The sequence below is a fragment of the Pseudophryne corroboree genome, chromosome 11 (assembly GCF_028390025.1).
Source record: "Pseudophryne corroboree isolate aPseCor3 chromosome 11, aPseCor3.hap2, whole genome shotgun sequence".
In the NCBI taxonomy this organism is placed as follows: domain Eukaryota; kingdom Metazoa; phylum Chordata; class Amphibia; order Anura; family Myobatrachidae; genus Pseudophryne; species Pseudophryne corroboree.
The window spans coordinates 179,544,503-179,616,591 of NC_086454.1; the positions used below are offsets into that span (position 1 = coordinate 179,544,503).

At 41.2% G+C, this 72,089-nt stretch overlaps 8 non-coding genes and 3 pseudogenes across 8 annotated transcripts; 1 reads left to right on the plus strand and 10 right to left on the minus strand.

The window, feature by feature from the left end:
• Window positions 1–3,164: 3,164 nt before the first annotated feature.
• Window positions 3,165–3,283, minus strand: LOC134970454 (5S ribosomal RNA; annotated as a pseudogene).
• Window positions 3,284–9,142: 5,859 nt separating this feature from the next.
• LOC134970455 (5S ribosomal RNA) lies at window positions 9,143–9,261 on the minus strand (annotated as a pseudogene).
• An 11,306-nt stretch (window positions 9,262–20,567) lies between these two features.
• LOC134970456 (5S ribosomal RNA) lies at window positions 20,568–20,686 on the plus strand (annotated as a pseudogene).
• A 2,213-nt stretch (window positions 20,687–22,899) lies between these two features.
• Window positions 22,900–22,981, minus strand: TRNAS-UGA (transfer RNA serine (anticodon UGA)). The gene has a single exon. It is a non-coding gene; the product is annotated as a tRNA-Ser (tRNA).
• A 2,142-nt stretch (window positions 22,982–25,123) lies between these two features.
• On the minus strand, window positions 25,124–25,204 carry TRNAL-UAA (transfer RNA leucine (anticodon UAA)). The gene has a single exon. It is a non-coding gene; the product is annotated as a tRNA-Leu (tRNA).
• Window positions 25,205–25,862: 658 nt separating this feature from the next.
• Window positions 25,863–25,944, minus strand: TRNAS-UGA (transfer RNA serine (anticodon UGA)). Its single transcript has one exon. It is a non-coding gene; the product is annotated as a tRNA-Ser (tRNA).
• A 9,580-nt stretch (window positions 25,945–35,524) lies between these two features.
• Window positions 35,525–35,606, minus strand: TRNAS-CGA (transfer RNA serine (anticodon CGA)). Its single transcript has one exon. It is a non-coding gene; the product is annotated as a tRNA-Ser (tRNA).
• Window positions 35,607–35,775: 169 nt separating this feature from the next.
• Window positions 35,776–35,857, minus strand: TRNAS-UGA (transfer RNA serine (anticodon UGA)). The gene has a single exon. It is a non-coding gene; the product is annotated as a tRNA-Ser (tRNA).
• An 11,460-nt stretch (window positions 35,858–47,317) lies between these two features.
• TRNAS-AGA (transfer RNA serine (anticodon AGA)) lies at window positions 47,318–47,400 on the minus strand. The gene has a single exon. It is a non-coding gene; the product is annotated as a tRNA-Ser (tRNA).
• Window positions 47,401–58,956: 11,556 nt separating this feature from the next.
• On the minus strand, window positions 58,957–59,038 carry TRNAA-UGC (transfer RNA alanine (anticodon UGC)). Its single transcript has one exon. It is a non-coding gene; the product is annotated as a tRNA-Ala (tRNA).
• Window positions 59,039–60,818: 1,780 nt separating this feature from the next.
• TRNAP-CGG (transfer RNA proline (anticodon CGG)) lies at window positions 60,819–60,900 on the minus strand. Its single transcript has one exon. It is a non-coding gene; the product is annotated as a tRNA-Pro (tRNA).
• Window positions 60,901–72,089: the final 11,189 nt, after the last annotated feature.

Sequence of the window (72,089 nt, forward strand, 5' to 3'; positions counted from 1 at the left end):
AAGTGGGGGGGGGAGGTGTTAATTTTGTGAGTGAGGGAGAAGGAGACGGAGATGTGATGTGTTGATTGAAAGAGTGGATAAATGTAGGTGTATAGTGAGTTGAACCATTGTGAGTGGATGAAAGATTGAAACATGTGGATAGTTAGGAAAGAACAATTATGTGTGTGGGGTGATGGTTGAAAATTGGTGTGGTGTATGTTGGTAAGGATGAGATGTTGGGTGAAGAATGGGAGGTGTAATGATATTGTGCAATAGACCTGAAATTGTAATATTTGAAAAGAAAATGAAAAAGTGAACTGGGGGATAAGTGATGAGAACTAGATGACAGAAATGATGGCAGAAAAATGGAAAAATAAAGAAGCTGAATTGATCATTAATAACGAGATATATTACTCAAGAAAAACACTGTAGTTGATATGTTCGTTAAGGCCATTGGGAGCTAAGGGTATATTCTCAATTTTTCTTAGTACATCTGTTGTGTCTCGGGTGTAAGAGGGTAAATTAAATACAAGTTCTTTAAGATGGATCTCTAAAAATGTGCAGGCCTTCTCCAAAAGTCCTCCATTCCCCGAGACAATGGGGCGTCCTGGTGGTTTTAGTAGATTTTTGTGTATCTTGGGTAGCAAGTAGGAAGTTGGTACTCTGGAATTTTGAATTTTAAGAAAATCATATTCTGCTTGCGTTATTGTGCCTTGGTGCCTGGCTTCCCCTATGATCCTCATATATTGCACCATTAGATTTTGTGTTGGATCAAACAGACTTTTACTGTAACAGTTGATATCATTAAGCTGTCTTTTGGCCTCTTTTTCATACAGATCTTTCGGCCATAGAACCACATTTCCCCCTTTATCAGACTGTTTGATTACTATATCTTGCCAGGATTTTATTTCTTTAAGGGCTTGTCTGGCTTGGGGGGACAGATTTCCTGTGGTTCTGAACTTCCTTTTCTTTATATACAGTTGGTCTAGATCTTTGGATACCAGATTAATAAAGGTTCTTACTTCTGGGCAGGTGGAGTCATTAGGGAAGAACGTGGATTTTTTTCTACAGATCTGTCGTTGAGTATGAAGGCTCTTTGTTGTTGTTGAGTCAAGGAGTACTTCCAAGTTGTTTAGGGCTTCCAATTCTTCAGGCGATTCAATAGTCGGTATGGTAGGGATGATTTCATTCTCTTTGCGATGTTCTTGGTTAGCATAGAATTTTGTAAGTAACAGTTTCCGACCAAAGAGATTGAGATCTGTCTGCCATTGGAATCTATCAAATTTCTTGGTTGGAGAGAATGTAAGTCCTTTTTCCAAGACTTCTTTGTGTGTGTTAGACAGGGTGTGAGTTGAGAGGTTTATTATTTGGAGACGATCAGATTTCAATATTGCTTCCGGTTCCTCCGTACAGGGTATCTGTTTGGAGAAGGGGAACCCCATCTTCCTCTTCCTCTTCTTCTTGCTTCTTCTGGTTTTTCTTTTCCTTGTTTCAGACGGCCCCGAGACCGGCCAGTTTGATCTAAAAAATGAGCTGATGCTGTGTGTGTGATTCTTGCCGATGAGTGATTCCTCCGATCTGTATTGGGTTCTTCAAATCCTCTGAGCTGGATAATTCAACCTCTGAGGAAGAGGGGGTCCCTTGGTAATTCAAAGGATTCTCACGCCTGACAGGTCTTGTCCACTTGAATATCCTCCCTGTGTTGAAGTCTCTTTTGTCCCTGGAGAATTTATTCCTCTTCCGTTCGATGATGGTATTCTCATATATGTCCAATTCTTTTTTCAACTTTTCAAAAGAAGTTTGGAAATTGATGTCCTGTTCCCACTTTTCCAATGCCTTACTAGTCTTTTCAATTTCTCTAGTACAGCCGTCCAAAACCAAATTGTTATGTTTAATGAGTATCTGCATTAGTTCCTGTGAACACTTAAGTAGGGCATTCTCCCATTCTTGCTTAAGGGTTTCTGTATGCAATTCAAAAGATGGAAATAGTTTAGGTCTTAGACCTCGTGGTGTGATTTTCTGTTTACAATAATTCTCTAGACTCGTTAAGTCCCAATTAGTTCTGGTTTGTCTCTGTAATGTGTATTTTAGCTTGACGAGATCCTCCTCCCAGGTTCGTTCTGAGTCATTGGAGGCCACCTCTGTAGGGAAGATGCTGTCCAAGTCTTCAGTCCTACGTTTTGTGTTAAGTTCATTCTTGAGACTAAAGCTCATAGTGAAAAAGCAGGCTGATATTGTTTTGGACAGACGATTTAACTTTAATTGGTAAGGTATCTCTGTGGAAATTGCTGGCTAGTTGTCCAAGGTATATTTGAATTAAATGTCTTTCTAATCGGTTGATCAGTTGTCCATTAATTAACTGCACACGAAGGGGTTTCAGAATATATGAAAAAGACAATCTTTCCGTGCTAGATTCTCTTAACTGAGAAAGACCTCAGTAACACAGACTATATTGGGTGGGTTTTTTTGAGATCTGCACTGGAACAGATTGTACATTACCTGATAAGAAGTGTATAATAGTACTAATGGAAATTCCAATTACAGTTTAGACCAACATAGAGCTGCCAATTTCGCCTCAAAGGGCTTTTAGGGCAGAACAACGGTTGGTGGTGCTCCCGGACATTTTTAGCAAAAAGAGCTATTAGGGGTGGTTTTGCAAAGAAGCAAAAAAAGAGCTGGTTGATATGTCTCCCTGGGGCACACTTTTTAGATTAATTTAATGACAATATTGTGAAATAATGGAATGTATATAAAGCATTAAAACGTAACTTTTATTTAATTCTTCAGACGACCAAGTTTAATTAATTATATGAAAAAAAAACATTGCTGTGTAAAACAGCGAAGTTGGTTAAAACAAGTATTAAATAGTATATAGAAGACAATATAGTAATAATATGTCACTCGCTTATTGAAAGTAGGTGACAGAAAATTTGTCTGCACACCCTCTGGATTCTAGGCGAGTATTATTGTTAGACATATGTCCACTGCGAAAATAAAAAGTTCTCGTTATCTCTATGAGTTTATGATTGAAAATACTTATGCGTATTTCATATAAGAGATACAAGAAAAAGAAACCGGCTTTTTAATTACCGGACTCCTTTTGAAATAATCAACTATTCTGCGTGTTCTGCAGTGTTAGTTGACAAGTAGGTTCTGCTGGTCAATGAAAGGTATGTACCTTGATGGGACTACAGTACCCAGTATTCCCAGAGGGTCACCCTTTCTGGTACTGACCGGGCCCAATGCTGCTTGGCTTCCAAGATCAAACGAGATCGGGCAGATCCAGCATGGTATGACTGTAGAAGGTATGGTAAACACCTCTCAGCATATAAAAATGGATGGTATTTGAGGCAAAATGTAATTCCGTAAAGAAAAAGATTGATTTAACAATCGCCAATTAGTATTGGCCAATTAATGGCCCAAGGAAGACCAAGAAGTGGAGGGATTATTCACTGATGAAATCCTCAATGTTACAATTATGATGGAGAGCACATGCCGGAGTCGCCTCAAATAAATTAAATGAGGCAATTAAATTAATAGTATGACAATGGTTAAATGATTAGATGAAATACTAATAGAAATACCAGTATGACATGGGTTAAATGATTTGATGAAGTGCTAATAATCAATCATGTGAAATAACATAAGCTGAATCTTATATCAGGATTAACAGGAGCTGTCTAGGCAGTACCTTGTTTCTCTGTGACAAAATGTATAAAGAGTTTCCACTAAATTGCTCGATATGAAGTGGATATTGCTTTGTGTAGTTATGTAACAACACCCTTAATATGCTCTGCTCGGGCTGCAGAGGCAGCTAACTATTCATACATTTAAACATTTCGACGTACATTGTTGCAGAAAAGGTGTCTGGGCAGCTCTGTGTCCAAGTGAAAACAGATACAATTGTTTTGAACACACCACATAAGTTGCAAAGGGCAGCTTCCTTTTAACACTGCAAGATGCAAATAGTTGTCACAGTAACATACTGCAAACAGATGTGTTTGTTTTGGAATCGACCACATAGGCTGCAAGAAGCAGCAGGATTCTATCACATGCTTATCTCATTAATTTGTCACAATAACAGATTACTAAGAAAGATACAGAAAATCGGAATTTGTCACAATAACCAAGTGCTAAGAAAGCTATAGAGAGAGTGACTCTAGTCTCAACCAAAAAATGCAGATTTGAAACCAGCAGAAGACAGTATAAGAACAGCTGGTGTTCTATTTATAAATAACTTACATAATTTGTCCAAATATTTTATCAGAATAATAACAGTTATAATCAAGAATAGTAAGGACAAAGTAATTGTAAGTTGACACTGTTCTAATAATAAGTGTAGAAGAAGCTCTCACGCCAACGGAGTGCCTGAGTTGAAGAGTGATTGCCTGGGTAACTTGAAGGGATTTAATGTAGCACCAATGAAATGATGGCTGACAACATGAATCCCTGTTTTAAATAAGTGCCATGTGTCTGTGCACCGTTTGCAAAGTTTTAAATGTCAGCATTCAGTGACACTAATAGCCTCTATAATTGTAAATTGATGAGGAAATTACCAGGCAATATTGCTGGCTAAATCTTGCCAGGGAGACAGTCCGTGCTTAGTGCAGTGGGTAGGGGCAGCTTTTTCCCTTGTGAGTGCGCTGGGCACACGGGGAGAGAGCTGGCCTGGAGAGCTTTGAATCCGCTGCAGTGAGCGGTGTTATACTTGCGGCATTCGCTGACAGGAGTCCGCCCGTCGGAGCCCCGTTGCCGAGGTCCCGGAAGTTGGGTGCCGGACCGGAAGTGACGCGCGTTTCGCTGGGAGGAGCTTGTTCACTGGATCGTCTGATCTGTGAGCCCTCGGTATGCGTCTTTTAACGAACAATATGACCAATCAATTTACTCATAAAATTGATTGACTAGTAGGTGAACCTATGGATAGCCAGAATCCACACTGCTATTGTAATAGCATATTAGATTTCTAATTGCTAACGGTGCAGAGACGTTGGGACTCTTGTAATTATACTAAAGTGCAAGACTGGGGAATAGTTAAGTTGAATGAAATGCAATAGGAAAGGAGAAATAAGAGAAGGTAAGAGGGTTGCTGATTTGTCGTAATAAACAATAAAACAATATGGGTGTGATGCTTGAATAAGAATGCTAATGTGAAGCTTCCCTGCAGAGTATGGGTAAAAATTATTATAATAGGGAATACTTGATGCCTGATGAGGAAGATACTAATTGATGAATGATAAAATTATATATATATGTACAGAATGAGAAACAAATAAAGTGGAAAGATACAAAATGGAATTGAAACAATGTAGTGAGGTGTAAATTACTTAGGAGAAAATAAGTAATAAATAATGAATAAGAAATAAGAGGGATGAGAAAATTATTATGAAGTTGTAAGAAAAAATATGTGTAAGAAAAAATGATTAAAATAAAATAAATTAAAATACAATAAAAACTTTTTTTTTAAAAAGGGGCTTTTTTGTGTTGTGTATACTAATAATTAGAATAATGACGCTTGCAGATTGAATATGAAAAATATAAAATGGTGAAGGTTATAAATTAAAAATTGTGAATAGATGGCTGAAAGAAGTATGAGGGCGGGGATGTTGGTGAGCAACATGAATGTGTGATGATAGGGATAGTGTTGGAGAGAAAATTGAAAATTGATTTGTTTGATATTAGGAGGATAGTGCAGTTGTGTGATGGAAGAAGAGAGGAAAAGAGGAAAATGTAGTTACTGTATGGCGGGGGGGTGTGGGGAGTGGGGGATGGGGGAATGGCGGGGGGGGGAGAAAGGTGGGAAAGAAGGCTGAAGAAGGGGCATGAAAAAGGGGGGGAGGGGGGGGGGAAGGAGGGGACGCTGGGGGGGAAGGGGTGAAATTATAGAGTGAGGTGTGGTATTGTTGTGGGAAAAGTAGAGAGGTTGAAAGCGGCGGCCGGCCTGTGGGGGAAGGGAGAAGGAAAGAAGGAGGGAAAGAAGGGAAAAAAGATGAGGATGTAAGTGGGGGGGGGGGAGGTGTTAATTTTGTGAGTGAGGGAGAAGGAGACGGAGATGTGATGTGTTGATTGAAAGAGTGGATAAATGTAGGTGTATAGTGAGTTGAACCATTGTGAGTGGATGAAAGATTGAAACATGTGGATAGTTAGGAAAGAACAATTATGTGTGTGGGGTGATGGTTGAAAATTGGTGTGGTGTATGTTGGTAAGGATGAGGTGTTGGGTGAAGAATGGGAGGTGTAATGATATTGTGCAATAGACCTGAAATTGTAATATTTGAAAAGAAAATGAAAAAGTGAACTGGGGGATAAGTGATGAGAACTAGATGACAGAAATGATGGCAGAAAAATGGAAAAATAAAGAAGCTGAATTGATCATTAATAACGAGATATATTACTCAAGAAAAACACTGTAGTTGATATGTTCGTTAAGGCCATTGGGAGCTAAGGGTATATTCTCAATTTTTCTTAGTACATCTGTTGTGTCTCGGGTGTAAGAGGGTAAATTAAATACAAGTTCTTTAAGATGGATCTCTAAAAATGTGCAGGCCTTCTCCAAAAGTCCTCCATTCCCCGAGACAATGGGGCGTCCTGGTGGTTTTAGTAGATTTTTGTGTATCTTGGGTAGCAAGTAGGAAGTTGGTACTCTGGAATTTTGAATTTTAAGAAAATCATATTCTGCTTGCGTTATTGTGCCTTGGTGCCTGGCTTCCCCTATGATCCTCATATATTGCACCATTAGATTTTGTGTTGGATCAAACAGACTTTTACTGTAACAGTTGATATCATTAAGCTGTCTTTTGGCCTCTTTTTCATACAGATCTTTCGGCCATAGAACCACATTTCCCCCTTTATCAGACTGTTTGATTACTATAGCTTGCCAGGATTTTATTTCTTTAAGGGCTTGTCTGGCTTGGGGGGACAGATTTCCTGTGGTTCTGAACTTCCTTTTCTTTATATACAGTTGGTCTAGATCTTTGGATACCAGATTAATAAAGGTTCTTACTTCTGGGCAGGTGGAGTCATTAGGGAAGAACGTGGATTTTTTTCTACAGATCTGTCGTTGAGTATGAAGGCTCTTTGTTGTTGTTGAGTCAAGGAGTACTTCCAAGTTGTTTAGGGCTTCCAATTCTTCAGGCGATTCAATAGTCGGTATGGTAGGGATGATTTCATTCTCTTTGCGATGTTCTTGGTTAGCATAGAATTTTGTAAGTAACAGTTTCCGACCAAAGAGATTGAGATCTGTCTGCCATTGGAATCTATCAAATTTCTTGGTTGGAGAGAATGTAAGTCCTTTTTCCAAGACTTCTTTGTGTGTGTTAGACAGGGTGTGAGTTGAGAGGTTTATTATTTGGAGACGATCAGATTTCAATATTGCTTCCGGTTCCTCCGTACAGGGTATCTGTTTGGAGAAGGGGAACCCCATCTTCCTCTTCCTCTTCTTCTTGCTTCTTCTGGTTTTTCTTTTCCTTGTTTCAGACGGCCCCGAGACCGGCCAGTTTGATCTAAAAAATGAGCTGATGCTGTGTGTGTGATTCTTGCCGATGAGTGATTCCTCCGATCTGTATTGGGTTCTTCTAGATCCTCTGAGCTGGATAATTCAACCTCTGAGGAAGAGGGGGTCCCTTGGTAATTCAAAGGATTCTCACGCCTGACAGGTCTTGTCCACTTGAATATCCTCCCTGTGTTGAAGTCTCTTTTGTCCCTGGAGAATTTATTCCTCTTCCGTTCGATGATGGTATTCTCATATATGTCCAATTCTTTTTTCAACTTTTCAAAAGAAGTTTGGAAATTGATGTCCTGTTCCCACTTTTCCAATGCCTTACTAGTCTTTTCAATTTCTCTAGTACAGCCGTCCAAAACCAAATTGTTATGTTTAATGAGTATCTGCATTAGTTCCTGTGAACACTTAAGTAGGGCATTCTCCCATTCTTGCTTAAGGGTTTCTGTATTCAATTCAAAAGATGGAAATAGTTTAGGTCTTAGACCTCGTGGTGTGATTTTCTGTTTACAATAATTCTCTAGACTCGTTAAGTCCCAATTAGTTCTGGTTTGTCTCTGTAATGTGTATTTTAGCTTGACGAGATCCTCCTCCCAGGTTCGTTCTGAGTCATTGGAGGCCACCTCTGTAGGGAAGATGCTGTCCAAGTCTTCAGTCCTACGTTTTGTGTTAAGTTCATTCTTGAGACTAAAGCTCATAGTGAAAAAGCAGGCTGATATTGTTTTGGACAGACGATTTAACTTTAATTGGTAAGGTATCTCTGTGGAAATTGCTGGCTAGTTGTCCAAGGTATATTTGAATTAAATGTCTTTCTAATCGGTTGATCAGTTGTCCATTAATTAACTGCACACGAAGGGGTTTCAGAATATATGAAAAAGACAATCTTTCCGTGCTAGATTCTCTTAACTGAGAAAGACCTCAGTAACACAGACTATATTGGGTGGGTTTTTTTGAGATCTGCACTGGAACAGATTGTACATTACCTGATAAGAAGTGTATAATAGTACTAATGGAAATTCCAATTACAGTTTAGACCAACATAGAGCTGCCAATTTCGCCTCAAAGGGCTTTTAGGGCAGAACAACGGTTGGTGGTGCTCCCGGACATTTTTAGCAAAAAGAGCTATTAGGGGTGGTTTTGCAAAGAAGCAAAAAAAGAGCTGGTTGATATGTCTCCCTGGGGCACACTTTTTAGATTAATTTAATGACAATATTGTGAAATAATGGAATGTATATAAAGCATTAAAACGTAACTTTTATTTAATTCTTCAGACGACCAAGTTTAATTAATTATATGAAAAAAAAACATTGCTGTGTAAAACAGCGAAGTTGGTTAAAACAAGTATTAAATAGTATATAGAAGACAATATAGTAATAATATGTCACTCGCTTATTGAAAGTAGGTGACAGAAAATTTGTCTGCACACCCTCTGGATTCTAGGCGAGTATTATTGTTAGACATATGTCCACTGCGAAAATAAAAAGTTCTCGTTATCTCTATGAGTTTATGATTGAAAATACTTATGCGTATTTCATATAAGAGATACAAGAAAAAGAAACCGGCTTTTTAATTACCGGACTCCTTTTGAAATAATCAACTATTCTGCGTGTTCTGCAGTGTTAGTTGACAAGTAGGTTCTGCTGGTCAATGAAAGGTATGTACCTTGATGGGACTACAGTACCCAGTATTCCCAGAGGGTCACCCTTTCTGGTACTGACCGGGCCCAATGCTGCTTGGCTTCCAAGATCAAACGAGATCGGGCAGATCCAGCATGGTATGACTGTAGAAGGTATGGTAAACACCTCTCAGCCTATAAAAATGGATGGTATTTGAGGCAAAATTTAATTCCGTAAAGAAAAAGATTGATTTAACAATCGCCAATTAGTATTGGCCAATTAATGGCCCAAGGAAGACCAAGAAGTGGAGGGATTATTCACTGATGAAATCCTCAATGTTACAATTATGATGGAGAGCACATGCCGGAGTCGCCTCAAATAAATTAAATGAGGCAATTAAATTAATAGTATGACAATGGTTAAATGATTAGATGAAATACTAATAGAAATACCAGTATGACATGGGTTAAATGATTTGATGAAGTGCTAATAATCAATCATGTGAAATAACATAAGCTGAATCTTATATCAGGATTAACAGGAGCTGTCTAGGCAGTACCTTGTTTCTCTGTGACAAAATGTATAAAGAGTTTCCACTAAATTGCTCGATATGAAGTGGATATTGCTTTGTGTAGTTATGTAACAACACCCTTAATATGCTCTGCTCGGGCTGCAGAGGCAGCTAACTATTCATACATTTAAACATTTCGACGTACATTGTTGCAGAAAAGGTGTCTGGGCAGCTCTGTGTCCAAGTGAAAACAGATACAATTGTTTTGAACACACCACATAAGTTGCAAAGGGCAGCTTCCTTTTAACACTGCAAGATGCAAATAGTTGTCACAGTAACATACTGCAAACAGATGTGTTTGTTTTGGAATCGACCACATAGGCTGCAAGAAGCAGCAGGATTCTATCACATGCTTATCTCATTAATTTGTCACAATAACAGATTACTAAGAAAGATACAGAAAATCGGAATTTGTCACAATAACCAAGTGCTGAGAAAGCTATAGAGAGAGTGACTCTAGTCTCAACCAAAAAATGCAGATTTGAAACCAGCAGAAGACAGTATAAGAACAGCTGGTGTTCTATTTATAAATAACTTACATAATTTGTCCAAATATTTTATCAGAATAATAACAGTTATAATCAAGAATAGTAAGGACAAAGTAATTGTAAGTTGACACTGTTCTAATAATAAGTGTAGAAGAAGCTCTCACGCCAACGGAGTGCCTGAGTTGAAGAGTGATTGCCTGGGTAACTTGAAGGGATTTAATGTAGCACCAATGAAATGATGGCTGACAACATGAATCCCTGTTTTAAATAAGTGCCATGTGTCTGTGCACCGTTTGCAAAGTTTTAAATGTCAGCATTCAGTGACACTAATAGCCTCTATAATTGTAAATTGATGAGGAAATTACCAGGCAATATTGCTGGCTAAATCTTGCCAGGGAGACAGTCCGTGCTTAGTGCAGTGGGTAGGGGCAGCTTTTTCCCTTGTGAGTGCGCTGGGCACACGGGGAGAGAGCTGGCCTGGAGAGCTTTGAATCCGCTGCAGTGAGTGGTGTTATACTTGCGGCATTCGCTGACAGGAGTCCGCCCGTCGGAGCCCCGTTGCCGAGGTCCCGGAAGTTGGGTGCCGGACCGGAAGTGACGCGCGTTTCGCTGGGAGGAGCTTGTTCACTGGATCGTCTGATCTGTGAGCCCTCCGTATGCGTCTTTTAACGAACAATATGACCAATCAATTTACTCATAAAATTGATTGACTAGTAGGTGAACCTATGGATAGCCAGAATCCACACTGCTATTGTAATAGCATATTAGATTTCTAATTGCTAACGGTGCAGAGACGTTGGGACTCTTGTAATTATACTAAAGTGCAAGACTGGGGAATAGTTAAGTTGAATGAAATGCAATAGGAAAGGAGAAATAAGAGAAGGTAAGAGGGTTGCTGATTTGTCGTAATAAACAATAAAACAATATGAGTGTGATGCTTGAATAAGAATGCTAATGTGAATCTTCCCTGCAGAGTATGGGTAAAAATTATTATAATAGGGAATACTTGATGCCTGATGAGGAAGATACTAATTGATGTATGATAAAATTATATATATATGTACAGAATGAGAAACAAATAAAGTGGAAAGATACAAAATGGAATTGAAACAATGTAGTGAGGTGTAAATTACTTAGGAGAAAATAAGTAATAAATAATGAATAAGAAATAAGAGGGATGAGAAAATTATTATGAAGTTGTAAGAAAAAATATGTGTAAGAAAAAATGATTAAAATAAAATAAATTAAAATACAATAAAAACTTTTTTTTTAAAAAGGGGCTTTTTTGTGTTGTGTATACTAATAATTAGAATAATGACGCTTGCAGATTGAATATGAAAAATATAAAATGGTGAAGGTTATAAATTAAAAATTGTGAATAGATGGCTGAAAGAAGTATGAGGGCGGGGATGTTGGTGAGCAACATGAATGTGTGATGATAGGGATAGTGTTGGAGAGAAAATTGAAAATTGATTTGTTTGATATTAGGAGGATAGTGCAGTTGTGTGATGGAAGAAGAGAGGAAAAGAGGAAAATGTAGTTACTGTATGGCGGGGGGGTGTGGGGAGTGGGGGATGGGGGAATGGCGGGGGGGGGGGAGAAAGGTGGGAAAGAAGGCTGAAGAAGGGGCATGAAAAGGGGGGGAGGGGGGGGGGGAAAGGAGGGGACGCTGGGTGGGAAGGGGTGAAATTATAGAGTGAGGTGTGGTAATGTTGTGGGAAAAGTAGAGAGGTTGAAAGCGGCGGCTGGCCTGTGGGGGAAGGGAGAAGGAAAGAAGGAGGGAAAGAAGGGAAAAAAGATGAGGATGTAAGTGTGTGTGGGGGGGGGGAGGTGTTAATTTTGTGAGTGAGGGAGAAGGAGACGGAGATGTGATGTGTTGATTGAAAGAGTGGATAAATGTAGGTGTATAGTGAGTTGAACCATTGTAAGTGGATGAAAGATTGAAACATGTGGATAGTTAGGAAAGAACAATTATGTGTGTGGGGTGATGGTTGAAAATTGGTGTGGTGTATGTTGGTAAGGATGAGGTGTTGGGTGAAGAATGGGAGGTGTAATGATATTGTGCAATAGACCTGAAATTGTAATATTTGAAAAGAAAATGAAAAAGTGAACTGGGGGATAAGTGATGAGAACTAGATGACAGAAATGATGGCAGAAAAATGGAAAAACAAAGAAGCTGAATTGATCATTAATAACGAGATATATTACTCAAGAAAAACACTGTAGTTGATATGTTCGTTAAGGCCATTGGGAGCTACTGTTCCGAGTTTAAATGTCCATTCACTTTCCTTCTTGAGCAGGGTTTTAGTTATGTTGCCACCTCTGATGCCTAATTTGATTTGTTGTAGACCAAATATTTTAAGGTCCTTGGGTGAACCTGCATGATGTTGAAGGAAGTGTTTGGCCACTGTGGTCAGCTGTTTGAATTTTTGTGAGTCTGCTCTGGCATTTCTCACCGATCCAATGTGCTCAAGCGCCCTTTGCTTGAGCATGCGGGTAGTCATACCCACATATTTTTTGTCGCAAGGACAGGTGAGACAATAGACCACATTGGTGCTTTTACAATTGAAATAATTAGTAATTTTTATTCTGTTGTTGAATTTATCCATTATGTCTGGACTTTTGGAGATGTGAGAGCAAACTTTACAATCTCCGCAGGGATAGGTCCCCATAATGGAGGGATTCCTTGTCAGCTGTGATGTGTAGTGACTTTGAACTAGCTGATCTGACAAATTGGGCGAGCGTTTCCAACTCATATCAACTGTATTATTTAGTCTTGTTGCTAGGTCACTATCAGAAAGTAGTACTGGCCAATGTAGTTGAATGATTCCTTTGATGTCTTTCCATTCTTCACAGAATGTGCCTACAAATCTAAGAACATTGTCCTCTTTCGGGGAAGGCTTCTGATGGAATACCAGGGACTCTCTCGGAATTTCTTGAAGGGATTTTTTTGATCTTTTGATGAGTCTTGAGCTGTAACCTCGTTCTTTGAGTCTCTTGGTGAGGTCTTTACATTTCTCCTGGTAAACCTCCTTGCTCGAGCAGTTTCTTTTGAGTCGGAGAAATTCCCCTCTAGGAATGTTTTGAATGGTGGGTGGAAAGTGTGAACTTTGTTAATGTAAAAGGGAATTGGCTAGTATGTTGTTTCTTCCCTTATAAATCCTAAGATCCAGGAAGGAAATGCTTTCCTTACTTTGTTCATGTGTGAATCTTAGGTTGAGGGTGTTATTATTCAGAAAGATTAAAAATTGAGACAGTTCTTCTTGTGACCCCTCCCAAATCATGAGAATGTCATCAATATATCGAGTCCAAAGGACAATGTGCTGTGTGAAACGATATTGGTCTTCATGAAAGACGACTTCCTGCTCCCACCAACCCAGGAAGAGGTTAGCGTAGGTGGGGGCACAAGCCGCCCCCATAGCTGTACCTCTTTCCTGGGTGTAAAAGAGATTGTTAAACGTGAAATAATTTTTACGTAACGCAAAATCTAGCAGGGTTAAGAGGAATTCATGGAAGTCATCCATTCCTTTGGTCTGTAAGAAATATCTGACTGCTTTTATACCAAGGTCGTGGTCTATGCTTGTGTAAAGAGCTTCAACATCAAGGCTTACCAGGAGATGTGCATCTTCCAAGGGTATATTCTCAATTTTTCTTAGTACATCTGTTGTGTCTCGGGTGTAAGAGGGTAAATTAAATACAAGTTCTTTAAGATGGATCTCCAAAAATGTGCAGGCCTTCTCCAAAAGTCCTCCATTCCCCGAGACAATGGGGCGTCCTGGTGGTTTTAGTAGATTTTTGTGTATCTTGGGTAGCAAGTAGGAAGTTGGTACTCTGGAATTTTGAATTTTAAGAAAATCATATTCTGCTTGCGTTATTGTGCCTTGGTGCCTGGCTTCCCCTATGATCCTCATATATTGCACCATTCGATTTTGCGTTGGATCAAACAGACTTTTACTGTAACAGTTGATATCATTAAGCTGTCTTTTGGCCTCTTTTTGTGTGCAGTTAATTAATGGACAACGGATCAACCGATTAGAAAGACATTTAATTCAAATATACCTTGGACAACTAGCCAGCAATTTCCACAGAGATACCTTACCAATTAAAATTAAATCGTCTGTCCAAAACAATATCAGCCTGCTTTTTCACTATGAGCTTTAGTCTCAAGAATGAACTTAACACAAAACGTAGGACTGAAGACTTGGACAGCATCTTCCCTACAGAGGTGGCCTCCAATGACTCAGAACGAACCTGGGAGGAGGATCTCGTCAAGCTAAAATACACGTTACAGAGACAAACCAGAACTAATTGGGACTTAACGAGTCTAGAGAATTACTGTAAACAGAAAATCACACCACGAGGTCTAAGACCTAAACTATTTCCATCTTTTGAATTGCATACAGAAACCCTTAAGCAAGAATGGGAGAATGCCCTACTTAAGTGTTCACAGGAACTAATGCAGATACTCATTAAACATAACAATTTGGTTTTGGACGGCTGTACTAGAGAAATTGAAAAGACTAGTAAGGCATTGGAAAAGTGGGAACAGGACATCAATTTCCAAACTTCTTTTGAAAAGTTGAAAAAAGAATTGGACATATATGAGAATACCATCATCGAACGGAAGAGGAATAAATTCTCCAGGGACAAAAGAGACTTCAACACAGGGAGGATATTCAAGTGGACAAGACCTGTCAGGCGTGAGAATCCTTCGAATTACCAAGGGACCCCCTCTTCCTCAGAGGTTGAATTATCCAGCTCAGAGGATCTAGAAGAACCCAATACAGATCGGAGGAATCACTCATCGGCAAGAATCACACACACAGCATCAGCTCATTTTTTAGATCAAACTGGCCGGTCTCGGGGCCGTCTGAAACAAGGAAAAGAAAAACCAGAAGAAGCAAGAAGAAGAGGAAGAGGAAGATGGGGTTCCCCTTCTCCAAACAGATACCCAGTACGGAGGAACCGGAAGCAATATTGAAATCTGATCGTCTCCAAATAATAAACCTCTCAACTCACACCATGTCTAACACACACAAAGAAGTCTTGGAAAAAGGACTTACATTCTCTCCAACCAAGAAATTTGATAGATTCCAATGGCAGACAGATCTCAATCTCTTTGGTCGGAAACTGTTACTTACAAAATTCTATGCTAACCAAGAACATCGCAAAGAGAATGAAATCATCCCTACAATACCGACTATTGAATCGCCTGAAGAATTGGAAGCCCTAAACAACTTGGAAGAACTCCTTGACTCAACAACAACAAAGAGCCTTCATACTCAACGACAGATCTGTAGAAAAAAATCCACGTTCTTCCCTAATGACTCCACCTGCCCAGAAGTAAGAACCTTTATTAATCTGGTATCCAAAGATCTAGACCAACTGTATATAAAGAAAAGGAAGTTCAGAACCACAGGAAATCTGTCCCCCCAAGCCAGACAAGCCCTTAAAGAAATAAAATCCTGGCAAGATATAGTAATCAAACAGTCTGATAAAGGGGGAAATGTGGTTCTATGGCCGAAAGATCTGAATGAAAAAGAGGCCAAAAGACAGCTTAATGATATCAACTGTTACAGTAAAAGTCTGTTTGATCCAACGCAAAATCTAATGGTGCAATATATGAGGATCATAGGGGAAGCCAGGCACCAAGGCACAATAACGCAAGCAGAATATGATTTTCTTAAAATTCAAAATCCCAGAGTACCAACTTTCTACTTGCTACCCAAGATACACAAAAATCTACTAAAACCACCAGGACGCCCCATTGTCTCGGGGAATGGAGGACTTTTGGAGAAGGCCTGCACATTTTTAGAGATCCATCTTAAAGAACTTGTATTTAATTTACCCTCTTACACCCGAGACACAACAGATGTACTAAGAAAAATTGAGAATATACCCTTGGAAGATGCACATCTCCTGGTAAGCCTTGATGTTGAAGCTCTTTACACAAGCATAGACCACGACCTTGGTATAAAAGCAGTCAGATATTTCTTACAGACCAAAGGAATGGATGACTTCCATGAATTCCTCTTAACCCTGCTAGATTTTGCGTTACGTAAAAATTATTTCACGTTTAACAATCTCTTTTACACCCAGGAAAGAGGTACAGCTATGGGGGCGGCTTGTGCCCCCACCTACGCTAACCTCTTCCTGGGTTGGTGGGAGCAGGAAGTCGTCTTTCATGAAGACCAATATCGTTTCACACAGCACATTGTCCTTTGGACTCGATATATTGATGACATTCTCATGATTTGGGAGGGGTCACAAGAAGAACTGTCTCAATTTTTAATCTTTCTGAATAATAACACCCTCAACCTAAGATTCACACATGAACAAAGTAAGGAAAGCATTTCCTTCCTGGATCTTAGGATTTATAAGGGAAGAAACAACATACTAGCCACAGAACTCTACAGAAAGAAAACAGCCACCAATTCCCTTTTACATCAACAAAGTTCCCACTTTCCACCCACCATTCAAAACATTCCTAGAGGGGAATTTATCCGACTCAAAAGAAACTGCTCGAGCAAGGAGGTTTACCAGGAGAAATGTAAAGACCTCACCAAGAGACTCAAAGAACGAGGTTACAGCTCAAGACTCATCAAAAGATCAAAAAAATCCCTTCAAGAAATTCCGAGAGAGTCCCTGGTATTCCATCAAAAGCCTTCCCCGAAAGAGGACAATGTTCTTAGATTTGTAGGCACATTCTGTGAAGAATGGAAAGACATCAAAGGAATCATTCAACTACATTGGCCAGTACTACTTTCTGATAGTGACCTAGCAACAAGACTAAATAATACAGTTGATATGAGTTGGAAACGCTCGCCCAATTTGTCAGATCAGCTAGTTCAAAGTCACTACACATCACAGCTGACAAGGAATCCCTCCATTATGGGGACCTATCCCTGCGGAGATTGTAAAGTTTGCTCTCACATCTCCAAAAGTCCAGACATAATGGATAAATTCAACAACAGAATAAAAATTACTAATTATTTCAATTGTAAAAGCACCAATGTGGTCTATTGTCTCACCTGTCCTTGCGACAAAAAATATGTGGGTATGACTACCCGCATGCTCAAGCAAAGGGCGCTTGAGCACATTGGATCGGTGAGAAATGCCAGAGCAGACTCACAAAAATTCAAACAGCTGACCACAGTGGCCAAACACTTCCTTCAACATCATGCAGGTTCACCCAAGGACCTTAAAATATTTGGTCTACAACAAATCAAATTAGGCATCAGAGGTGGCAACATAACTAAAACCCTGCTCAAGAAGGAAAGTGAATGGACATTTAAACTCGGAACAGTAGCTCCCAATGGCCTTAACGAACATATCAACTACAGTGTTTTTCTTGAGTAATATATCTCGTTATTAATGATCAATTCAGCTTCTTTATTTTTCCATTTTTCTGCCATCATTTCTGTCATCTAGTTCTCATCACTTATCCCCCAGTTCACTTTTTCATTTTCTTTTCAAATATTACAATTTCAGGTCTATTGCACAATATAATTACACCTCCCATTCTTCACCCAACACCTCATCCTTACCAACATACACCACACCAATTTTCAACCATCACCCCACACACATAATTGTTCTTTCCTAACTATCCACATGTTTCAATCTTTCATCCACTCACAATGGTTCAACTCACTATACACCTACATTTATCCACTCTTTCAATCAACACATCACATCTCCGTCTCCTTCTCCCTCACTCACAAAATTAACACCTCCCCCCCCCCCCCACTTACATCCTCATCTTTTTTCCCTTCTTTCCCTCCTTCTTTCCTTCTCCCTTCCCCCACAGGCCTGCCGCCGCTTTCAACCTCTCTACTTTTCCCACAACATTACCACACCTCACTCTATAATTTCCCCCCTTCCCCCCCAGCGTCCCCTCCTTTCCCCCCCCCTCCCCCCCTTTTTTATGCCCCTTCTTCTGCCTTCTTTCCCACCTTTCTCCCCCCCCGCCATTCCCCCATCCCCCACTCCCCACACCCCCCCGCCATACAGTAACTACATTTTCCTCTTTTCCTCTCTTCTTCCATCACACAACTGCACTATCCTCCTAATATCAAACAAATCAATTTTCAATTTTCTCTCCAACACTATCCCTATCATCACACATTCATGTTGCTCACCAACATCCCCACCCTCATACTTCTTTCAGCCATCTATTCACAATTTTTAATTTATAACCTTCACCATTTTATATTTTTCATATTCAATCTGCAATCGTCATTATTCTAATTATTAGTATACACAACACAAAAAAGCCCCTTTTTAAAAAAAAAGTTTTTATTGTATTTTAATTTATTTTATTTTAATCATTTTTTCTTACACATATTTTTTCTTACAACTTCATAATAATTTTCTCATCCCTCTTATTTCTTATTCATTATTTATTACTTATTTTCTCCTAAGTAATTTACACCTCACTACATTGTTTCAATTCCATTTTGTATCTTTCCACTTTATTTGTTTCTCATTCTGTACATATATATATAATTTTATCATTCATCAATTAGTATCTTCCTCATCAGGCATCAAGTATTCCCTATTATAATAATTTTTACCCATACTCTGCAGGGAAGCTTCACATTAGCATTCTTATTCAAGCATCACACCCATATTGTTTTATTGTTTATTACGACAAATCAGCAACCCTCTTACCTTCTCTTATTTCTCCTTTCCTATTGCATTTCATTCAACTTAACTATTCCCCAGTCTTGCACTTTAGTATAATTACAAGAGTCCCAACGTCTCTGCACCGTTAGCAATTAGAAATCTAATATGCTATTACAATAGCAGTGTGGATTCTGGCTATCCATAGGTTCACCAAATTGATTGGTCATATTGTTCGTTAAAAGACGCATAAGGAGAGCTCACAGATCAGACGATCCAGTGAACAAGCTCCTCCCAGCGAAACGCGCGTCACTTCCGGTCCGGCACCCAACTTCCGGGACCTCGGCAACGGGGCTCCGACGGGCGGACTCCTGTCAGCGAATGCCGCAAATATAACACCGCTCACTGCAGCGGATTCAAAGCTCTCCAGGCCAGCTCTCTCCCCGTGTGCCCAGCGCACTCACAAGGTAAAAAGCTGCCCCTACCCACTGCACTAAGCACGGACTGTCTCCCTGGCAAGATTTAGCCAGCAATATTGCCTGGTAATTTCCTCATCAATTTACAATTATAGAGGCTATTTGTGTCACTGAATGCTGACATTTAAAACTTTGCAAACGGTGCACAGACACATGGCACTTATTTAAAACAGGGATTCATGTTGTCAGCCATCATTTCATTGGTGCTACATTAAATCCCTTCAAGTTACCCAGGCAATCACTCTTCAACTCAGGCACTCCGTTGGCGTGAGAGCTTCTTCTACACTTATTATTAGAACAGTGTCAACTTACAATTACTTTGTCCTTACTATTCTTGATTATAACTGTTATTATTCTGATAAAATATTTGGACAAATTATGTAAGTTATTTATAAATAGAACACCAGCTGTTCTTATACTGTCTTCTGCTGGTTTCAAATCTGCATTTTTTGGTTGAGACTAGAGTCACTCTCTCTATAGCTTTCTCAGCACTTGGTTATTGTGACAAATTCCGATTTTCTGTATCTTTCTTAGTAATCTGTTATTGTGACAAATTAATGAGATAAGCATGTGATAGAATCCTGCTGCTTCTTGCAGCCTATGTGGTCGATTCCAAAACAAACACATCTGTTTGCAGTATGTTACTGTGACAACTATTTGCATCTTGCAGTGTTAAAAGGAAGCTGCCCTTTGCAACTTATGTGGTGTGTTCAAAACAATTGTATCTGTTTTCACTTGGACACAGAGCTGCCCAGACACCTTTTCTGCAACAATGTACGTCGAAATGTTTAAATGTATGAATAGTTAGCTGCCTCTGCAGCCCGAGCAGAGCATATTAAGGGTGTTGTTACATAACTACACAAAGCAATATCCACTTCATATCGAGCAATTTAGTGGAAACTCTTTATACATTTTGTCACAGAGAAACAAGGTACTGCCTAGACAGCTCCTGTTAATCCTGATATAAGATTCATCTTATGTTATTTCACATGATTGATTATTAGCACTTCATCAAATCATTTAACCCATGTCATACTGGTATTTCTATTAGTATTTCATCTAATCATTTAACCATTGTCATACTATTAATTTAATTGCCTCATTTAATTTATTTGAGGCGACTCCGGCATGTGCTCTCCATCATAATTGTAACATTGAGGATTTCATCAGTGATTAATCCCTCCACTTCTTGGTCTTCCTTGGGCCATTAATTGGCCAATACTAATTGGCGATTGTTAAATCAATCTTTTTCTTTACGGAATTACATTTTGCCTCAAATACCATCCATTTTTATATGCTGAGAGGTGTTTACCATACCTTCTACAGTCATACCATGCTGGATCTGCCCGATCTCGTTTGATCTTGGAAGCCAAGCAGCATTGGGCCCGGTCAGTACCAGAAAGGGTGACCCTCTGGGAATACTGGGTACTGTAGTCCCATCAAGGTACATACCTTTCATTGACCAGCAGAACCTACTTGTCAACTAACACTGCAGAACACGCAGCATAGTTGATTATTTCAAAAGGAGTCCGGTAATTAAAAAGCCGGTTTCTTTTTCTTGTATCTCTTATATGAAATACGCATAAGTATTTTCAATCATAAACTCATAGAGATAACGAGAACTTTTTATTTTCGCAGTGGACATATGTCTAACAATAATACTCGCCTAGAATCGAGAGGGTGTGCAGACAAATTTTCTGTCACCTACTTTCAATAAGCGAGTGACATATTATTACTATATCGTCTTCTATATACTATTTAATACTTGTTTTAACCCACTTCGCTGTTTTACACAGCAATGTTTTTTTTCATATAATTAATTAAACTTGTTCGTCTGAAGAATTAAATAAAAGTTACGTTTTAATGCTTTATATACATTCCATTATTTCACAATATTGTCATTAAATTAATCTAAAAAGTGTGCCCCAGGGAGAGATATCAACCAGCTCTTTTTTTGCTTCTTTGCAAAACCACCCCTAATATGCATAAAAAGCAGTACGTAGCTGGCAGGATTTGAAACTGCTCGGGGAAACCACAATGGTTTTCAAGTCCATTGCCTTAACCACTCGGCCACAACTACCTGACATTGATTGGATGGTGCTACTTGGAAATCAAATTTTTTTTCCTGTTGGCAGCAATATCTGATGCATTTTATTTTAATTTGCTTCAATATTAATATGTAAACATTGTGAAATATAATAGCTAGTATAGTTTAATGTCAAATTTAGGTGTCAAGGACTTTTGATCTTGTACTAAATTAATTAGAAATCAGAGCCTTTAACATCACACCATGCCAACACCAGTGCTCCTGAACTGTATTGTACATTTTACGGACATTTTATCAAATAATAATCATTTAAAATATATTAGGTTTTTCATTGGTCTATTCCACAGGTTCTCAAACTCGGTCCTCAGTACCCCACACAGTGCATGTTTTGCAGGTCTCCTCTCAGAACCACAAGTAAATAATTAGCTCCACAAGTAGACTTTTTAAAATGTGTCAGTGAGTAATCAATACACCTATGCACCTGCTGGGTTATCTGCAAAACATACACTGTGTGGGGTCCTGAGGACTGAGTTTGAGAACCTATGGTCTATTCCTTAATAAAGTCTGGAATTATAACAACTGACACTGCACAATTAATAGTTTGTTGATTATCAGACATTTTTTCTTACCTTTCATTACATCTCTACAGCTACAAATCCAGATAGACAGAATCTGCATGTACAAGTTGCCACTGTGAAACATTTATACAAGGTCACAAGCATGTATATAGAATCCAGAAAGACACTGTCTGAGATTATATGGTTTAAAAAGAAGTCCATTGTAAAACAGGATATATATGTAGGTGAGCTAAGCTGAGATTGATAACTCAATTCTTAAACATAACATGCTTTGATTCTCTTCATCTTGAATGCATTTCGTTTTTAAACCAGCTTGAAAAGCAAATGGATTTCAAGTTCATCACCTTAACCACTCGGACACAACTACCTGACCTCTATTGGAAGGTGGTACTTGGAAATCAAAACATTTTTCCTGTTGGCAGAAATATCTGATCCATTTTATTTTAATTTGCTTCAATATTAATATATAAACTTTGTGAAATATAATAGCTAGTATAGTTTAATGTCAAATATAGGTGTCAAGAACTTTTGATCTTGTACTAAATAAATTAGAAATCAGAGCCTTTAATATCACACCATGCCAACACCAGTGCTCATGAACTGTATTGTACATTTTATGGACAATTTATCAAATAATAATCATTTAAAATATATTAGGTTTTTCATTGGTCTATTCCTTAAAAAAGTTTGGAATTATAACAACTGACACTGCACAATTAATAGTTTGTTGATTACCAGACATTTTTTCTTATCTTTATTACATCTTTACAGCTGTAAATCCAGATAGAAAGAATCTGCATGCACAAGTTGCCTCTGGGAAACATTTATACAAGGTCTTAAGAATGTACATAGACTGCAGGAAGACACTGTCTGAGATTATCTGGTTTAAAAAGAAGTCCTTTGTAAAACAGGAAATATATGTAGGTGAGCTAAGCTGAGATCGATAACTCAATTCTTAAACATAACATGCTTTGATTCTCTTCATCTTGAATGCTTATAGTTTTTAAACCAGCTTGAAAAGCAAATGTAGCTGACAGGATTTGAACCTGTGCAGGGATACCCCAATGGATTTCAAATCCATCACCTTGACCACTTGTCCACAACTACCTTAATGTTGTTTCCCTGACAAGCTGTTGTGCAAAATCAATGTTTTCCTTTTTTGGTAGCTTTTACATTAAGTTAAACTTTGGGAAATATAAAACCTACTTTAGTTTCATGGAAAATAAAGTTATCAAGGACAAATGAGCTTAGCTTTCTACATGCATAAAAAGCAGTACGTAGATGACAGGATTTGAACTTGCACGAGGAAACCCCAAAGGATTTCAAGTTCATCACCTTAACCACTCGGACACAACTACCTGACCTCTATTAGATGGTGCTACTTGGAAATCAAAATTTTTTTCCTGTTGGCAGAAATATCTGATGCATTTTATTTTCATTTGCTTCAATATTAATATATAAACTTTGTGAAATATAATAGCTAGTATAGTTTATTGTCAAATATAGGTGTCAAGGACTTTTGATCTTGTACTAAATAAATTAGAAATCAGAGCCTTTAATATCACACCATGCCAACACCAGTACTCATAAACCGTATTGTACATTTTATGGACAATTTATCAAATAATAATCATTTAAAATATATTAGGTTTTTCATTGGTCTATTCCTTAAAAAAGTTTGGAATTATAACAACTGACACTGCAAAATTAATAGTTTGTTGATTACCAGACATTTTTTCTTATCTATCATTACATCTCTACAGCTGTAAATCCAGATTGAAAGAATCTGCATGCACAAGTTGCCACTGGGAAATATTTATACAAGGTCTTAAGAATGTACATACAATGCAGGAAGACACTGAGATTATCTGGTTTAAAAACAAGTACATTGTAAAACAGGATATATATGTAGGTGAGCTAAACTGAGATCGATAACTCAATTCTTAAACATAACATGCTTTGATTCTCTTCATCTTGAATGCATATAGTTTTTAAACCAGCTTGAAAAGCAAACGTAGCTGACAGTATTTAGACCTGTGCAGGGATACCCCAATGGATTTCGAGTCCATCGCCTTAACCACTCAGCCTCAACTACTTTAATGTTGTTTTGCTGACAAGCTGTTGTGCAAAATCAATGTTTTCATTTTTTGGTAGCTTTTACATTAAGTTAAACTTTGGGAAATATAAAAGCTACTTTAGTTTCATGGAAAATAAAGTTATCAATGACAAATGAGCTTAGCTTTCTATATGGATAAAAAGCAGTACGTAGCTGGCAGGATTTAAACCTGCGTTGGGGAACTCCAATGGATTTTAAGTCCATCGCCTTAAACACTCGGCCAAAACTACCTGACCTCTATTGGATGGTGCTACTTGGAAATCAAAACATTTTTCCTGTTGGCAGAAATATCTGATGCATTTTATTTTCATTTGCTTCAATATTAATATATAAACTTTGTGAAATATAATAGCTAGTATAGTTTAATGTCAAATATAGGTGTCAAGGACTTTTGTACTAAATTAATTAGAAATCAGAGCCTTTAACATCACACCATGCCAACACCAGTGCTCATGAACCGTATTTTACATTTTACGGACATTTTATCAAATAGTAATCATTTAAAATATATTAGGTTTTTCATTGGTCTATTCCTTAATAAAATTTAGAATTATAACAACTGACACTGCACAATTAATAGTTTGTTGATTACCAGACATTTTTTCTTACCTTTCATTACATCTCTACAGCTGTAAATCCAGATAGAAAGAATCTGCATGCACAAGTTGCCACTGGGAAACATTTATACAAGGTCTTAAGCATGTACATAGAATGCAGGAAGACACTGTCTGAGAATATCTGGTTTAAAAAGAAGTCCATTGTAAAACAGGATATATATGTAGGTGAGCTAAGCTGAGATTGATAACTCAATTCTTAAACATAACATGCTTTGATTCTCTTCATCTTGAATGCATATAGTTTTTAAACAGGCTTGAAAAGCAAAAGTAGCTGACAGGATTTGAACCTGTGCGGTGATACTCCAATAGATTGCAAGTTTATCACCTCAACCACTCGGCCACAACTACCTTAATGTTGTTTAACTTACAAGCTGTGTGCAAAATCAATGTTTTCCTTTTTTGGTAGCTTTTACATGAAGTTAAACTTTGGGAAATGTAAAAGCTGTTTTAGTTTCATGTAAAATAAAGTTATCAAGGACAAATGAGATTAGAGTTCTACATGCATAAAAAGCAGTATGTAGCTGGCAGGATTTGAACCTGCACGGGAAAACCCCAATGGATTTTAAGTCCATCGCCTTATCTTTCGGCCACAACTACCTGACCTCTGTTGGATGGTGCTACTTGGAAATCAAAACATTTTTCCTGTTGGCAGAAATATCTGATGCATTTTATTTTAATTTGCTTCAATATTAATATATAAACTTTGTGAAATATAATAGCTAGTATAGTTTAATGTCAAATATAGGTGTCAAGAACTTTTAAACTTGTACTAAATAAATTAGAAATCAGAGCCTTTAATATCACACCATGCCAACACCAGTGCTCATGAACTGTATTGTACATTTTATGGACATTTTATCAAATAATAATCATTTAAAATATATTAGGTTTTTCATTGGTCTATTTCTTAATCAACTTTGGAATTATAACAACTGACACTGCAAAATTAATAGTTTGTTGATTACCAGACATTTTTTCTTATCTTTTTTACATCTCTACAGCTGTAAATCCAGATAGAAAGAATCTGCATGCACAAGTTGCCTCTGGGAAACATTTATACAAGGTCTTAAGAATGTACATACAATGCAGGAAGACACTATCTGAGATTATCTGGTTTAAAAAGAAGTCCTTTGTAAAACAGGATATATATGTAGGTGAGCTAAGCTGAGAAAGATAACTCAATTCTTAAACATAACATGCTTTGATTCTCTTCATCTTGAATGCATATAGTTTTTAAACCAGCTTGAAAAGCAAATGTAGCTGACAGGATTTGAACCTGTGCAGGGATACCCCAATGGATTTCAAGTCCATCACCTTGACCCCTCGGCCACAACTACCTTAATGTTGTTTCCCTGACAAGCTGTTGTGTAAAATCAATGTTTTCCTTTTATGGTAGCTTTTACATTAAGTTAAACTTTGAGAAATGTAGAACCTACTTTAGTTTCATGGAAAATAAAGTTATCAAGAACAAATGAGCTTAGCTTTCTACATGCATAAAAGCAGCACGTAGATGGTAGGATTTGAACTTGCACGAGGAAACCCCAAAGTATTTCAAGTTCATCACCTTAACCACTCGGCCACAACTACCTGACTTCTATTGAATGGTGCTACTTGGAAATCAAATGTTTTTTCCTGTTGGCAGAAATATCTGATGCATTTTATTTTAATTTGCTTCAATATTAATATATAAACTTTGTGAAATATAATAGCTAGTATATTTTAATGTCAAATATAGGTGTCAAGTGTAGCCCTGGTTTGGATACGGGCTACGAAAATTAACTCACATAAAGGGAAACTGTGTATGTATATATATATATATATATATATATATATATTATAGTTATAGTAATGATTACTGTTATGATTGGGAATTGGTATATGGGGGATTTGTGGAGCGGGAGCGGTATGGAAGTTTCTAGCAGCCTTGGCACGCGGGGCCCTGGGGGGGACTGACGATGGGAGGACCGTTAGGAGCACGAGAAGGAGAGTGATATCGAGAAAGAGAGAGAAGGTGGGAGACGACGGAGGCTGATAACAAATGGGCGGACTAAAAAAAAAACTAACTCTACCATCAGCTGAGGCTACCGTGTCCGGAGAGAGCGGGAGACACGGACATCGCAGCAGGGGGAAGCCCTGTTTTCTGCCTCCTACTAGAGACGGCATCCGTCTTCTTGGAGAAAATATCGTCGCCGCCGGGGGAAGTCCTGCCCTCCGCAGCCTAAAAGTCTGGTCAGCCACATCCTCCAACAACGGACGTAGCCGCCGGGGGAGGACATAACCGCCGGGTAAGTCCTGCCAGCCGCCACAGAGAAAGGACATTGCTGGTGGGGAGAGGTCTGTCAGCCACTGCCCAATATAGACGATCGTGCTTTGGAAGAGAGGTAACCGCACTGAATGATAAAGCATCTCTCTGGCTGACTGTGACTAACTGATATATATATATATATATATATATATATATATAATTGAAGTAATGTGGAGCGAGTATTGCTATTACCATTGCCAGGAGTTATAGCTTAGTGACCCCCTGGTTCCTCTTAAGGAGTAGTAAAAGCGGCTGCTGTCCGGAATAGTAGGACCCTCAACCCCGCACTGCCTAAGTCACTGCTCAGCGGCTACAAGTGGTGAGGCTGAATACGGTAACTGTTAAGGGGAAAGGCTGTCAATGCTGCTACAGACTACCGGGGGATAAGAAGTGAAGTGGCAGAACCTATTCTTGCTAGTAAAGAGGCAACATAGCACCGCAGCTATAATAGATTAAGGAACATCTTACGGAGTTGGGGGAGCCTGCACCACCTACTCTATGCAATAACTATATCTATATATATATATATATATATATTGTATTTAATATTCAGCCACATTAAGCAACCTGAGATTCTGCATTAGCGTCAGCCTCTACGGTCCTGGTAATAGTTCTATAGCTTACATTATAACAGTTATAGCACCCATAATGTCACACACCAGAGGCGGTGTTCGCCGTGCTTACACCTGCGTGTCTGCTAGTCGGTGTTGTGGCCTCTGCCTTCGGTGGGCCACGGGCTCCGGCATCTGGTTGGCGCAGCTACCGGCGGTTCTCTGGGGCATGGGCGCCGCCATGACACCCGGCATCACGTGGACGGGGGGCAGGTGACGTCATCAGACTGCTCCGCCAATCCAGCGCTGGCGGGAGATTCAAAGTCAGACGCCGGACAGAGCTTCAGTGCCTGAGTATCGTCTTTCCCTGACGTAGATGCCAGTGCTCTTGTTCCCGGCAAGGATCCCTGCAGTCGTACTCCAGTGCCTCCGGCATTTCCAGCTGCCAGTTCACTGCTCCAGCTTCAGTGTATTCAGCGGCCGGTAATCTCTCTGCGCTCCAGTCATCCGTGCTCCTAGTGATCAGCGTCTCAAGTTTCCGTTCTCAAGTTCTACAGACCAACAGCGTCTAAAACCCCTGCACTTCAATTCCTCACATCATCAGCGTCTCAAGTCTCCGTTCTCAAGTTCTACAGTCCAACAGCGTCTAAAACCCCTGCACTTCAATTCCTCACATCATCAGCGTCTCAATTTTCCGTTGTCAAGTTCTACAATCCAACAGCGTCTAAAACCCCTGCACTTCAATTCCTCACATCATCAGCGTCTCAGTCTCCGTTCACAAGTTCTACAAATCCACAGCGTCAGAAACCCCTGCACTTCAAATCCTCACATCATCGGCGTCTCAGTCTCCGTTCACAAGTTCTACAGATCCACAGCGTCTAAAAACCCTGCACTTCAGTTTCTCACATCGTCAGCGGCTCTGTCACCATTCACAAGTTCTTCAACCACTTGTGCTAATAATCATCATTCATAAGTTTCACAAGTTATCAGTGACTTTTAAACATCATCCACAGTTTCTTCAATTACCAGCATTTCCAATACTGCTCACTGAACCCTTCAGTGGGTCTGGACATTCCCTTTATTTATTCCTTTTGGCATTTGACTTTAAGTTGTTTTCCTCTGCAATAAAGCTCTTTCACATTTCATCAAACTTCACTGTCAGTGTCCTGTATGAGGAGATCCTATATCAGGCCCTCACTTTTCCAGCTCAGTTGTGGTTCCTCTTCCCAACCATCGGAAGAATCCCCAAGTTCACAACAACCTCAGTCTAGGCCAGTGACAGCATACTCAGGCCACATGGACCCAGGGAATTGGAACCCAGAGGCGAGCGCCATGCAGGACCTAGTTTCCCAAGTACAGAGTCAGGAAGCAGCACAGAATCAGGTGATGCATTATCTCCAGGAGTTATCTGGTCGGCTGGATCAAATTCAGACTTCGCTGGCTTCAGTGGTTGCAGCTCCAGTTCCAGTATCCGCTCCAGTGGTTGTCTCTGGCAATGTTTCCTCCTTGTCTGGAACCAGGTCACGCCTTCAGCTTCCCACTCCTCCTCGTTAAAACGGGAATCCAAAAAATTGCCGTGGATTCCTCAATCAGTGTGAGGTACATTTCGAACTCCTCTCACACAACTTCCCTACTGATCGGTCTAAAGTGACATACATTATCTCATTACTTGAGGGTTCAGCGTTGGAGTGGGTGTCACCGTTGTGGGAGCGTTCTGATCCGTTAGTTTCCAGTTATACCAATTTCTTGGCGTCATTCCAAAGAATTTTTGATGAGCCTGGCAGGACGACTGCTGCCTCAGCTGACTTGCTCCGAGTTCGACAAGGCTCTCGTACAGTGGGAGAGTATGTAATTCACTTTCAAACTATAGCTTCTGAACTGAGCTGGAATAATGATGCCCTTCGGGCTGCTTTTTGGAACGGGCTCTCGGATCGTTTAAAAGACGAGTTGATTACTAGAGATTTGTCAGATTCCTTGGAACAGTTGATCTCACTCTGTGTAAAGGTGGATCTCCGTATGCAGGAACGAGCTGGTGAACGTAGTTGGTCTGACCGGTCAAGGCTCCGATCTCTTCCTTCTAAGCAGACAGTCAATTCCAGTCCAGACGAACCCATGCAGATTAATCGGTCTCGGCTGTCCCCAGAAGAGCGTCAGCGTCGGCGTGAGGGTAGACTCTGCCTCTACTGTGGAGCCACGGATCATTTCCTCAAGTCTTGCAAGTCTCGCCCGGGAAACGGGCAGTCCTAGCTTGTTTTCCGGAGAAGTCAAGCTAGGGGTTGTTTCTCAATCTTCTCCGGCAGTGGACTGTCTACTTTCAGTGTCTTTGTTTTCTGAGTCAGAAGTCAAAACCGCTATGGCTCTGTTGGACTCAGGAGCTGCGGGGAACTTTATTTCCCTTTCCTGCTCCCAGAATTTGGGCTTGATGTTACAGTCGGTCGAACGACCTATTACGATTACTGCTATTATTGGTATCCAAATTCCTAATGCTTTGATTACAAGTCATACTATGCCAATTAAGCTGCAAGTGGGAGCTTTGAACCAAGAACATCTGGAGTTCCTTGTGATTAAGGAGATGTCTCATGATCTCGTCCTTGGTCTTCCCTGGCTCAAGCTTCACAACCCTCACGTCGACTGGAGGTCGACACAGATCATTTCTTGGAGTCCTTTCTGTCACTCGAATTGTCTTACTCCTGTCTACCCACTTCGTGCATCGTCTAAATCGGATGTAGAGTCTATTCCAGAGGCTTATCGGGAGTTTACAGATGTCTTCTCGGAACAGGCGGCCGATAAATTACCTCCGCATAGACCCTGGGATTGTCCTATTGAGCTTATTCCGGGGAAAATGCCACCTCGAGGTCGTACCTATCCTTTGTCAGTTCCTGAGACTCAAGCCATGTCAGAATATATCAAGTCTAATCTGCAGAAGGGATTCATCCGTCCCTCCACTTCCCCAGTGGGAGCAGGCTTCTTCTTTGTGAAGAAAAAAGATGGAGGCCTGAGGCCATGTATCGATTATCGTGGTCTAAATGAAGTCACCATTAAGAACAAGTATCTTCTGCCGCTCATCACAGAGCTTTTCGATAGAGTTCGTGGAGCTCGAGTCTTTACTAAGCTCGATTTAAGGGGAGCATATAACCTAATACGTATCCGACATCGGGAAGAATGGAAGACGGCCTTCAATACTAGAGACGGGCATTATGGGTACCTGGTAATGCCGTTTGGCCTCAGCAACACCCCAGCCGTCTTCCAGGGATTCATTAATGAAGTTTTCCGAGAAATGTTATACCTAAATGTGGTGGTATATTTGGACGACATCCTGATATTTTCGAAGAATCTCTCTGAGCACAGAATACAAGTTAAGGAGGTACTCCTTCGGTTGCGAGAGAACCATCTTTATGGCAAAATTTCCAAGTGCACCTTTGAGGTCCCATCTATTCCATTTCTGGGCTACATTATTTCAGGAACAGAGTTGCGAATGGATCCGGAGAAACTTTCGGCCATACGGGACTGGACTCAGCCTCTTTCTCTGAAAGCAGTGCAAAGATTTCTAGGGTTCGCAAATTACTACCGGAAATTTATAAGGGGTTTCTCTACTATTGTGGCGCCTATTACTGCCCTAACCAAGAAAGGGGCTGACCCAAGCCTTTGGTCCTCTGAAGCAGTAGCAGCATTCGCTCAGTTGAAGGCAGCCTTTATGACCGCTCCGGTACTTCAGCAGCCAGACTTCCTAAAACCATTCTTTCTGGAGGTTGATGCTTCTACGGTAGGCATAGGTGCTGTACTTTCGCAGTACGCTACAGATGGGAAGTTACATCCGTGTGGTTTCCATTCTCGCAAGTTTTCCCCTGCTGAATTAAATTACACCATTGGAGACAAAGAGCTGTTGGCAATTAAATCTGCCTTAGAAGAATGGAGATATCTTTTGGAGGGTGCTAAACACTTAATTACGATTTTTACGGATCACAATAATTTACTGTATCTCAAGACGGCCCAGTGCTTGAATCCCCGTCAAGCAAGATGGGCGCTCTTCTTTTGCTCGATTTTTGTTTATCATTAAGTACCGGGCTGGAACTCTTAACACCAAGGCGGATGCCCTATCCCATTCCGTAATGGCTTCCGATGAGGAGAATACCGTTGAAAAGGCATTGATCCTCAGTCCCGTCTCTATCTCTGCAGCTCCCACTGCGTTGGGTCCTCCTCCTGGAAGAATGTCTGTGCCAGTTAAATTTCGACCAAGATTGTTGCTCATATTTCTAAGTTTTCTGGCCATCCGGGAGTTCAAAAGATGTGGAAATTTCTGCGAAGATCTTACTGGTGGGACACTATGAAGAAGGACGTCCAAGAGTATGTCAACTCGTGTCCTCAATGTGCTCAGCACAAAATTCTACGTCTGGCTCCTGCAGGATTGTTGCACCCACTGTCCATTCCTAAGAGGCCTTGGACTCATATCTCTATGGACTTTGTTACTGAACTACCTCTCTCTAAGGGTCATAACACCGTCTGGGTGATTATCGACCGATTCTCTAAGATGGCACATTTTGTTCCGTTGACCGGATTACCATCAGCTTCTAAGTTGGCTTTGTTATTCATTCGGGAACACTTCCGCATGCAAGGGTTACCTCTGGAAATAGTCTCGGATCGAGGGGTACAGTTTACGGCAAGATTCTGGAGAGCCCTCTGCACGGCTCTACAAATAAAACTCAAGTTTTCATCTGCTTATCATCCACAGACCAATGGGCAAACTGAACACGTCAATCAAGATTTATAGACTTTTCTCCGTGTTTACCTCTCTCCCTCGCAAGATAATTGGGTGGAGTTGTTGCCTTGGGCCGAGTTCGCCCATAACCATCTATATCACTCTTCGACTGGTGAGTCTCCATTTTTTATTAATTACGGATTTCATCCCCAAGTTCCGGAATTACCCATTTGTCCTCCAGAAGAAGTTCCTGCTGCAGCCTCTACTCTCCGACATTTCAGTCAAATCTGGAGTCGAGTTCATGCCAATCTCAAGAGAGTTTCCGGTCGCTATAAGTTCTTTGCGGATAGGAAGCGACGGGCAGCTCCTCAATACAAGGTTGGTGACAGGGTATGGCTCTCTACCCGCAATCTTCATTTAAAGATGCCCATAATGAAGTTCGCTCCAAGGTTCATTGGTCCTTATCCCGTGTTACAAGTCTTGAATCCGGTTGTCTGCAAATTGGGGTTGCCTTCCCATCTCCGGATACCAAATGCCTTCCATGTCTCTCTTCTTCGCCATCTTGTTTTGAACCGGTTTCATTCCAAGTCCCCAAGGCCAACCTCTGCAGAGGCTGAAGAGGGTATGGACTTCAAGATCAAAGCTATTCTAGATTCCCGCTATCTTCACAAGAATCTACAGTATATGGTGGAATGGAAAGGTTTTGGCCCCGAGGAAAGGAGCTGGGTCAAAGCTACTGAAGTTTCAGCTCCCCGACTGGTGCGGATGTTCCATCCCAGACATTCGACAAAACCTGGAAAGTGTCCAGGGGCCACTCCTGGAGGAGGGGGTACTGTCACACTCCAGAGGCGGCGTTCGCCGCGCTTACCCCTGTGTGTCTGCTGATCGGTCTTGCGGCCTCTGCCTTCGGTGGGCCACAGGCTCCGGCGTCTGGTTGGCGCGGCTACCGACGGTTCTCCAGGGCATGGGCGCCGCCATGACACCCGGCATCACGTGGACGGTGGGCAGGTGACGTCATCAGACTACTCTGCCAATCCAGCGCTGGCGGGAGATTCAAAGTCAGACGCCGGACAGAGCTTCAGTGCCTGAGTATCGTCTTTCCCTGACGTAGATGCCAGTGCTCTTGTTCCCGGCAAGGATCCCTGCAGTCGTACTCCAGTGCCTCCGGCATTTCCAGCTGCCAGTTCACTGCTCCAGCTTCAGTGTATTCAACGGCCAGTAATCTCTTTGCGCTCCAGTCATCCGTGCTCCTAGTAATCAGCGTCTCAAGTTTCCGTTCTCAAGTTCTACAGACCAACAGCGTCTAAAACCCCTGCACTTCAATTCCTCACATCATCAGCGTCTCAAGTCTCCGTTCTCAAGTTCTACAATCAAACAGCGTCTAAAACCCCTGCACTTCAATTCCTCACATCATCAGCGTCTCAGTCTCCGTTCACAAGTTCTACAAATCCACAGCGTCAGAAACCCCTGCACTTAAAATCCTCACATCATCAGCGTCTCATTCTCTGTTCACAAGTTCTACAGATCCACAGCATCTAAAACCCCTGCACTTCTATTTCTCACATCATCAGCGTCTCAGTCTCCGTTCACAAGTTCTACAAATCCACAGCGTCTAAAACCCCTGCACTTCAGTTTCTCACATCGTCAGTGGCTCTGTCACCATTCACAAGTTCTTCAACCATCTGTGCTAATAATCATCATTTATAAGTTTCACAAGTTATCAGTGACTTTTAAACATCACCCACAGTTTCTTCAATTACCAGCATTACCAATACTGCTCACTGAACCCTTCAGTGGGTCTGGACATTCCCTTTATTTATTCCTTTTGGCATTTGACTTTAAGTTGTTTTCCTCTGCAATAAAGCTCTTTCACATTTCATCAAACTTCACTGTCAGCGTCCTGTATGAGGAGATCCTATATCAGGCCCTCCCTTTTCCAGCTCAGTTGTGGTTCCTCTTCCCAACCATCGGAAGAATCCCCGAGTTCACAACACCCTCAGTCTAGGCCAGTGACACATAAGACATTATTTACTGGAGCTGGGTTGTTGAACCAAGTCACCAGATGGTAACAAAGACAGTAAGAGCAAGAATATCATCTAGCTTCCATTTGCCCCTGTTATAGTCACATTAACTGAACTAGGGAACTAATAGCGGCACTCGGCCGAGGCGGAGCTAACACTAACATTAGAGACAGACACTCAGCAATCGGTTGATAAGGATTTACAAATATCTCTTCTTCGAAAGTACAGGTCTCAATCGCATTGACTCAGAAATCATTATTCAAGTTGCTATAATGGGCCCCAACTGTGCACCAACATTATAGTCGGGTATATCCACTAGTGGACTAGATGTGTCTATTACAGGAATAGAGGGAAGATAGTACGCTATCTATAGGTCTCGGGAAAAGTATACTGTATAGATTAATTTTATGTTTAACCGGTTCTACCACAATTTTTTTTTGTATTGCATGCAACAGGAGTGTTCAATAGGACTATTCTATGAAAAAGGATCTATTGTTGTTGTTTATCTGTCCATGGGATAAAATGGTTGAATACTGTTATTTGTAATAAAATATAAGTACTTACCTTAAGGGTCGTCTTTGACACATGAGATCGGATTACCCTGAAAGAAAACAAAGGCTGAATTACGAAAAATAAAACTAAAGGTAAGAGCTGTCCCCTTACCTTCTACCCACATGCTAACTTTACACCCGGTGCATAGTGATACCACCATTTGCCCTCATTGCTTAAACTAACCAATAGTCCCATACCGGGAGGCTTTCCCAAGCAAGCCAGGGTACTCCTGCTTGGGTGGAGGCACTTACGTCTGATGATATTACACCCTTAATAGAACCAACTGTTAAGTAGGGCTACACAAGGACTTTTGATCTTGTACTAAATAAATTAGAAATCAGAGCCTTTGATATCACACAATGTCAACACCAGTGCTCATGAACCGTATTGTACATTTTATGGACATTTTATCAAATAATAATCATTTGAAATATATTAGGTTTTTCATTGGTCTATTCCTTAATTAACTTTGGAATTGTAACAACTGACACAGCAAAATTAATAGTTTGTTGATTACCAGACATTTTTTCTTATCTTTCACTACATCTCTACAGCTGTAAATCCAGATAGAAAGAATCTGCATGCACAAGTTGCCACTGGGAAATATTTATACAAGGTCTTAAGAATGTACATAGAATGCAGGAAGACACTGTCTGAGATTATCTGGTTTAAAAAGAAGTCCATTGTAAAACAAAATATATGTAGGAGAGCTAAGCTCAGATCGATAAATAACATGCTTTGATTCTCTTCATCTTGAATGCATATAGTTTTTAAACCAGCTTGAAAATCAAACGTAGCTGACAGTATTTGAACCTGTGCGGGGATACCCCAATGGATTTCGAGTCCATCACCTTAACCACTCGGCCTCAACTACCTTAATGTTGTTTTGCTGACAAGCTGTTGTGCAAAATCAATGTTTTCATTTTTTGGTAGCTTTTACATTAAGTTAAACTTTGGGAAATATAAAAGCTACTTTAGTTTCATGGAAAATAAAGTTATCAAGGACAAATGAGCTTAGCTTTCTACATGGATAAAAAGCAGCACGTAGCTGGCAGGATTCAAACCTGCGTGGGGGAACTCCAATGGATTTCAAGTCCATCGCCTTAACCACTCGGCCACAACTACTTGATCTCTATTGGGTGGTGCTACTTGGAAATCAAAACATTTTTCCTGTTGGCAGAAATAGCTGATTCATTTTATTTTAATTTGCTTCAATATTAATATATACATTTTGTGAAATATAATAGCTAGTATAGTTTAATGTCAAATGTAGTTGTTAAGGCAGTGGCGTAACTAGAAATTTTTCTCCCCCAAGCCAAAAAATTCTTTGGCGCCCCCCCCCCCCCCCCCCCACCCCCACCCGCCGCATAATTGGGAGCAAGAAAGGGATAAATATGCGGCGCGCGCTGCAAAAAAGGGGCGTGGTTTTGTTGGAATGGGCGTGGTTTCTCATAAAGGGGCGTGGTATTGCAGGAAAAGACTACCTTATACCCCAGTTTTGCAACCTGCACGCCCAGACGTTAGCCACCACAGGAAAGAAAAATAATCCTGATTCATGCCCCTTACATTATTTGTCATTTTTCCTCCTTATAGTAATGCCCATTATACATTATGCCACATACTGCAATGGCCCTTAGACATTATTCCACACACAATAATGCACATGACACATTATGCCACACACCATAATGCCCCCGACACATTATGCCACACACCGTAATGCCTGTGACACATTATGCCACACACCGTAATGCCTGTGACACATTATGCCACACACCGTAATGCCCCCGACACATTATGACAGGAATCGCAATGCCCGTTATACATTATGCTACACACTGCAATGCCCCTGATACATTATAGCACATACAATGCCTGTGACACATTATGACACACACCGCAATGACCTTGAGACATTATACCACAATGCCCGTGATATAGTATACCATACACCGTAATGCCTGTGACACATACCGCAATGCCCTGCCCGTTATACCCTATGCCACACACCGCAATGCCCGTTATGTATTATGCCACACTGCAATGACCCTGAGACATTATACCACATACCACAATGCCCGTGATATAGTATACCACACACCGTAATGCCTGACACATTATGACACACACCGCAATGTCCGTGATACATTATGCCACACACTGCAATGACCCTAAGACATTATACCACATATCACAATGCCCGCGATATAGTATACCATACACCGTAATGCCTGTGACACATTATGACACACACCGCAATGTCCGTGATACATTATGCCACACACTGCAATGACCCTGAGACATTATACCACATATCACAATGCCCGCGATATAGTATACCATACACCGTAATGCCTGTGACACATTATGACACACACCGCAATGTCCGTGATACATTATGCCACACACCGTAATGCCCATTACACATTAAGTCCTACAGTAAGGCTTCTAATTACTTTTCAATTACCTTCTCGTTGTCAGGGGTTTCATGCACTGGGTGTCATGCTCGTTGCCAGGTGTTTCATGCACTGGGTGTCATGCTCGTTGTCAGGTGTTTCATGCACTGGGTGTCATGCTCGTTGCTAGGAGGTAGTCCTTGTTGCTAGGGCTGTGCTCCCAGTGCCACATATGACCCCAGTGCCAGATATTCCCCCACGGTGCCAGGTACTCACATGCCCCCGGTGCCAAATATAGCCCCCCCCCATGTGCCAGGTACACATATACCCCCCCAGTGCCACATATGCCCCCAGTGCCAGATATTCCCCCCCAGTGCCACATATGCCCCCAGTGCCAGATATTCCCCCCGTGCCAGATATGCCGCCAGTGCCATATATTCCCCCCCAGTGCCACATATGCCCCCAGTGCCAGATATTCCCCCAGTGCCAGATATCCCCCCTAGTGCCAGACATCCCCCCCAGTGCCAGACATCCCCCCCCCAGTGCCATATATGCCCCAGTGCCAGACATCCCCCCCCCAGTGCCAGATATCCCCCCCAGTGCCAGACATCCCCCCCCAGTGCCATATATGCCCCAGTGCCAGACATCCCCCCCCAGTGCCATATATGCCCCAGTGCCAGATATCCCCCCTAGTGCCAGACATCTCCCCCCCAGTGCCATATATGCCCCAGTGCCAGACACCCCCCCCCCCCAGTGCCAGATATCCCCCCCAGTGCCAGACATCCCCCCCCCAGTGCCAGATATCCCCCCCCAGTGCCATATATGCCCCAGTGCCAGATATCCCCCCTAGTGCCAGACATCTCCCCCCCAGTGCCATATATGCCCCAGTGCCAGACATCCCCCCCCAGTGCCAGATATTCCCCCCAGTGCCGCCGTCGCCGCCGCCGCTTATTGGAGGGACACGGAGGGCACAGATCGCCTCTCCTGTGTCCCTCCTGCTGCATCATCTCCGGCGGCCGCGGGTCTAATAGGGGGAAGTGCCGTCCGTGAGCCAATTAGAGCTCACGGACGGCACTTCCCCCTATTAGACCCGCGGCCGCCGGAGATGATGCAGGAGGGACACAGGAGAGGCACACGCTGTGCCGTCCGTGTCCCTCCAACAAGCGGCGGCGGGAAGGAGAAAGCAGACTGACATGCGGGCACTCGTCCGCATGTCAGTCTGCTGTAATCAGTGGCGCCCCCGCAGCCCCTCGCCCCCAAGCCACCGCGAGGACTGCGGGGGCAGTAGTTACGCCACTGTGTTAAGGACTTTTGATCTTGTACTAAATGAATTTGAAATCAGAGCCTTAAACATCACACCATGCCAACACCAGTGCTCATGAACCATATTGTACATTTTATGGACATTTTATCAAATAATAATCATTTAAAATATATTAGCTTTTTCATTAGTCTATTCCTTAATAAAGTTTGGAATTATGGGGGGGGGCGTGGCTTGGTGACGGACCCAGGCAGTCGTGTGGTGCTGGAGCTCCTGCCTGGGATACTTTTATTTGTCCTTTTCCCGCTGTTATAAGGTCCCCACACTTATTTGTTGCACCCTCGCCCCACTCCTGCCTTGGGTACAGTGGTCTGCGGAGCCGGCGGGTGCCTCCTGCACCCGTGCAGGTTGCGGCCTACTTACCCACCTGAAGCCGGGGGCTCAATTTCACCTCAACCGGGACCGGAAGTGGATCGTCAGCACCCCTCTGGCGAAGTATTTCCTCCCTCTCTTTGCCGCCTATGCAACTCTCCCCCCTCGCCTGGCCGGTCCGACGGGAGAGCTCCCGCTGCACGGCGCTGCCCAGAGCGGGGACCCACTGATCGGCGCCAAGGTAGCGGTGGAGCGCTGGGGATCGCAAGACCGCGCGCAGGAGCACACCGGACCCCGCCAGCCTCTTCAGCCTCCGGATTGCCTCGGTGGCTGGGAGGCCCCTCTCCACTACCACCAATGCTTCAGCCCGCTCCAGGAGATCAGCAAACACCCCGGTCTCAAAGGCCTTGTATGGGAGACTGATGGCGCCATCTTGTTTAAGGGCTGCATGCCCACTTTGCTCATCTTTACACAGAGGGAGGTGAGATTTGTGATTTCGGATCCCAGACTTTCCTTGTCAGACGCTGCTGGCTGTGGGAGCTACTGAACACCGTCCTCCACACTGTGCTTGCAGCCTGGCTACGTATGATACACTCTGCTGGGTGCTGCTAAATTGAATTCATTTAAATTACATTAAATTACAGGCAACTGGGGCTTAGCTGTGTGCGGTGTCCCAGCTGTCCCCCTCCCCTCCTGGCCTCTATATTTTTGTTGAAATCTTCATTGCCCTACATTCCCACCTACTGAGGGACACACGGCCATTCTCACTTATATGTACCCTGTTTCATTGGTGGGACTGGAACTCCCTCCTGTGGCGACTCCCTGAGTTGCACCCTTTCTTCACACTTTCTTATACTATAACGGGGAGATAGCGGAGACCCCCCCTCCCGCTGCTATATCTGCTCTTCTGAAAGGGAGGTTCGTTGAGCACCGCAATATGTTGGCGGACATCCGGCCTTCTACAACTAAGATACTCTACCCTTCACATCACGATGCCTGATCTGTAAATTACAATGACCTGACCGAGCCATGCTGGGGGGAACAAGTGATATGTCGTTTGTAAGTTGACACCCAGTTCGACGATAATTCCTTTTGACTACGCCTAGCACCATGCCTCATGCAGAGTAGACGTTCTGCCAAGAAAGTGTCAAATAATCCAGCCATATCATCCCAAGTAAAGGCTTTTCGGACGCTATTTTGACCACCAGTGACTGATTCTGCCTCCTCCACCCCTTCCTCATCCTCCTTACTCTCCAGAACCATGGCTGGTAATACGGCTGAGAGGCTCCCTGCTCTCCTTCCGACATCTTCTCCTGTGGTGGAGTCCTCGGATTTATCTGCCATTCTCTCCAAGTTGCGGTCCCTGCCCACCCGCCAGGACCTACAGCAGGACCTTCAGTCCATGGAACAATGGATACAGGATTCCATTCAGACCCGTCTCTCTTCCATACAGTCCGATGTCACTCAGGTCGCAGACAGAGTGGTAACGTTGGAAGATTGTTCTGAGAGGACGGATTCTAAAATATCTGATCTCCATGATCTCATCTCTCGCCAGTCGCGTTCTCTGATAGCCATGGGCTGCCGCCTTGATGACGTGGACAACAGGGGGCACCGGAATAATCTGCGAATACGGGGCTTGCCTGAAGATGTCGCACCCCAAAACGTTGAATCTACTCTAACCAAAATATTCAATGAACTTTTGGGAGCGGACTCTGACTACCAGATGGTGTTTGACAGAGCTCACCGGGCCTTGCGTCCCAGAGGGACGCCGACGGAAAGACCCCGAGACGTTATCTGCAGACTCCACTACTTCCAGAAGAAAGAGGAGATTCTTAGAGCAGCCAGACGGGCACCGGACATTACTTTTGATGGCCATAGGATACAAATCTTCCCGGACCTCTCGTGGACTACCTTGCAACAGAGGCGTATACTCCGCCCCCTCACAGATGAACTTAAAAAGCGTAACATCAAATTTCGGTGGGGATTCCCATTATCCATCCAAGTGACCTACAAAGGGACCCTTCTTGTCCTACAGGAATATGACGGCGTTAAGGACTTTTGCTCGGCCCTAGATATCCCGACCCCGAGTCTCCCTAATTGGCTGGACCCGTTTGAACTTTCACTGTCTCCTCTGCCCCAACTGGAACGGTGGCAGAATGTCCGTAATCCTAGGAGACGACGACGAGATGTCACGTTTGAGGAATCTGCAGCCGTTCCTGCTGCTACAGTTGCCGCAGATGACACGGGATGACGAAGGCGAGCAAGACCTTCTGTTACTATTTCCAGGGACACGTGACTACTTGACATATTTATTATGTTTTTGATATGTTGTTTTCTCTTTTGCGATGTCCTTCCACTGCTTGTTGATTAGTTCTATGTCGACAGCTGTTTCAGTACTTGTTCACCTCCCGTGGTTGTTTAAGTACTGCCATTTCCTGCCAAGTTTTGTACTTTGTTTTTTGTTTTTGTTTATTGGTTTCTAGGCTGAGTCGCTTTTATATTAGCTCAATGTTATCTGATATGTCATTTTACCTTTAGCACGCAGTGCTCTGCTTGATTTCGTAGTCTTCTGATTCAATTTCTTCTTTACTCGAACTGCCCTGTACACTGAATAATTTTGTTTGTACTACAATGCTATTTGATGGCGATGTGTCCCGGTTCCCCCCAGATCCCCCCTTGCTCTGCTATACATTTGTAGATCATGGGCCGTTTTTGGTTTCCCATGACTAATGATGCAGAGTATTGCTGTTGTATTGACAGCTGTTTTTTTTTGTCTTTTCTTGTCTATGTTACCTCCCTTTGTCTTTCCTCTTGTGCTTTCCTCCCCCCCTCCCCCCACTTGGATGAGGTATTATAGGCGGTTACTGGATGACACGGTGATATGGCAATGCTGGTATTTACTAGTATCAGAACATTATGGCTAATTTAAAGTTAGTATCATTTAACATAAAAGGCCTTAACATCCCAGAGCAGAGATCCCGGCTCCTACATTCTCTGCATACTGACAAAGCGGACGTGGTGTTCCTTCAGGAGACACACTTTAAAAAGGGTGCCTCTCCGAAGCTACACTCCCGTCATTTTCCACAGGGATATTATAATGATTTCTCTGGGGCTAAGGCCAAGGGGGTTGCAATTTTATTTGCTAAACATATTAGACTGCATGACGTATCGGAAATTCCTATTGGAGATGGGAGGGGCATGCTGGTGAAGGCTACTATTGCTGACCAAACTTTTACATTTGTTAACCTTTATCTCCCTAATCAGGGCCAGATCCATTTTATGAGGGAGGCGTTGGAGCTGGTGGAGCAGTCTCTGGCAGGGGTATTAGTGATAGGAGGTGACCTTAACTGGGCATTGGAGCCTCTACTAGATACTTCGTCTGGAGCACCCAGATCCTCATTAAACAATGTTAGACGCTTTCAGTCAATTCTACATGATTTCCAGTTAATGGACACTTGGCGCCTGCTCCATCAAAAAGATAGGGACTACACGTTTTACTCTTACCCACACAATTGCTATACCTGTATCGACTATTTCTTTGTGGATCACAACTCCCTTGATTTACTTGTAGATGCCACATTAGGTCAAATAGTTGGCTCTGACCATGCCCCCACTACTCTTGTCTTTTCTTTACGCCACCCTCCCCCGCGCCAATGGCGTTGGCGCTTTAACGAGAGATTTCTCAGAGACCCAGACTGTAGGGCCCAATTAGACAGTACCATTGAGGATTATATTGCTCTTAATATGACCGACGAGGTCTCCCCAGTGACAGTGTGGGAAGCCCATAAATGCGTGATTAGAGGCAAATGCATCCAACTGGGCTCCCTCCTCAAGAAACAAAAAAATGATTGTCGGGATGCCCTACTTGCTAAAATTAAAAGACTGGAACTCATACATAAATCCACACTAACTTCCGATGTGTTAGCAGAGCTGCAAGAAGCTCGGTCTTCCCTTAATAACTTGCTGAATGAAGGCACCCGCAGAGCGTTCCGCTGCTGCCGGCACAAGTTCCATAGGTGGGGTAACAAACCCGGGAAGCTCCTTGCCCGTGCTCTTCGTGCCCAAAGATCCCTGACTTATCTTAAGGAGATTAGGGACTACTCTGGTGTGCCCCATGCTTCTGACGGTAAGATGGCTGAGATCTTTCATGCGTACTATACGAAACTCTATAACTTGACATCACAGCGCTCCCATTGTGAGCAGTCATTGCCTGGGAAGGCAGTAGAGGATTTCCTAGAGGAGATTGATTTCCCATCCCTCTCCCCAGATATAATTAAAGCCCTCGAAGACCCTTTCACAGATGACGAACTTATGTCCGCCCTGAAGTCTTCCCCATCTGGTAAAAGTCCGGGCCCCGGCGGCTTCCCCATATCTAATTACAAATCGTTTCAAGATAAACTTCTCCCTCTCTTGCTCCGCGCTTGCAATTCTGTCTCTCCGCAGGCACTCTTTTCCAATCAGTCCTTGGGGGCACACATCACTATCATCCCTAAAGACGGAAAAGACCCATCGTTGCCAGCCAGTTACAGGCCAATCTCCCTCCTTAACGTTGATATTAAATTGTATGCTAAGCTCTTAGCGAACCGCCTGTGTCTGTTGCTGCCGGCAGTGTTACACCCGGATCAGGTTGGCTTCGTTCGCGGTAGAGAGGTGAGGGACAACACCATAAGAGTGATTGACCTGATAGCCCATGCAAACTCCGCTCAGGCTCCCATGATGCTTCTCTCCGTAGACGCGGAGAAAGCCTTTGACTGCATCGATTGGGTCTTTATGGAAAAGACGCTGCGACGACTGGGCCTGGGGGAAGTGTTCTTGCATAAAATCTTGGCGCTATATCGAGCTCCCTCGGCGCAGGTGCGGGTGAACGGAATACTTTCTGACCCGATAGCTATCTCCAATGGGACTAGACAGGGATGCCCGTTGTCACCATTGATATTTGTTTTCTGCATGGAGGCTCTGGCTAGGGCCATTCGACAGAGCACCGATATCACTGGCTTGAAGGTGGGTGGAAATGAACATAAACTTGCATTATTCGCGGACGACCTTCTGGCGGTCGTTACAAACCCTGCCGTATCCCTGACTGGTCTTATGAAAGAATTTGAACGCTTTGGAGCATTATCCAATTTTAAGATTAACTATGCTAAATCGACGGCCCTTAATATCTCCCTCCCCTCTGACTTAGTCTCGACTCTGAAGACTGTTTCCCTTCACCTGGCACCTCTCACACATGAAATATTTAGGCATTCTGATCCCCTCCTCCCTTTCGACTACAGTCGCTCTAAATCACCTCCCTTTGCTGCGTAAGCGGCGTAAGGAAATGTTGCAGTGGCTTCAACAGAAGTTCTCCTGGCTCGGCCGTATGAGTATAGTGAAAATGAATATCCTGCCAAGGCTGCTATATCTTTTCCAGACTATCCCCTTAAAGCTCCCCTATCAGTTTTTGGTAGACACACACAAAGCTATTAGCCGATTTGTTTGGGGTGGCAGGAAGCCCAGGTTCAAGCATTGCTATTTATACTATAGGAAGGCGCAGGGGGGCCAACAGCTGCCCATGGTTTCGTCATATTATCAGGCTACGGTCTTAAATAGGATCCTGCATTGGTCACGACCGGGTGCCGGCTCTAGGCAGTGGGTTGACTTGGAGAGACGGTCCTCGGGTCTACAATTACAGGCAGTGCCCTGGCTTAGGACAATAGTCCGCTCCCCACACCTGACGGTTGGGCCCACCTTAGTTCTCTGGAGAATGTTGCGATATAGACTGGGTCTTTCTTCATCAACTTCCCTGCTTCTCCCGCTTCTTGACAACCCACTGTTTGGACCAGGTATGGGTGGAGGTGCGGCCACCAGGTGGAAGCGAGTGGGCTTGACTAGGGTAACACATTTGCTCTCTGGGGGGAAGGTCAAATCTTTTGATGAACTCAGGGAGGGCACTGATATCCCTACGACTGACTTCTGGTTATATCTCCAGACTCGTCACTTTATTTTGTCTCACAGGACAGCTGCTGCATTAACTAGCAATATTACACCTTTTGAAGCAATGTGTTCCCAATCCTCTGAACCCACCCATGTTGTATCGGGTATATATAAGATATTGTTACATGGTCGTTTCACAGGAGATCCCGCTTTATGTACGAAATGGGATGCTGATCTGGCACCTAGAGGGATACACATTAATTGGAAGAAACACTGTGAAGTTATGTCCCGTTGCTCTACCAGTTTAGAAGTTATTAAAAAACAGTATAAATTGCTTACTAGATGGTATCGATGTCCCTCCCTCCTGCATAAGTTCTTTCCTTCAGTATCCCCCTTGTGTTGGAGGTGTGGAAAAGACCGAGGTACCCTTATTCATATATGGTGGGACTGCCCCCTGATCTCTACCTTTTGGGGCCAAGTTATACAACTTTCCTCCGAAATCCTGGGGTTTCAGGCTCCTACTGGGATTGACTTTTGGTTGCTCTCCCACACAGAAATTCCACTAGCAAAGTATAAATATTCCCTTCTCAAGCATCTGAACAATGCAGCGAGGGCGGTGGTACCGGTCCACTGGAAGTCTCTGCCCCCCCCCCCTAAAATATGGGAATGGTTCCAGCTAATAGAATTTTATAGGTCAATGGAGGATATTTTTCATTCAGTTCTTGACACACATACCGATTATGTTGCCACGTGGTTTTCTTGGCTGGAATTTAAGTCTACCTCTACCTACAAAGACCAGATTCCACTGAACTCACCATGATACAGCTTTTCTGTGTAGTTCACCTCATTGTACGGTACCCGTACCTGTATCTACTTATGACTGGTTAGCTCATTCATTCCCCTACCCTGACTTTACCCCTTTCTCCCTCCCACCATCCTTTGTCTTGTCTTTTGTGTGGATTCTAGATGCTCTATGCTTTACTGGTCTATTGACCCGTGTGTTTATATGATGTAGTATTATTTGTTATATCTTTGTTTTTTCTGAAAAACCAAAATAAATAATATATATAAAAAGTTTGGAATTATAACAACTGACACTGCACAATTAATAGTTTGTTGATTACCAGACATTTTTTCTTATCTTTCATTACATCTCTACAGCTGTAAATCCAGATAGAAAGAATCTGCATGCACAAGTTGCCAATGGGAAACATTTATACAAGGTCTTAAGCATGTACATAGAATGCAGAAAGACACTGTCTGAGATTATCTGGTTTAAAAAGAAGTCCATTGTAAAACAGGATATATATGTAGGTGAGCTAAGCTGAGATTGATAACTCAATTCTTAAACATAACATGCTTTGATTCTCTTCATCTTGAATGCATATAGTTTTTAAACCAGCTTGAAAAGCAAAAGTAGCTGAATGGATTTGAACCTGTGCAGTGATACTCCAATGGATTGCAAGTCTATCGCATTAACCACTCTGCCACAACTACCTTAACGCTGTTTTCATTTACAAGCTGTGTGCAAAATCAATGTTTTCCTTTTTTGGTAGCTTTTACATTAAGTTAAACTTTGGGAAATGTAAAAGCTACTTTAGTTTCATGTAAAATAAAGTTATCAAGAACAAATGAGCTTAGCGTTCTACATGCATAAAATGCAGTGTGTAGCTGGCAGGATTTGAACCAGCACGGGAAAACCCCAATGGATTTTAAGTCCATCGCCTTAACCATCGGCCACAACTTCCTGACCTCTGTTGGATGGTGCTACTTGGAAATCAAAACATTTTTCCTGTTGGCAGAAATATCTAATGCATTTTCTTTTAATTTGCTTCAATATTAATGTATAAACTTTGTGAAATATAATAGCTAGTATAGATTTTTGTCAAATATAGGTGTCAAGGACTTTTGATCTTGTACTAAATGAAATTGAAATCAGAGCCTTTAACATCACACCATGCCAACACCAGTACTCATGAACCGTATTGTACATTTTATGGACAATTTATCAAATAATAATCATTTTAAAATATATTAGGTTTTTCATTGGTCTATTCCTTAAAAAAGTTTGGAATTATAACAACTGACACTGCACAATTAATAGTTTGTTGATTACCAGACATTTTTTCTTACCTTTCATTACATCTCTACAGCTGTAAATCCAGATAGAACGAATCTGCATGCACAAGTTGCCACTGGGAAACATTTATACAAGGTCTTAAGCATGTATATAGAATTCAGGAAGACACTGTCTGAGATTGTCTGGTTTAAAAAGAAGTCTATTGTAAAACAAGATATATAGGTAGGAGAGCTAAGCTGAGATCGATAAATAACATGCTTTGATTCTCTTCATCTTGAATGCATATAGTTTTTAAACCAGCTTGAAAATCAAACATAGCTGATAGGATTTGAACCTGTGCGGGGATACCCGAAAGGATATCGAGTCCATCACCTTAACCACTCGGCCTCAACTACCTTAATGTTGTTTTGCTGACAAGCTGTGTGCAAAATCAATGTTTTCATTTTTTGGTAGCTTTTACATTAAGTTAAACTTTGGGAAATATAAAAGCTACTTTAGTTTCATGGAAAATAAAGTTATCAAGGACAAATGAGCTTAGCTTTCTACATGCATGAAAAGCAGTACGTAGCTGGCAGGATTTAAACCTGCGTGGGGGATCCCCAATGGATTTCTAGTCCATCGCCTTAACCACTCAGCCACAACTAACTGACCTCTATTGGATGGTGCTACTTGGAAATCAAAACATTTTTCCTGTTGGCAGAAATATCTGATGCATTTTATTTTCATTTGCTTCAATATTAATATATAAACTTTGTGAAATATAATAGCTAGAAATATATTAGAAATCAGAACCTTTAATATCACACCATGCCAACACCAGTGCTCATGAACCGTATTGTACATTTTATAGACATTTTATCAAATAATAATCATTTAAAATATATTAGGTTTTTCATTGATTTATTCCTTAATCAACTTTGGAATTATAACAACTGACACTGCACAATTAATAGTTTGTTGATTACCAGACATTATTTCTTACCTTTCATTACATCTCTACAGCTGTAAATCCAGATAGAAAGAATCTGCATGCACTAGTTGCCACTGTGAAACATTTATACAAGGTCACAAGCATGTACATAGAATTCTGGAAGACACTGTCTGAGATTATATGGTTTAAAAAGAAGTCCATTGTAAAACAGGATATATATGAAGGTGAGCTAAGCTGAGATTGATAACTCAATTCTTAAACATAACATGCTTTGATTCTCTTCATCTTGAATGCATATAGTTTTTAAACCAGATTGAAAAGCAAACACAACTGACAGGATATGAACCTGCACAAATATTGGAAAGCTGCTCAATCAGATGTAATATCAGTCAGGTGCTAAAAGGGAGGGGTAATTCTGTGTAAAAAAAAACCAAAAAAAAACAATTTGTGTTCCCTAGTGCACACTGAGTGAGTAATAATACTACATAATAAATCAGATAATACGGAGATCTTAGTTGCGTATATCTGCAGATATAGGGTTAAGCCCCCAGGCCGATTGACAAGGCTTCTCCGTCACTGGGGGTCCCTAATACTAGGTATGGGTCCGGGGTGCAGGACCCCATCGTGCCGGCACAGGTCGGCTACCCCAGGTCAGCACACAGGTGAAAATTAATGAGGGTTAATAAGAAGCACAGAAGTGCTATATAAGTGAAGTGTGATTAAAATACAAAAATATATACAAAGTGAAAAGGAAAATCATGAGTGTTAATAAAATGTTAGGGTGTGCCGACCTGAAGCCGCCTAGCCATACCGACACAGGGGCCACTGCAGCCCACACCCACCCCATAAATAATTACATATATGTCTGGGTCTAAATGCCCAGTGTAAGGCCACATAATAATGACTCCTACAGCATCTGAGAGCCAGCTTACCTGGAGACACCCCTGGCTTCCCCAATGGCACTCTGGAGTCAGCAATCCCTCCTAATGCTGACCCATCCATGCCTCTCTAAATACAATGCACAAATATTGGAAAGCTGCTCAATCAGATGTAATATCAGTCAGGTGCTAAAAGGGAGGGGTAATTCTGTGTAAAAAAAAAAAAATTGTGTTCCCTAATGCACACTGAGTGAGTAATAATACTACATAATTAATCAGATAATACGGAGATCTTAGTTGCGTATATCTGCAGATATAGGGTTAAGCCCCCAGGCCGATCGACAAGGCTTCTCCGTCACTGGGGGTCCCTAATACTAGGTATGGGTCCGGGGTGCAGGACCCCATCATGCCGGCACAGGTCGGTTACCCCAGGTCAGCACACAGGTGAAAATTAATGAGTGTTAATAAGAAGCACAGAAGTGCTATATAAGTGAAGTGTGATTAAAATACAAAAATATATACAAAGTGATAAGGAAAATCATGAGTGTTAATAAAGTGTTAGGGTGTGCCGACCTGAAGCCGCCTAGCCATACCGACACAGGGGCCACCACACCCCACAAATAATTACATATATGTCTGGGTTTAAATGCCCAGTGTAAGGCCACATAATAATGGCTCCTACAGCATCTGAGAGCCAGCTTACCTGGAGACACCCCTGGCTTCCCCAATGGCACTCTGGAGTCAACAATCCCTCCTAATGCTGACCCATCCATGCCTCTCTAAATACAATGCACAAATATTGGAAAGCTGCTCAATCAGATGTAATATCAGTCAGGTGCTAAAAGGGAGGGGTAATTCTGTGTAAAAAAAAAACAATTTGTGTTCCCTAATGCACACTGAGTGAGTTATAATACTACATAATAAATCAGATAATACGGAGATCTTAGTTGCGTATATCTGCAGATATAGGGTTAAGCCCCCAGGCCGACCGACAAGGCTTCTCCGTCACTGGGGGTCCCTAATACTAGGTATGGGTCCGTGGTGCAGGACCCCATCATGCCGGCACAGGTCGGCTACCCCAGGTCAGCACACAGGTGAAAATTAATGAGGGTTAATAAGAAGCACAGAAGTGCTATATAAGTGAAGTGTGATTAAAATACAAAAATATATACAAAGTGATAAGGAAAATCATGAGTATTAATAAAGTGTTAGAGTGTGCCGACCTGAAGCCGCCTAGCCATACCGACACAGGGGCCACCGCACCCCACACCACCCCATAAATAATTACATATATGTCTGGGTCTAAATGCCCAGTGTAAGGCCACATAATAATGGCTCCTACAGCATCTGAGAGCCAGCTTACCTGGAGACACCCCTGGCTCCCCCAATGGCACTCTGGAGTCAGCAATCCCTCCTAATGCTGACCCATCCATGCCTCTCTAAATACAATGCACAAATATTGGAAAGCTGCTCAATCAGATGTAATATCAGTCAGGTGCTAAAAGGGAGGGGTAATTCTGTGTAAAAAAAAAACAATTTGTGTTCCCTAATGCACACTGAGTGAGTTATAATACTACATAATAAATCAGATAATACGGAGATCTTAGTTGCGTATATCTGCAGATATAGGGTTAAGCCCCCAGGCCGACCGACAAGGCTTCTCCGTCACTGGGGGTCCCTAATACTAGGTATGGGTCCGTGGTGCAGGACCCCATCATGCCGGCACAGGTCGGCTACCCCAGGTCAGCACACAGGTGAAAATTAATGAGGGTTAATAAGAAGCACAGAAGTGCTATATAAGTGAAGTGTGATTAAAATACAAAAATATATACAAAGTGATAAGGAAAATCATGAGTGTTAATAAAGTGTTAGGGTGTGCCGACCTGAAGCCGCCTAGCCATACCGACACAGGGGCCACCGCAGCCCACACCCACCCCATAAATAATTACATATATGTCTTGGTTTAAATGCCCAGTGTAAGGCCACATAATAATGGCTCCTACAGCATCTGAGAGCCAGCTTACCTGGAGACACCCCTGGCTTCCCCAATGGCACTCTGGAGTCAGCAATCCCTCCAAATGCTGACCCATCCATGCCTCTCTAAATATAATGCACAAATATTGGAAAGCTGCTCAATCAGATGTAATATCAGTCAGGTGCTAAAAGGGAGGGGTAATTCTGTGTAAAAAAAAAAATTGTGTTCCCTAATGCACACTGAGTGAGTAATAATACTACATAATTAATCAGATAATACAGAGATCTTAGTTGCGTATATCTGCAGATATAGGGTTACGCCCCCAGGCCGATCAACAAGGCTTCTCCGTCACTGGGGGTCCCTAATACTAGGTATGGGTCCGGGGTGCAGGACCCCATCATGCCGGCACAGGTCGGCTACCCCAGGTCAGCACACAGGTGAAAATTAATGAGGGTTAATAAGAAGCACAGAAGTGCTATATAAGTGAAGTGTGATTAAAATACAAAAATATATACAAAGTGATAAGGAAAATCATGAGTGTTAATAAAGTGTTAGGGTGTGCCGACCTGAAGCCGCCTAGCCATACCGACACAGGGGCCACCGCAGCCCACACCCACCCCATAAATAATTACATATATGTCTGGGTTTAAATGCCCAGTGTAAGGCCACATAATAATGGCTCCTACAGCATCTGAGAGCCAGCTTACCTGGAGACACCCCTGGCTTCCCCAATGGCACTCTGGAGTCAACAATCCCTCCTAATGCTGACCCATCCATGCCTCTCTAAATACAATGCACAAATATTGGAAAGCTGCTCAATCAGATGTAATATCAGTCAGGTTCTAAAAAGGAGGGGTAATTCTGTGTAAAAAAAACAATTTGTGTTCCCTAATGCACACTGAGTGAGTAATAATACTACATAATAAATCAGATAATACGGAGATCTTAGTTGCGTATATCTGCAGATATAGGGTTAAGCCCCCAGGCCGATCGACAAGGCTTCTCCGTCACTGGGGTCCCTAATACTAGGTATGGGTCCGGGGTGCAGGACCCCATCATGCCGGCACAGGTCGGCTACCCCAGGTCAGCACACAGGTGAAAATTAATGAGGGTTAATAAGAAGCACAGAAGTGCTATATAAGTGAAGTGTGATTAAAATACAAAAATATATACAAAGTGATAAGGAAAATCATGAGTGTTAATAAAGTGTTAGGGTGTGCCGACCTGAAGCCGCCTAGCCATACCGACACAGGGGCCACCGCAGCCCACACCCACCCCATAAATAATTACATATATGTCTGGGTTTAAATGCCCAGTGTAAGGCCACATAATAATGGCTCCTACAGCATCTGAGAGCCAGCTTACCTGGAGACACCCCTGGCTTCCCCAATGGCACTCTGGAGTCAGCAATCCCTCCTAATGCTGACCCATCCATGCCTCTCTAAATACAATGCACAAATATTGGAAAGCTGCTCAATCAGATGTAATATCAGTCAGGTGCTAAAAGGGAGGGGTAATTCTGTGTAAAAAAAACAATTTGTGTTCCCTAATGCACACTGAGTGAGTAATAATACTACATAATAAATCATATAATACGGAGATCTTAGTTGCGTATATCTGCAGATATAGGGTTAAGCCCCCAGGCCGACCAACAAGGCTTCTCCGTCACTGGGGGTCCCTAATACTAGGTATGGGTCCGTGGTGCAGGACCCCATCATGCCGGCACAGGTCGGCTACCCCAGGTCAGCACACAGGTGAAAATTAATGAGGGTTAATAAGAAGCACAGAAGTGCTATATAAGTGAAGTGTGATTAAAATACAAAAATATATACAAAGTGATAAGGAAAATCATGAGTGTTAATAAAGTGTTAGAGTGTGCCGACCTGAAGCCGCCTAGCCATACCGACACAGGGGCCACCGCACCCCACACCACCCCATAAATAATTACATATATGTCTGGGTCTAAATGCCCAGTGTAATGCCACATAATAATGGCTCCTACAGCATCTGAGAGCCAGCTTACCTGGAGACACCCCTGGCTCCCCCAATGGCACTCTGGAGTCAGCAATCCCTCCTAATGCTGACCCATCCATGCCTCTCTAAATACAATGCACAAATATTGGAAAGCTGCTCAATCAGATGTAATATCAGTCAGGTGCTAAAAGGGAGGGGTAATTCTGTGTAAAAAAAAAACAATTTGTGTTCCCTAATGCACACTGAGTGAGTAATAATACTACATAATAAATCAGATAATACGGAGATCTTAGTTGCGTATATCTGCAGATATAGGGTTAAGCCCCCAGGCCGATCGACAAGGCTTCTTTGTCACTGGGGTCCCTAATACTAGGTATGGGTCCGGGGTGCAGGACCCCATCATGCCGGCACAGGTCGGCTACCCCAGGTCAGCACACAGGTGAAAATTAATGAAAATTAATGAGGGTTAATAAGAAGCACAGAAGTGCTATATAAGTGAAGTGTGATTAAAATACAAAAATATATACATAGTGATAAGGAAAATCATGAGTGTTAATAAAGTGTTAGGGTGTGCCGACCTGAAGCCGCCTAGCCATACCGACACTGGAGCCACCGCAGCCCACACCCACCCCATAAATAATTACATATATGTCTGGGTTTAAATGCCCAGTGTAAGGCCACATAATAATGGCTCCTACAGCATCTGAGAGCCAGCTTACCTGGAGACACCCCTGGCTTCCCCAATGGCACTCTGGAGTCAGCAATCCCTCCTAATGCTGACCCATCCATGCCTCTCTAAATACAATGCACAAATATTGGAAAGCTGCTCAATCAGATGTAATATCAGTCAGGTGCTAAAAGGGAGGGGTAATTCTGTGTAAAAAATAACAATTTGTATTCCCTAATGCACACTGAGTGAGTAATAATACTACATAATAAATCAGATAATACGGAGATCTTAGTTGCGTATATCTGCAGATATAGGGTTAAGCCCCCAGGCAGATCGACAAGGCTTCTCCGTCACTGGCATCCCTAATACTAGGTATGGGTTCGAGGTGCAGGACTCTATCATGCCGGCACAGGTCGGCTACCCCAGGTCAGCACACAGGTGAAAATTAATGAGGGTTAATAAGAAGCACAGAAGTGCTATATAAGTGAAGTGTGATTAAAATACAAAAATATATACAAAGTGATAAGGAAAATCATGAGTGTTAATAAAGTGTTAGGGTGTGCCGACCTGAAGCCGCCTAGCCATACCGACACAGCGGCCACCGCACCCCACACCCACCCCATAAATAATTACATATATGTCTGGGTCTAAATGCCCAGTGTAAGGCCACATAATAATGGCTCCTACAGCATCTGAGAGCCAGCTTACCTGGAGACACCCCTGGCTTCCCCAATGGCACTCTGGAGTCAGCAATCCCTCCTAATGCTGACCCATCCATGCCTCTCTAAATACAATGCACAAATATTGGAAAGCTGCTCAATCAGATGTAATATCAGTCAGGTGCTAAAAGGGAGGGGTAATTCTGTGTAAAAAAAAACAATTTGTGTTCCCTAATGCATACTGAGTTAGTAATAATAATACATAATAAATCAGATAATACGGAGATCTTAGTTGCGTATATCTGCAGATATAGGGTTAAGCCCCCAGGCCGATCGACAAGGCTTCTCCATCACGGGGGTTCCCTAATACTAGGTATGGGTCCGGGGTGCAAGGACCCCATCATGCCGGCACAGGTCGGCTACCCCAGGTCAGCACACAGGTGAAAATTAATGAGGGTTAATAAGAAGCACAGAAGTGCTATATAAGTGAAGTGTGATTAAAAGACAAAAATATATACAAAGTGATAAGGAAAATCATGAGTGTTAATAAAGTGTTAGGGTGTGCCGACCTGAAGCCGCCTAGCCATACCGACACAGGGGCCTCCGCACCACACACCCACCCCATAAATAATTACATATATGTCTGGGTCTAAATGCCCAGTGTAAGGCCACATAATAATGGCTCCTACAGCATCTGAGAGCCAGCTTACTTGGAGACACCCCTGGCTTCCCCAATGGCACTCTGGAGTCAGCAATCCCTCCTAATGATGACCCATCCATGCCTCTCTAAATACAATGCACAAATATTGGAAAGCTGCTCAATCACATGTAATATCAGTCAGGTGCTAAAAGGGAGGGGTAATTCTGTGTAAAAAAAAACAATTTGTGTTCCCTAATGCATACTGAGTTAGTAATAATAATACATAATAAATCAGATAATACGGAGATCTTAGTTGCGTATATCTGCAGATATAGGGTTAAGTCCCCAGGCCGATCGACAAGGCTTCTCCGTCACGGGGGTTCCCTAATACTAGGTATGGGTCCTGGGTGCAAGGACCCCATCATGCCGGCACAGGTCGGCTACCCCAGGTCAGCACACAGGTGAAAATTAATGAGGGTTAATAAGAAGCACAGAAGTGCTATATAAGTGAAGTGTGATTAAAAGACAAAAATATATACAAAGTGATAAGGAAAATCATGAGTGTTAATAAAGTGTTAGGGTGTGCCGACCTGAAGCCGCCTAGCCATACCGACACAGGGGCCACCGCATCCTACACCCACCCCATAAATAGTTACATATATGTCTGGGTCTAAATGCCCAGTGTAAGTCCACATAATAATGGCTCCTACAGCATCTGAGAGCCAGCTTACCTGGAGACACCCCTGGCTTCCCCAATGGCACTCTGGAGTCAGCAATCCCTCCTAATGCTGACCCATCCATGCCTCTCTAAATACAATGCACAAATATTGGAAAGCTACTCAATCAGATGTAATATCAGTCAGGTGCTAAAAGGGAGGGGTAATTCTGTGTAAAAAAAAAAAAACAATTTGTGTTCCCTAATGCACACTGAGTGAGTAATAATACTACATAATAAATCAGATAATACGGAGATCTTAGTTGCGTATATCTGCAGATATAGGGTTAAGCCCCCAGGCCGATCGACAAGGCTTCTCCGTCACTGGGGGTCCCTAATACTAGGTATGGGTTCGAGGTGCAGGACTCTATCATGCCGGCACAGGTCGGCTACCCCAGGTCAGCACACAGGTGAAAATTAATGAGGGTTAATAAGAAGCACAGAAGTGCTATATAAGTGAAGTGTGATTAAAATACAAAAATATATACAAAGTGATAAGGAAAATCATGAGTGTTAATAAAGTGTTAGGGTGTGCCGACCTGAAGCCGCCTAGCCATACCGACACAGGGGCCACCGCACCCCACACCCACCCCATAAATAATTACATATATGTCTGGGTCTAAATGCCCAGTGTAAGGCCACATAATAATGGCTCCTACAGCATCTGAGAGCCAGCTTACCCGGAGACACCCCTGGCTTCCCCAATGGCACTCTGGAGTCAGCAATCCCTCCTAATGCTGACCCATCCATGCCTCTCTAAATACAATGCACAAATATTGGAAAGCTGCTCAATCAGATGTAATATCAGTCAGGTGCTAAAAGGGAGGGGTAATTCTGTGTAAAAAAAAACAATTTGTGTTCCCTATTGCACACTGAGTTAGTAATAATAATACATAATAAATCAGATAATACGGAGATCTTAGTTGCGTATATCTGCAGATATAGGGTTAAGCCCCCAGGCCGATCGACAAGGCTTCTCCATCACGGGGGTTCCCTAATACTATTTATGGGTCCGGGGTGCAAGGACCCCATCATGCCGGCACAGGTCGGCTACCCCAGGTCAGCACACAGGTGAAAATTAATGAGGGTTAATAAGAAGCACAGAAGTGCTATATAAGTGAAGTGTGATTAAAAGACAAAAATATATACAAAGTGATAAGGAAAATCATGAGTGTTAATAAAGTGTTAGGGTGTGCCGACCTGAAGCCGCCTAGCCATACCGACACAGGGGCCTCCGCACCACACACCCACCCCATAAATAATTACATATATGTCTGGGTCTAAATGCCCAGTGTAAGGCCACATAATAATGGCTCCTACAGCATCTGAGAGCCAGCTTACTTGGAGACACCCCTGGCTTCCCCAATGGCACTCTGGAGTCAGCAATCCCTCCTAATGATGACCCATCCATGCCTCTCTAAATACAATGCACAAATATTGGAAAGCTGCTCAATCAGATGTAATATCAGTCAGGTGCTAAAAGGGAGGGGTAATTCTGTGTAAAAAAAAACAATTTGTGTTCCCTAATGCATACTGAGTTAGTAATAATAATACATAATAAATCAGATAATACAGAGATCTTAGTTGCGTATATCTGCAGATATAGGGTTAAGCCCCCAGGCCGATCGACAAGGCTTCTCCGTCACGGGGGTTCCCTAATACTAGGTATGGGTCCGGGGTGCAAGGACCCCATCATGCCGGCACAGGTCGGCTACCCCAGGTCAGCACACAGGTGAAAATTAATGAGGGTTAATAAGAAGCACAGAAGTGCTATATAAGTGAAGTGTGATTAAAAGACAAAAATATATACAAAGTGATAAGGAAAATCATGAGTGTTAATAAAGTGTTAGGGTGTGCCGACCTGAAGCCGCCTAGCCATACCGACACAGGGGCCACCGCATCCTACACCCACCCCATAAATAGTTACATATATGTCTGGGTCTAAATGCCCAGTGTAAGTCCACATAATAATGGCTCCTACAGCATCTGAGAGCCAGCTTACCTGGAGACACCCCTGGCTTCCCAAATGGCACTCTGGAGTCAGCAATCCCTCCTAATGCTGACCCATCCATGCCTCTCTAAATACAATGCACAAATATTGGAAAGCTGCTCAATCAGATGTAATATCAGTCAGGTGCTAAAAGGGAGGGGTAATTCTGTGTAAAAAAAAAAAAAAAATTGTGTTCCCTAATGCACACTGAGTGAGTAATAATACTACATAATAAATCAGATAATACGGAGATCTTAGTTGCGTATATCTGCAGATATAGGGTTAAGCCCCTAGGCCGATCGACAAGGCTTCTCCATCACTGGGGGTCCCTAATACTAGGTATGGGTCCGGGGTGCAGGACCCCATCATGCCGGCACAGGTCGGCTACCCCAGGTCAGCACACAGGTGAAAGTTAATGAGGGTTAAAAAGAAGCACAGAAGTGCTATATAAGTGAAGTGTGATTAAAATACAAAAATATATACAAAGTGATAAGGAAAATCATGAGAGTTAATAAAGTGTTAGGGTGTGCCGACCTGAAGCCGCCTAGCCATACCGACACAGGGGCCACCGCACCCCACACCCACCCCATAAATAATTACATATATGTCTGGGTTTAAATGCCCAGTGTAAGGCAACATAATAATGGCTCCTACAGCATCTGAGAGCCAGCTTACCTGGAGACAACCCTGGCTTCCCCAATGGCACTCTGGAGTCAGCAATCCCTCCTAATGCTGACCCATCCATGCCTCTCTAAATACAATGCACAAATATTGGAAAGCTGCTCAATCAGATGTAATATCAGTCAGGTGCTAAAAGGGAGGGGTAATTCTGTGTAAAAAAAAACAATTTGTGTTCCCTAATGCACACTGAGTGAGTAATAATACTACATAATAAATCAGATAATACGGAGATCTTAGTTGCGTATATCTGCAGATATAGGGTTAAGCCCCCAGGCCGATCGACAAGGCTTCTCCGTCACTGGGGGTCCCTAAAACTAGGTATGGGTCCGGGGTGCAGGACCCCATCATGCCGGCAAAGGTCGGCTACCCCAGGTCAGCACACAGGTGAAAATTAATAAGGGTTACTATATAACCTTAACCGCTCGGCCTCATCTACCTTAATGTTGTTTTGCTGACAAGCTGTTGTGCAAAATTATGGTTTTCATTTTTTGGTAGCTTTTACATTAAGTTAAACTTTGGGAAATATAAAAGCTACTTTAGTTTCATGGAAAATAAAGTTATCAAGGACAAATGAGCTTAGCTTTCTACATGCATGAAAAACAGCACACAGATGGTAGGATTTGAACTTGCATGGGTGAAATCCCAAAGGATTTCAAGTCCATCATCTTAACCACTCAGCCACAACTACCTGACTTCTATTCGATGGTGCTACTTGGAAATCAAACATTTTTCCTGTTGGAAAAAATATCTGATGCATTTTATTTTAATTTGCTTCAATATTAATATATTAACTTTGTGAAATATAATAGCTAGTATAGTTTAATGTCAAATATAGGTGTCAAGCACTTTTGATCTTGTACTAAATGAAATTGAAATCAGAGCCTTTAACATCACACCATGCCAACACCAGTACTCATGAACCGTATTGTACATTTTATGGACAATTTATCAAATAATAATCATTTAAAATATATTAGGTTTTTCATTGGTCTATTCCTTAATAAAGTTTGGAATTATAACAACTGACACTGCACAATTAATAGTTTGTTGATTACAAGACATTTTTTCTTGTATGTCTTGAAAAGCGAAAGTAGCAGACAGGACTTGAACCTGTGCAGCAATACTCCAATGGATTGCAAGTCTATTGCCTTAACCACTCGGCCACAACTACCTTAATTTTGTTTCACTTACAAGCTGTGTGCAAAATTAATGTTTTCATTTTTTGGTAGCTTTTACATTAAGTTAAACTTTGGGAAATGTAAAAGCTACTTTAGTTTCATGTAAAATAAAGTTGTCAAGGACAAATGAGCTTAGCTTTCTACATGCATAAAAAGCAGCACGTAGATGGTAGGATTTGAACTTGCACGGGGAAACCCCAAAGGATTTCAAGTTCATCACCTTAACCACTCGGCCACAACTACCTGACCTCTATTGGATGGTGCTACTTGGAAATCATTTTTTTTTTCCTGTTGCCAGAAATATCTGATGCATTTTATTTTAACTTGCTTCAATATTAATATATAAACTTTGTGAAATATAATAGCTAGTATAGTTTAATGTCAAATATAGGTGTCAAGGACTTTTGATCTTGTACTAAATAAATTAGAAATCAGAGCCTTTAATATCACACCATGCCAACACAAGTACTCATGAACCGTATTGTACCTTTTATGGACATTTTATTAAATAATAATCATTTAAAATATATTAGGTTTTTCATTGGTCTATTCCTTAATAAAGTTTGGAATTATAACAACTGACACTGCAAAATTAACAGTTTGTTGATTACCAGACATTTTTTCTTACCTTTCAGTACATCTCTACAGCTGTAAATCCAGATAGAAAGAATCTGCATGCACAAGTTGACACTGGGAAATATTTATACAAGGTCTTAAGAATGTACATAGAATGCAGGAAGACACTAAGATTATCTGGTTTAAAAAGAAGTCCATTGTAAAACAGGATATATATGTAGGTGAGCTAAGCTGAGATTGATAACTCAATTCTTAAACATAACATGCTTTGATTCTCTTCATCTTGAATGCATATAGTTTTTAAACCAGATTAAAAAGCAAACGCAGCTGACAGGATGTGAACCTGTGCAGGAATACCCCAAAGGATTTGAAGTCCATCGCCTTAACCACTCGGCCACAACTACCTGAATGCTGTTTTCTTGACAAGCTGTTGTGCAAAATCAATGTTTTCCTTTTTTGGTTGCTTTCAAATTAAGTTAAACTTTGGGAGATTTAAAAGCTACTTTAGTTTCATGGAAAATAAAGTTACAGGTTGAGTATCCCTTATCCAAAAAGCTTGGGACCAGACGGTGCTACTTGTTAATCAAAACATTTTTCCTGTTGGCAGAAATATCTGATGCATTTTATTTTAATTTGCTTCAATATTAATATATTAACTTTGTGAAATATAATATCTAGTATAGTTTAATGTCAAATTTAGGTGTCAAGGACTTTTGATTTTGTACTAAATAAAATTTAAATCAGAGCCTTTAACATCACACCATGCCAACACCAGTACTCATGAACCGTGTTGTACATTTTATGGACAATTTATCAAATAATAATCATTTAAAATATATTAGGTTTTTCATTGGTCTATTCCTTAATAAAGTTTGGAATTATAACAACTGACACTGCACAATTAATAGTTTGTTGATTTCAAGACATGTTTTCTTATCTTTCATTACATCTCTACAGCTGTAAATCCAGATAGAAAGAATCTGCATGCACAAGTTGCCACTGGAAAACATTTATACAAAGTTTTAAGCATGTACATAGAATGCAGGAATACACTGTCTGAGATTATCTGGTTTAAAAAGAAGTCTATTGTAAAACAAGATATATATGTAGGAGAGCTAAGCTGAGATCGATAAATAACATGCTTTGATTCTCTACATCTTGAATGCATATAGTTTTTAAACCAGCTTGAAAATCAATTGTAGCTGACAGGATTTGAACCTGTGCGGGGATACCCCAATGGATTCCGAGCCCATCACCTTAACCACTCAGCCACAACTATCTTTATGTTGTTGTTTCACTGACAAGCTGTGTGCAAAATCAATGTTTTCCTTTTTTGGTAGCTTTTATAATATAATATATAAACGTTGTGACATATAATAGCTAGTATAGTTTAATGTCAAATATAGTTGTCAAGGACTTTTGATCTTGTACTTAATGAAGTAGAAATCACAGCCTTAAACATCACACCATGCCAACACCAGTGCTCATGAACCGTATTGTATATTTTATGGACATTTTATCAAATAATAATCATTAAAAATATATTAGGTTTTCATTGGTCTATTTCTTAATAAATTTTGGAATTATAAGAACTGATACTGCACAATTAATAGTTTGTTGATTGCCAGTGATAAAGGTAATCCCAGGACAGGGCACCCCTCGCTGATCCAAGCTCAAGCACACACTCAATCAGTCAGCATCAGGTTCATTCATGGCTGCAGCCAGTGACCAGAAAACAAAGTAACCTTTGTAATAACTAGCCACACGTGTGTAAAGTGGAAAGTAATAGAGCAGAGAGAGCTTTATTTTCTACAAGCAGTACATTATAAAGTGATACAAATTAACATAATGTGTCGTCGATTCCTGACACGAAGCTTAATACTATTGGCTAATAAAACTCCTATCTTATACGTAATATGTTTGCCAATGTCTATATTTTTTATATGTGCTTTTAAGTGGAATAACTGGGAGTTTTTGCTAACCTTGAAACCTACATATGTCTGGTTATGTTTTTACACCTGCTATACTGCAAACTGACAAATACCCTTTGAAGCTCACATGTCTAGCTGCTGACATTATATTTCTGCTAGGAAATTACCGTAAAATACATCTTAGATAAAGGTTACAATTTCACAATATGGGTTCAAACAAAGTACAATGTCTGGTACTTTTTCCTGTATCAGCACTAAGTTAAAATCACAATTAGAAACATTTTATCAGATATCAATTACATATGGAGGTCTATGAACAAGTATGGCTTCCATCTTTATCAACTTCCCCTCTTTGTTTCTAATTTTTACCTCTAATCTACCCTTCCTTTACCTGGTCATTGATTCTATAGGGACACCTACTTTCACGTCTAGTGTACCATAAGGGCACTCAGGACATGGGCTAGTCCATTCAACATCCCTATACTGAGGCAGAACCAATGTTCCCTATTCTCTTATCCCTAACTACAAGAGAAAGTTCATAAAGGAGAAGCATTTTCTGAAGATGAGATCGTGAAAATGTTCATAGTCTTTGCTCAATAGTCCTCGAAAGTCTTTTTGACTCAATATTGTGACAGCAAAGTTCATTAGATTACGTCATCATAACAGTAGGGACAGCTTCTGAGTATCTTGTGTGGCAGCTTTTACAGTAGTGTGATGTGGAGTTATATATTGTAGCTCCTCCAATAAGTTCCATATAAATTGGTTTCGGTTTAGCAGTTTTAGCAATGCCTTAGGTAGAAAAACTTTTTAGTGTCAGTGTTCACATAATAAGCCTTAAAATATGCAATTAACAGCAAAACAAATACCTTAACAATAATAGATAATATTCCTGAAAACCAATTGGTTGTATAGTGTTTATAAAACCAAGAAAAGAAAGAATTTGGAAATACACTGATATAATTATGATTAGTAGCGAACTGATTTTTCAACTGTATTACTTCATTTATCTTTTCATCAATAATATCATCTGGGTTAGTATTATTAGTTAAATAAGTGCAACGTTTAACTCCATACTCAGTTTGCAATGTGACACAATAGCCTGCAGATAGAGTAAACAATTGGTGACAACTGTTTATATTGGTCCTGTTTTACATTTAATGACCAGCATCTTCTATGCCTATATGTCTTTACCTGGGTAATTGTTGACATCCTATGTGTAGACATTTCAGGTGGAGTAAGGGTAGTTAGTTGTGTATATATATTCCCTTTTGTTCTGTTATTTTTGACATACTTACTTATCATTGCACTATCACTTGACTTCTCATATAAGTAAGGGTTAAACATTACTGTTTATATAAGAATAACCATGCTAACAAGAAGAACTAAGTAACACATTATACATCCCCCAGACCCTTATATGGCCTGGGGCCTATTAAATTGTATTTGTATATTTTGATTATGTATCGTGATTGGATAATACTTCCTTTGTCACTTTCTTGCAATGAGATGCGTCTATTTACGAGTCTCTTTCACTCAACGTGACTGAAGTGGCGGTAGTCAACAGAACTTAAAATGGTCCTTTGAATCTGGGTTCAAGAGACTTTATTTTTCTTAGTGACCACCCAATCACCTTGCTTTAGTTCATGTGAGTCTTGGGAACAGTTGTTATCTGGAATAGAATCAAAAACTTTGCCGTGCAATTTGATAAGTTGCTGTTATATATGCATTACATAATAAGTTAAGTCACCATGTTCATGTTGCAGTTGCTGTGGAAAATAACATACTGTCCTAGCAACAATACCAAAAGAAGATTTCATATGGTATTAACCCATGCTTTTTACTTGAAGTATTTGTGAGAACAAAGCAATGGGTAAACCTTCTAACCATGTTTTGCCTGTTTTTGTAACTTATTTTTATAGCTTTAGTTTTAAGGTAATAGATAAGTTTTTCTACATGTTTACTAATCTGCTTATAGGGAGTGTAAAAGGCCTGAGTAACACCCAGATATGACAGAATTTTGCCTAATACTTCTCCTGTGAAATGGGTACCTCTGTTGCTTTCAATAACTTAAGGTATTCCATATTTACATATTACTTCTTGCATTAACTTCTTTTTAACTGTTTTAGCGTTTGCTGCCCTGCAAGGCCAAGCCTTGACCCAATTTGAAAATAGATCTTTGCACACAAGTACATTTTCATACCCAAAACATTTAGGTAACTGGATAAAGTCTATTTGTAATTATTGAAAGGGGTAGCAAGTTTGTGGGTACCTTTACTACCTTTCCTGGGTTATGTAAAGCACGTTACACACCCTGCAACATAAGCCTGTGCTGCATGTGTGAAACCTAGTGCCAACCCAATGCTGGTTTAAACTCCTCACCATTGCATCTTTTGATTGGTGAGTTTTTTTATGCAATATTTGTGCTAAGACTGGGTAAAGTGAGCGTGGTAAACAGAGACAGTTTCCCACCATCCAACTGTCACCGTGTATTCGCCCACCTAATTTTTCCCAATCTTTTTTCTCCTTGCCTAAGGCCTGTGCTTGTAATTTGCACAATAACTGTAAGTCTAATGACTCTGGTGTGACAGTTAACATCACCTGAGTGTCTGGCAGAGGCTGTACTGCTGCAGCCTTTGCTGCCTGATCAGCTAATGCATTCCCTCTGACCTCTGCAGTATTTTTGTTAGTGTGTGCCTTGACCTTTATGACTACTAATTTCCTTGGCAATTGAAAGGCAGCAAATAATGCCTAATACAGTCTGCATGTTTTATTGGTTTTCCTGAAGAACCTATAAAATCTCTGCTCTTTTAGATAACTGCATAGTCATGGGCAATACCAAAGCAGTACCTTGAGTCTGTATAAACGTTAACTGTTTGACCTTCAGCATAAATACAGGCTGCTATCAGTGCCCTAAGTTCTGCCTCCTGAGCTGAACTACCTGGTTGCAGGGGTTCCTGTATTAAGATGTCTATTTCTGTGGTAACTGCAAAACCTGTATGCGGTTCCCAATCCACATAGTACCTGGAGCCATCCACAAATAAATGTAAATCTGCATTTACTAGAGGATGTTCCTCTAGTAAATGTATGTCAGTATGTCTGGTGTACTTGCGGCTTCAAGGTTCATCAATTCTATACAATCATGTTCTTGATTGTATGTAGAAATTGAAAACTTGATTAGTTTTCTGTGCCTGTCATTTCATCATCACTCACATCATCCCACTTGTTACTAGTGTCAGGAGATTCTCCTCCCCCTTCTCCTTTCCCCTCTTTTGAAACCAGCGGCAATAATGTAGCTGGGTTCAAAGAAGTACAGCGTTTGATAGCGACATTGAATGGTGTGAGCAATGCAACTTCATATTTGGTTAGTCTAGCAGCAGATAAGTGTTTTGATTTTAACTGACAGAATGTGTATAGCTGCTCATGAGTCAGTTATAATACGCCTTGTGCATTATGTCTTATTTGGGCATCATATAAAACTTGGAGTTTTTGTGATGCCCCTGCAATCCCTTTTTTGCAATATGTAATTATACCTAAAAGGATATGAGTTGTTTACATGTTTGAGGAGGTTTAACTTCTGAAATAATTTTCCTCCTTTTTGTAGTGATATGCTTACTATAAGCTGAAATGCAGTGTCCTAGAAATTGTACTTTGTTTTGTGCATATTATAACTTATTTCTATGTACCCTACATTTCTTTTTCATATATGAATAGCAATAAGGCTTGACATTTGGGTTCTATTTAAAAATACCTTACACTTGTTGTCCTTTTCATTGCATCATATAAAACTTAGTTTTCTGTGTTGCCCTTGGAATGTATTTTGTACAATAGGTGATTAATTTTAGAAATATTGTAAGGTGCCTCATAGAGACATTTCTAAAATAAACTTCCCTCCTTTACTGTTATGTGCCGAGCATCAGCAGTGATGCAGTGTTAGTGTATGTTCACCTAACATCTTTCAGAGGTATCATTTATGCATTGGTAAATTCTACAGTTATAATCTTGATTTTATACCATGTAAATGTAATTGTATCATGAGGGCAGACTTCTATCTTAGGGGTATTGACTATGACTACAGTTCTGCCCACTTCTCATACCTAGTATACCTCATCACTTGGCCCCACCCCTTGTAATAGTTACCCAAACACTTGCTGATTCTCTGGCATTTCATTACACACTGTAACTGGAACAGTAACGAGCTGTACATTAAAGAAAATATTTTCTTACATTTGTAACATGTTCCTAAATATTTACCTATGAACTGTTACTTTTTCTGACACAGAGATATTAATTTTACTGTGGAGATCTTTTTAATACAAATACATGTTATATTTTTAGTTTTATGACAGCCCTTTGCTATTGGCTGGGACAATATTCTTTTGGCCACAACACATTTCATTATACTTATCCAAAACTTTATATTAAGAGAATACTATTTCACACACACACAAATAAAACACTGAGAGTGAGCCAGCACTCTTCCAACTCCAAACAGGGGTTGTCTGAAGTTTGATGATAAACCATTAGAACTTATATAATACATTGTATTACACACTTCCATTGAAGTCTACAAGTCATTTGTAGCCACTGATTCAATACATATTTACCAATGTACTTTACAGACTATATATTTTGCTATTTTGTGGCACAAAATGACAGAAAAGTGCAAACACACTGATCACAATTCATGAATAATCTCTTTACACAATTTGATAAGCATGCAGTTTCAGAGACAAAAGCAGCCTGAAACTGAAACTTTTGGACACCGAATAAGTTTTACCTAATGACGGACCAGACCAGCCCACATGGGAAGGCAAAAAGGAGTAAAGAATAGATTACCCACCAGCTGGTTTTATGTTTGCATTTCCATGCCACCTGAGTCCAATTGTCCATCACTAAGCAGGATGCAGAAAACTCATAACCCTTTTTGGATTCTATTACTAGGTTTAAATTATTCTTAATTTCCTTATATATCTAATGAACTTCATAAATTGCTCTTTAACATCAGGGAGTTCTGTAACTGTTGTTATGTTAACAGTTCTGAATTTTTTATATCATGCAGTGGTTCAGCGCAACTCTGAGTGCGCTGGATTAGGTCCGTCAGCAGCTACACCAGGTGTGACAGTATCTTATGTGCACACTGGATATAGTCTGCAGGGACCAAATCCTTAAGTAATTTATACACTGGAGGTGCAGATGCCAAACTTGAGACCATACATAAATTTTTCTTAGGAGACATTCCTGGTCTCTTGACATTACATGCTGTACAATTTTTAGTCTACCAATGTATTAGTCTGGGGCATACACATCTTCAGGTATAATTAGTAGGTCTTTTATTTTTTTAACACTGGCAACCATTCACTAATTAACTTTTTAGATTTAACAGATTTCCTAACATTTGGTTCTTTACAGGGCTTACATTTATAGGACCAAGGTGTTTGACTAATTGGACATAGTGTATCATCAGGTGGGTTACAATGTCTACAATTTGGACATGCCCAGTAAGTATACCCTTTGGTTTTCTTGGGACCTTTACATCTAATTATTCCCTGTCCAGATATGTCTGCATCTTCAAAATCATCCATATTAATTAGAGCCATTTGTTCTTGAGTTTGTCCCTTCTCTTCTAACTTTTTCTCATACTGAAGTAATTTACCTGTTTTAATCCACAAATCAATACTCTGTTCCAATTTATCATCCTTCACATATCTCCCATTGGTTACTTCGATCTGTTTCAACTTCTCTGGGTCTAGAGTGCCATCAACGGCCAATTCCGCCCCTCGAAACAACCGCCTCATACTCTTCAAGCATTGCTCACCATGTACACTTTTCATAATGTTCATGGCACTCCGAGGTGCTTCATCCAAAGGGTACCTATTTATATTTCCCCTACTAATGGCCAGTTAGTATTTTGAATCCGTGAAATATCAGTAACCTGGATCTAACGGATCCCCTGAGATATAACTGTGAGGAAAATTGCCTGGAACAGAGGTGATCTGTAACCAATCCTTACCTATGTTACTATTCTTTGGAATGAAATGACATTTCATCAATATGAGCACATCATCTGGGTTTTCTCTATTTTCCCAAACCCCTTCTTCTGCAGTGTACACTATGGATTTTAAAATAAATGGATATCCTTCTTCTAACTTATATATGATAACTATGCAGACACAATCCTGACAGGACATCTAACTTGCATTCACTGTTCGCACCAGTCTGTGTTTACAGATCACAGAAGAGAGAAAAAAAAAGTTTTAAATGACTTCTGTTCCTCCTTTTTTTTCTTAACTCTGTACGCGTACGCTATAATTTTTAAAGTGACAGGAAGTCTTTCATGATACTAACAGTATACGCAAGTCAAATGCAATGATATTCTATCGTGACTGTAACTTAGACTCATATATTATGTACAATATATTGTTCTGAATCTTCCAATTCAGACAGTATATCTGTCCAATCCATTCCAATATTTATATGGCAACCTATTGGTACAAAAATGTTAAACCCCTCTTCCCACAAATATAATGTAAATAAAATTTCTGATCGTGGTGTGTCTTTACTAAGAGTACTACACACTTACAAAAGGGGACATGTCTGTTTCATAACTCTGACTTATTTCTAGAGTCTTTCTACAATATCCTACACATATAGACTGCAGTAACAAACTTAACCTACGTTCTAATTCTCAATATAAGAGAAAACAAGACAGTGGTCGCAGCAACGTCCAGTTTAACAACCCGTCAGTTGGTTATATGCAGACACACTCTAAATACTCAGAATCCATTTACTCCCACATTCATTCATTCTTACACCTTTATAACACATATAAGCACATATAAGCAAGAGAATAGAAGGAAAATGAAAAAAAAAATCAACCTGATTAGTAAGTGATCGTTGTGTACAATCCCCGATCCCTGTCTGGCAGCGGAACAGATGGATAGTTAAAGGAATGACAGTCTGGAGATAAAATATCTCTACGTACAATGCGCATGGTTTTTGTGAGTCTCAGTCCAGTAACCATCCACCCAGCCGTCCGTTGTTCAACAGGTGATGAGGATCTCGCTGGAAACCTCCAAATTGATAAAGGTAACCCCAGTACAGGGCACCCCTCGCTGATCCAAGCTCAAGCACACACTCAATCGGTCAGCATCAGGTTCATTCATGGCTGCAGCCAGTGACCAGAAAACAAAGTAACGTTTGTAATAACTATCCACATGTGTGTAAAGTGGAAAGTAATAGAGCAGAGAGAGCTTTATTTCCTACAAGCAGTACATTATAAAGTGATACAAATTAACATAATGTGTCGTCGATTCCTGACACAAAGCTTAATCCTATTGGCTAATAAAACTCCTATCTTATACGTAATATATTTGCCAATGCCTATATTTTTTATATGTGCTTTTAAGTGGAATAACTGGGGGTTTTTGCTAACCTCGAAACCTACATATGTCTGGTTATGTTTTCACACCTGCTATACCGCAAACTGACAAATACCCTTTGAAGCTCACATGTCTAGCTGCTGACATTATATTTCTGCTAGGAAATTACTGTAAAATATATCTTAGATAAAGGTCATTATTTCACAATATGGGTTCAAACAAAGTACAATGTCTGGTACTTTTTCCTGTATCAGCACTAAGTTAAAATCACAATTAGAAACATTTTATCAGATATCAATTACATATGGAGGTCTATGAACAAGTATGGCTTCCATCTTTATCACCAGACATTTTTTCTTATCTTTTATTACATCTATGCATCTGTAAATCCAGATAGAAAGAATCTGCATGCACAAGTTGCCACTGGGAAACATTTATACAAGGTCTTAAGCATGTACATAGAATGCAGGAAGACACTGTCTGAGATCATCTGGTTTATTAAGAAGTCCATTGTAAAACAAGATATATATGTAGGTGAGCTAAGCTGAGATTTATAACTCAATACTGAAACATAACATACTTGATTTTTCCTCATCTTAAATGCATACAGTTTTTAAACCAGCTTGAAAAGCACATGTAGCAGACAGGATTTGAACCTGTGTGGGAATACTCCAAGGGATTTCGAGTTCATCACCTTAACCACTTGGCCACAATTACCTTAACAGTGGTTAGATGACAAGCTGTTGTGTGAAATCAATGTTTTCCATTTCATGATGATCACGAAATATATATTTTTTTTAAACTCTATATTTGTAATGAGAGGTCAAAACAACATATAAAAGTAGAATAACAAGGAATACAATACTCCCAGTTTTACAGAAAACTGTATAAAATACTGTTGCAGAGTAAACATAGACATGAAAATCGTAACGAAGATCAGGATCTGTGGGGGAGGAGGGGGGGGGAGAAACACTTGGAGTAGATGAAAAGGGGTCCTATTGAGGAGAGAGATGCTAAGCAAGGCATGTACATTAATCTTGTAGGAGGTCAACAGGTCTCTGCAGGTAGGACTTGAGGGCAGCATATCAAAAATGGGGTGCAAAATGTATCAACACATGTCGGCCATTACTGGGGGTTGTGAGACATGGCCGAGAGCCAGGGACACCACACAAGGTCAAATTTATAGGGGCAATTGTGTAGATAGTAGGTGATCTTTTCCATATTAGTGGTATGCCAAATATAGTTATCCATAGCCGCTACAGTAGGGACCATAGATGATTTCCATTTCCTAGCTATTAAAGACTTCACATCTGCAAGAATATGGGAGAATAGTTTGTTCAAGGTTGTATCAACCTCTTGGAAATGGTGGGCCAATAAAAACACCCAGGGGTCCAAAGAAAGCAGGAGGCCCGAAAGGGATATCAGCTTATCAAGCACTTTAAGCCAAAAAGGGACTATGTGTGGGCAGGTCCACCAGATGTGTAGAACAGTGCCCCACTGACCGCAGCCCTGCCAACAAACTGGAGTGAAGGAGGGAAACATTTTAGATAGCTTTTTGGGGGTATAGTACCACCATCAATATAATTTGTAGGAGATTTCTTTGAATCTGGAAGAAATTGAGCTTTTAGCAATACCCTCTCTCACCTCCTCCCAGCATGATTCATCTGGCGGAGGACCGAGGTCATGTTCCCACTCCAGCTCATGGTGAGCATGCACATCAGAGGTGACCTCAATCAACAGTGAATATATCTGGGAGATCATCATTTTACAGAGAGGGTACTCAGTGCAGAGACGTTCAAAAGGGGAAAGAGCCCTCCCGGTTCCCTCGAGGAGAAGAGACTGAAGAAGGTGTCGGATCTGAAAATATTTTTAAAAAGGGGCACTAATAGAGGATATTTACACTTCAAAAGAGTCCCATTGTTCCCAAGAGCAAAGATCAGATGCTAAGGGGATACTCGCTTTTTTCCATAATTTGAAAGTGAAGGGTGAAACCCCAGGTGGGAAGGCAGGGTTGTCCCAGAGGGGGGTGAGGGGAGAAGGAGAAGTGGATAGTTTATATTTACCAAAAGAGGAATCCCAAAGTGAGAGATGGAAAGTAAGAGAAGGAAGGAGGTTAGCCAAAGGGAGTCTATGAGTTTTATACAACCCCCAAATAGAGGCCAATCAATGAACCCCCAAAGAATAAGTCTCTAGATCTACCCACGCAATAGATCCAAGGGGTGCAAATGGTGCCGCTATTTGACTGAGATGGCTAGCTAGATAAAAGAACTTAACATAGGGAAAACCTCTACCCCTCCTTGATCTAGGGAGCTTAAGTATTTTAAGTACAATCCGTGGGGGCTTATCAGTCCACACAAACTTTGAAAAGGAGGCTTGGATATTTTTTATAAGCTGTTTTGGAACTAGATATTTAATCTTACGTTCCTGCCAATGGAACTGAAAAGAAAAGTGAAGTAAGGGTTTCAGACTGAGAGAAGTATGGAGGAGCAGAGCTTCCAATTTAGAGAAGTTTATGTTCCATATTCAGCTATGAGGTCAAGGAGGCCAGGGAGGAAGGATTGCGGTCGAGAGAGAGATAACAATATGTTGACAGCAAATAGCAAAATTTTAAACTCCTGGTAGCCCACCACCACCCCTAGCATTGTATTAAATGGTCTAATCAAAGCAGCAAGCGGTTCAATAACCATAGCTAATACTAGGGGCAAGAGAGGGCACCCTTGTCTAGTGCCATTAGAGAGTGGGAAGGGGGATGAGAGAATGCCATTGGTAAGAACTCTGGCTATTGGAGAAGAATAGAGATGACATCCCTTGCAAGAACTCAGCAGTAGTACCATACGCCTGCAAGGTTTTAAATAGGAAAGGCCTTTTCAGCATCCAAGGAGAGAAGTGAGGAGGTCTGTCATTAATTATCTGGATGAGATAAATCGCTCTCCTAGTGTTGTCCCTGGCCTGATGCCCAGGAATAAATCAAACTTGATCACAGTGGATCAGGGCAGGGAGAACAATAATCTCAGGTGAATAAGATATATCCCCTCTATCAGCCTTATCGCCCTTTTCATAGAATGTCTGATTCAGCCTCTGGAGAGTTTTAGCCATACGTTCTGCTAAAAAAAAAAAAAAACATCCGATTTGGCTGTATTCAGCAATTCTAGGTTTAC